This window comes from Eurypyga helias, unplaced genomic scaffold (genome assembly GCF_000690775.1).
Source record: "Eurypyga helias isolate BGI_N326 unplaced genomic scaffold, ASM69077v1 scaffold21007, whole genome shotgun sequence".
Taxonomy (NCBI): domain Eukaryota; kingdom Metazoa; phylum Chordata; class Aves; order Eurypygiformes; family Eurypygidae; genus Eurypyga; species Eurypyga helias.
The window spans coordinates 1-53,528 of record NW_010261367.1 but is presented as its reverse complement, the minus strand read 5'-3'; the positions used below and the strand labels follow the sequence as shown (position 1 = coordinate 53,528).

Sequence of the window (53,528 nt, the reverse complement as noted above, 5' to 3'; positions counted from 1 at the left end):
CATGATACAGTTGTTCACCACCCGCCAACTGATACATAGCCATGTCCCGAGTAGGAGAGTCAGAGCCCGAGAGCCAGAGCCCATGAGCAATCACAGCAGAGCCCAAGCGAGCCCGAGAGTGACAGCACAACCAGGAAAGCCAGCTGACCCACCAACTCACTGACAAAGGAGCAAGCAAAGGAATTAGCAGAAGAGTTACCAAAGGAGTTAAGGAGCTAACAGAGGAGTTAGCAAAGGAGCAAAAAGAGCTATGGCCCCCCAGCCCACTCCTCGCTTATGCCCCGAGCATGCCGTGCTGTGGTCAGTGTGGGTCGGCTGTCTGAGCTGTGTCCCCCACACTGCCTGTAGCCAGAGAGCTGGGAATGCAGCTGCAGCATCAGAAGTGGAAAAGACCTTGAATTTGGTGCAGGCATTGCCCAGCGCCAGCTAAAAAGACACCTTGTCAGTGCTTTCTCAGGGTAAACCCAGGAACAGAGCTTCATACCAGCCACTGTAAGGAGAGTTAACTCTTTCCTGACTGAAACCAGCACACTGCTCTCTCTAATCACCATTCTTTATCTCCCAGGTTCATTGATAATCTCTCCCATACCATTACTTCTGTTTATTTTAACATTCTTCTTCTCTTAAGCTACTCATTTTTCCTAAATCTCAAGTTGCTGTCTTGGAAGGTCAGCATCTCATCCATGCTCTTTCCCCCCCTTAAGAGATGCTTTTTTCAGTTCCCTCTACCCTGTGTTAGAACCATTTAAAAGCCACTCTCATACCTGGCACCAGAGCTTCTCCAGGCAAGATCCCCATTTATGCATTCTGCCTCTCACCTTGGGTGTTTCAGGCAAGTTTTTGTGTTTTCCTGGTGACAGCTTTACCTGGCGTCTTCTTAGTCCCCTGAAAGCAGCATGCAGTGGCATTACATATTTCTATTTAAAAAATCGTAGTATGAATGAATATGTACGATTGTCCTGTATAAGGCTGTGTCACCTTTGTGGTGACACAAAGGATGTAGAAATCGTTGTGCCTGTTTTTCTGCTCTTTTCTTTCTTCTGTCTTTTCAGTCTTCTCTGAACTGACCTTCGTAAGTGAAAGTTCCAGCTGCTCTGTGTAAAACCTCCTTCACAGAAGACCCCTGTGCCTCTCTCTGGGTCTGTAGCCAGAAGGTGACCCTTGCAGCTAATTCTGGGGGAACCAAGAACTTCATGACAAGTACGACAGACAAGAAGTAACCAAATAGCAGAGACCATTAAGTGATCTACTTCCTCTCTCTGCCAGTAAACAACAACAGAATGCACTCTTGTCCAAAGGAGATCGCTGCTAGTCACTTCTAAGGCTGCTGAAGCAAACCTGTTATTTTCTGCAGAGAGGAAAGGAGGAGCAGCGTTTGGCCGAGCGGAGCAGCGAGCGGAGGGCACTGGGGTGTGTGCAGTGACGTCAGCTGCTTCCCAGCATCCGCATCGTCCCAGATGGGCTGCAGTGGGTCTGTTCTCCCTGCCTGGAGGAGACACGCCTTCACACTCTGTCATGACCTCAGCACTTCAGCAGTCCTCCCTCCCTTAAGGAGCACACTGCTCTCTTACCACTGCAGCTGATTATTTTTTATACCTTACATTGCAAACTGGTTATATGGTAAACTATAAGTTCTCAGTGCCTGGCCAGTTTAATATTGTGTTGCTGGACTTCTTAAGTAATAATTACATGGGAGAAAATCAACTTTTGAAACACACTACCAAAGAAGTTCCTTTATAAAAGTAATATGTAATAGTTCTTTCTCTTTCTTGTACGTTCCCATTCCCACAAAAAAGGTGCTCAGTGAAAATTCAGGCTTCTTTTTTTGCCAGGATTTTTTACAGTCATACCACCGTCTGACTATGAAAGCATCCCGTTCTGTTCTTCGACACACTACAGCTTTCTGCATCCAGGTACTCCTCCACAGCGAAGCTGGCCACAGTCACACCAACCATTCAACAGCAGCGCAGGAACTCAGGCTTCCAGCTGCTCTCCATACCCAAGATGTAATCCAAGGGAAAAAAAAATCCCCTGTGTAAATACTGGGCAAAACTGATACAACTACTTTTTTTTCCTCCCAGAAGCAGCAGTGCTTTTTGAGTCTGAAAGTGCTAGAAATGAACTTGTAACTGCATTGAGCCTCCCAAACTTCCTCTCCAGCTGGGGTTTATTTTTAGTACAGATACAGAGCTGTCAGAAAAATGACAAGATCCCATTGCTTGACCTTTCTCTGAGATCACTTTTAAACACCCAGCTTCAGGAAAAATGGTGCAGAACAAGCCTGACATGCAGTGGGTTGTTCAGTGGTCGTTAGAGGGGTCAGGCTGTACTCTGAAGGTTGCTTTTGCGTTTGTCAGTTTTAGAGCAACTTTCAGTTTGCCAGATGTTTGTCTCAAAGACATGAAGTCTGGAGAAGTGAGTAGGTGGGTGTTCATCATTTTGGGGTACAGACCGGCGCATCAATCATTGTGTTGTGGGAGGAGACGCAGATTTTTAAAACTCCCAGTTTCTTAGAGGACATCAAATACTTAAGTTAGTGGCACTGCAGTTAAATGGTCAGACAAGGTAACAAGGTACTTACCCACTTTGCAATTCAGTAAAGACAGTAATGGATAATACCCAGTATTGCTCAGGGAGTCCATGCACTTCACCTGTCAGAAGGGGAATGAGCTCTAAACAAAGAGAAATGGAGAAGAGAAGGCTCCAGGGAGACCTTATAGCACCTACCAGTACCTGAAGGGGCTACAAGGAAGCTGGGGGGGACTTTTTACAAGGGCCTGTAGTGACAGGACAAGGGGTAACGGGTTTAAATTGAAAGTGGGAGGCTTAGGTTAGATATCAGGAAGAAGTTCTTCCCGGAGAGAGTGGTGAGGCACTGGGACAGGTTGCCCAGAGAAGCTGTGGATGCCCCATCCCTGGAAGTGTCCAAGGCCAGGCTGGATGAGGCTTGGAGCAACCTGGTCTAGTGGAAGGTGTCCCTGCCCATGGCAGGGGGGTTGGAACAGGATGAGCTTTAAGGTCCCTTCAAACCCCAACCATTCTGTGATTCTGTGATTCTATGAAATAAGAAATATTGTCAAAAGCTGACGGCTTTGGAGGCTCTTGTATTACACGAGGCTATCCCCAAGTTACTCAGTAAATCTGGCATTAAAATACACATCAGGACTACCAGGAGATCAAGGAAACCCCAGTCGAACAACAGAACCAAAAACCAAAGAACTGGGTGTAGCACCGTAGCCGACACCTGACAGAGACTTCCAGCACCTCCTTCCTCTTGTTCCTCTGCTCTCCGATGTCTGCCTGCCTCCCCGTCCAGCCTGGCCTCAGTGAAGGCTGCAGCAGCTAAAAATGCCGCCTTTCAAACTTTCATTCCCAAAATCTGGTCTGCTGCTTTATAGATGTGTATTTCACGTAAAATCTTCCTTGGGCCTTTTCAGTCTCCAGATGCCTCCAAAATGAGGAATGATGCTGAATTGGACAGCAGTTAGCACACTTCACGTGAGATTCTCTCCCTTTTACTCTTGTCGTCAATAATCCATTGAAACCAAGGGATTCCTGCAAATCAAGGGTGGTTGGTTTTTTTAACGCGGCCTTGAGACGCGCTTCCCCAGCGCAGCGGGATGCCGACAAGCAGAGTCCGGAGCGGAGAGCTGGACTCAAGGCGGTGGTGATGGCGAGGGTACCGTTCCTGTTCATCAGGGCGGAGGAACAGGCAGCAGGAGACTGCTGTGATCCTACCAATAACTGAGGGGCTTCTATGAGCAAGTAACTGGCCTCTTAACTACATTTTAAAGTGGACAACTGATACTTCCCTGGACACCAGCTTCTCTGGGTCAGACTAAATTAGAAAGCTGAATGCGCAGATGGCTCCTTTAGCCTGTTCAGCCCCCGACCTTGCACCCAAGCAGGAATCCCGCCAGCATGCCGGCACGCAGGGGCAGGAGCCCCTCGGCGTGCCTTTGCCACAAAACCAGTTTGTGTGGGCATCCCGAGCTGTGCTACAGCAGGGTCTCGGGCACCGCACTGCGTTTGAAACCACGGGGACCTGCCCAGGGCCATCAGGGTGAGGGGAAGACAGCGGGAACCTAAAGTGACATGAAATTACCACAAGGCAGATCTTAGGAGAACACAAAGGCTCTTCATTTCACCTAACAGTTTAGGCTTCAGTGCTGAGAGCCCAGGAGTTACTGCCTCGAACAGGGGCGAGATCAAAGTGATCTCTGCTGTGCATCATTAACGTGCATAGCTGGAGTTTGCCTCTCTGCCTCCCCTCGCTGCTGCAGTGTGATGTATTATTTAACACAGTGTTTAATCTTTTCATTAGAGATCTACCAAGTTTTATTTAGTTCAGGTCTAATGTTTTGCTGTTGAAAGGGGGTTGGTTGGCAGGACCTACCCTGAACACATCTCCTCCCTGGTGCTGTTCATCCCTGCATCCTTCTCCATCTCTATATCTCAGCTATCACACACTTCCTTTTAGCCAGAAAAAGGTAGAGTGGGTTTTTTTTAACACCAGAACAAGAAAGAAACAACATCCTAGCTAGATGGTGATTTCTTTTAAAACCAAGAAAACATGAAACCATGTCTAAATTATGTTCCACAAACGTGAGCCAGGCAGATTCACAAAGTTAAAGTGCAGTCCCTTTCTGGTTTTATTCTGAGGAAAAAGTGCTCTCTCCTCTTTGTCGTTTCCCAGTCCTGTTATATCCACTTTTCTTCAAAACAGCACTTACCACTTTTCATTTGCAGAAATAAAATACCACGTTAGGATACAGTGAATGAGTTCCCTCTGCAGTATGGAATCACTAGAAAAACCTGCAAAGAGGCTGTGTAAGCAATAAGCTTACAGTAATAGGATAAATAACAACAAATAGGTTAAATTTTAACAGGTTACAGGCCTCGATGCAGAAGTGAACTCTATGTGTTATACCACATCAGTCTCTTACAACCCAATGAGAACAATGCATAGGCATTTTGAGATAAATACAGTATCTTACTAAAAATGTCACATCCTCTCAAACTTTACCACCCAGTCCTAATGGATCAAAACAATGTACTCCAGCTGTTATCATCCATGTCAAGAACTGACTGCTTTCTCCAAAACCAGGATGAGAATAAGGGCTTGCTAATTAATTAAAAAATTATTTAAACAGGATTGAACTGCTTAATTGCCCCCTGAACCTAAATAGGCTCTTTTGATACATTTATTTGAGGACTGACTGACCTCTCACAGGAGTAAGTATTAATTAATAGCAGGGGCTCAATTGTTCAATTATAATGATTTTTTTTTTTTGAGATAGAGGTGGTTCCCAGAAAGACATGGTAGCAGCAAGCTACCATAGATCTGCAATTTAATGAGGCAAATTCGTCACAGTTCAAACATTCATGGTTTTTACGAAGCCGCATGTGCCTTCAGATGTGCCACCTGAGGGGAAGTAATATGTCTGTTTTCAGCATTGTATGAGTGAGAACGTCAGTGTCCCACTTTAGAACGGAAAAGTTCAAGAAATCCTTGTAATCTAATGCCTAAACAGCACCTGCTGCTATGCTGAGCAAAAACATCCCTGAGCATTGCTAAAGCAGAGTTTTGTCTCCAAGAGAAAGGCTGAATAAAGCAGCTCAGGTGTCAACTAGCACAAAATACTAACACTTGCAGAAAATGTTTTATTCAGTATGATAGCTACTTTTTTTATTTTAAACTAATTTGAAGAAAACAGCAACCAGTTAACCACGTGAGGTAGTAAAGCAGCAGGACTGGAGCCTCTTCTTCAAAGGTGACCAAGTCCCAGTACATCATTCGAAAATTTTACTAAGTTTCTCCATGGTTCCCTCACCGCCCACTTTCACAAATACAGTAGCTGAAAGTCCAGAAGCATAGTATAGCACTTTGATACCGTCTGGTTTAGATAAAAATGCATTTTCTTTAGCCATTTTCCCATTGTGAAACTTTCTATTTTGAGCCATAAACTTTAATCTAAAGATATTTATTGCAGTGAGTCCAGAGGAGGCCATGAAGATGCTCAGAGGGCTGGAGCCCCTCTGCCATGGGGACAGGCTGGGAGAGTTGGGCTTGTTCAGCCTGGAGAAGAGAAGGCTCCGGGGAGACCTTACAGCACCTTCCAGTGCCTGAAGGGGCTACAAGGAAGCTGGGGGGGACTTTTTACAAGGGCCTGTAGTGACAGGACAAGGGGTAATGGGGTTAAATTGAAAGTGGGGAGGGTTAGATTGGATATCAGGAAGAAGTTCTTCCCAGAGAGGGTGGGGAGGCACTGGGACAGGTTGCCCAGAGAAGCTGTGGATGCCCCATCCCTGGAAGTGTTGAAGGCCAGGCTGGATGAGGCTTGGAGCAACCTGGTCTAGTGGAAGGTGTCCCTGCCCATGGCAGGGGGGTTGGAACAGGATGGGCTTTAAGGTCCCTTCCACCCCGAACCATTCTGTGATTCTGTGATTCATTCTATAATTGAATGGGAAAACAAATGCCATTTTTATTATTTTGTAAAATCAGGAAACATCATAGAGATAAATTTATGGGAGTTACCTATCACTCTCTAAAACAGCTGTCTACGCTGGAAAACTAGAACCAGAGACTTCCAGAAATCATAGAATAATTCATTCTCAGCTCTGTTCTGTCCATCAACAGCAGACTTTTCTTTCAACTGAGATTATAAAGGCTGAGTTACTTTGGGCTATCTGAGCAATGATTTCAAATGAGGACGGTCACAGTTGAAAGCTTAAAGCTCTGTTTGCTTGGCAATGCCTCTGTCTTTTCCGAATTATGTTCTCAGAACTGTGTACAACCCAGAGCACATTACTGACTCAGAGAGCTCTGGAAAGCCGATTTCACAGGCATTGAAATAAACGCCATTACTTTAGATTTATTCCATGCTAAACAAGAAAATTCATTTGGCCCCAGGAAAAAAAAACCCCGTAGGAAGCAAGATACGCCATCACCAGCAGCCCCGACAGAAATGTGCAGGGAGAGTAATGCTCCAAAGCTGCTCAGCTGCCCGAGGCTCTGCTCCTCCATGCAAATAACTAGCGTTTTCTCTTACTCTAGGTGCTGTCATTTATCATCTTCATCTGCTATATCGCATCTCTAGCTGGCTCTTTCATGATGGCCCCACTCCTAGAGTTTCTGCTGGCAGTGTTTCTTTTTTTTGCCTATGCCTCCAAACTTAACGAGAAGTTCAAGGGACTCTACTGGCCTTTGACGGTAAGTGAAATGTGCAGTCCAAAACTACAGATTTAATTGTATGCTGTAACATGAGTAAAAGGGACTGTATGGGAGTTGAGGCTGACTGCTAACTTCACCTTTTATTAGAAACTTGTCCATGCTGCCTTCTCATTCAGAAGGTCCCAAAGCACTCTGTGCTGTGCTATGCTACATACTGGAGCTTTCTTGGGGCTGACACGAAGCATGCGTTTGCTAAAGCACAGAGTTTATGCCCAATTCCAGGAAAATGGCTTAGGGCTGGATCTTCAGAAGCAGGCAACATCAGCGTAGGTCTCACCACTGCTGGGGTCTCCTTAATACTGCCACCCCTACAAACAGGGAAACTGAGGCATGCCATACGGTAATGCATAACCTTCACTAAAACGTCTTAAAACTCACGCAAGTGCTGCGTTGAGATGCAGTCACGTTCCTTGCAAACCAACTGCAGGTAGGGTAGTTAAGGGGGAAAGCCCACAAGGCTTGGGGGCGGGTGCTCATTCACACCCAGGAAGCCGCGGGCGGCGGGGAGCGCTGGGTTCCTAGTTGTGGGCTGGCCACGGGATGTCTCTGTTGCTTCGGGCAGACTCGCCGAGGGAGCAGTTGTCTAGCAGTACACACAGACTTTTAAAAAATGCTAATGCAATCGATCTGGATTCTCTTCTGGTACAGTCTAACAATAGCTTATCATTGTGAGATTTGAATTAAAGCCCTCAGGGGATAACAATGACATCAGCAAGGCCACTGGTAGATGAAACAACAGCAGTAACTTTGGCCATGACAGAGTGCATGGTTTTCAGATGGTAACCTCAAGTCCATCGTCTTCCCGTTTTCTATATGCGTCTGATTCCAGAACTAAGATAAAAAAGCACTTGTGTATTATGTCCCCTGCCATAATATCCTCCAGCCACAGAACCTCGTCCTGACTTCAGGAGGAGTCAAGTTTCTTGTAGGATTTGTGTTTTGTGACAGTATCTTCTTCATCCCTCTGTTCTGTAAAGACAGAAGGCCGAATTGTGAACAGAGGTCAAGATACCATTATTCCAGCTCACGTGATTTACACAAGCCCCGGGCATCACAGCTCTGTATTTAACGTACAGCCCAGAAGCACTGTTGCTCCCGCGCATCCGTGCTGGGCGCGGGGCACGGCCCCTGCCCTGCAGAGCTGGTCTCTCCCACAGAAGCACATACTGCAATGGCAGCAGCGGGTGCGTGCTTCAGGCCAGCTGCTGGAGTTACAGATGTGCATACCCAGGATATATCGTGGGTTTAAACACCAAAAGTGTGTAGTTCCTAAATGAGGAGCTCCTGCAGACAAACCTGTACAGCAACAAGCACTCCCAGGAACTGGTACACTCCTCCGGAGCCTTTGGTACCGCAGGTCCTCGCTTAAGAGAGGAGACGTTTAAGGCAATTCAAATGATTATTTCATTACAGCCCTTGCTGCGCTCCAAGTTAAGCGTCACAGAAAGACAGCTCTTCTCAGCCTGAAGAAAGGTCTGCCTGACATACACATGTAGAGAGTAGGATTGTACCTACGTTTTCAAGAGCAGAAGCTCATGCCAAGATTCCGGTCATCTCGCGTTTAAAAAAATATTTCCCAGATGAACGACTGTTCCGCTACAAAATACCAGACTGTGGTCACACTCCAGCGTCAGGCGAGCCCACTGATGCAACAGCAGAGGTTTTCAATGGTCATTTCTGAAATAATTTTGAGAGGAGTTTGTGTGTTGGAATTACATGACTAATCTGAGAACGCAACATCGCTTATTTTGCAGGATTTCTTACGCTGCGTCACTGCTGCCATTATTTACTTTGCCATTTCGATTGCTGCTGTCTCAAAATACAGTGATGGAGCATCTAAAGCAGCAGGAGTAAGTAGGAGTGAGCTGTCCGCTTAGATATTCTGGTGAACTGCGCACAGACATCCTTCAGAAGCAGTTTGACTTTGACCCCATTTTAAGTAGTACAAGTTTCTTCAGTTAGCTAACTGAGAATTAGATTTGCCTAAAGCAAGGAAGAAATGGTCAGTTATTTAGAAAAAAATGGCTTTGAATCAATGAATCATTTTTTCTCCCTAAGAGTGCTCAGTGTTAACTGTACTACTTAGGGAAGGGACTCATTCTGCTTTTTAATTTCACCAGCTGTACAGAGAAGATAAAACTTCCCTCTTCCTGCAAAGAACATCCAGAACTTTGAGTAGAGGGAATAAAAAGAATAATCGTAATAACAATACAGAAATGAAACTTGTAACTACTAAGGACAATCTAAATTAAGTCATTTCAACCTCCTGCCTCTACTGTTTAATGTTACCTGGATGAATTGAAAGAAGAGCAGTGTCATTTTAAACTTAAGTATATGGACTGCCCAGCAAAGGGCCTTCACCAGCATGTTATGTTTCGAAATAAGATACAGTCTCTCCATCTGTAACTTGACTCTAAGCATCAATAATGTATGCAACATTAAAAAAATTTGCATAATAATTTTAAAAGACGGGGAAGAACAATACCCAAAGAAGGGCTAAGGACACATCTGATAGAGTAACTGCAGGGATCACTACTCAGGCTCCCAAATTAGCTGTAATGTAGTTGATGCCCGTGGGTCATGAGACATTTCCTTTCCCTGTCTGTTTAGAAAGGCACAGGCCAAAACCAAATCAAGGCCAAGTTTTCTTTAAGATTTTTTCTTGTCAGTTAGGCTTATTTTGGTTTAACACGGATGGGCATGAACTGTTGTTAAAGAGTATTACTTTGCCATTTTAGGTGTTTGGATTTATAGCCACAATAGTGTACGCCACTGATTTCTACATAACCTTCAATGACCTGGTTGCTTTTCTCAAGCAAGGCAGTTCCGATTCCCCTGAAGAGCGCAAGTCAGAAGGTAAGCAAAATCCATAGAATCACAGAATGGTTTGGGTTGGAAGGGACCTTAAAGCCCATCCAGTTCCAACCCCCCTGCCATGGGTAGGGACACCTTCCACTAGACCAGGTTGCTCCAAGCCTCATCCAGCCTGGCCTTGGACACTTCCAGGGGTGGGGCATCCACAGCTTCTCTGGGCAACCTGTCCCAGTGCCTCCCCACCCTCTCCGGGAAGAACTTCTTCCTGATATCCAATCTAAACCTCCCCACTTTCACTTTAAATCCGTTACCCCTTGTCCTGTCACCACAGGGCCTTGTAAAAAGTCCCCTCCCAGCTTAACTCCTCCCAGAATAACCAAATTCCCCAGTTTGGTTATCCAGGCATGTAACATGAGATTTTCTTCTCTGTTTCACCCTTCACCGGGGAGCAAGAACACTCACCTAGTAATAACAGTTTCTGTTCTTGGGTACCTTGGTTTTGTATGCCACTACTGTGCTGAGTTATGAAGCTGCTTAGTCTTAAGATGCAACAACTGGAATTTCAGTGATTTGTAAAGGTAACTAGCAAGCCACGAACGCAAAATTTCTCAGAGTTTTGCACCATCGAACATGAAAGGCCACAAATCCAATTACAGAAATTATTGTGCAGCACAGACTTTTACAACAATCTACCTTCTTTTTGATAACTTAATAATTAGCATCCATTAGTCCACACTCTATATCCAACAGTGTTTTTCTTTATCATTTCTTTATCACGATTACCTCTTACTCAGGGTCCAGCTTTGACCATCTGTGGGCAAATGGCCTTAAAATCCAAGGCCACACAGCATAAAATTAACAAGATTGTTATCAAATTTCTTGGCCATATAGGAGGCAGAGTCTACCTGAAATCAAACAGATCCACTTGGACAAAGTTAAAAAGAGGGACCTGGTGTTGGGAGTTCGAACCCTTGTGAAGTCAGGACGCATGCAGATATTTTGTGGTACCTAGGAGCCCAAATCAGGCTCGTGCCCGTGCGGTACTACTTGTTGCAGCCACACAGGCGTAAAAGACTGCTCTACACTAAAAAACAAAATCCCAAACCTCCCCAAAAAACACCCCACGCAAAACCAAAACCCAAAAAAACCCCCTCAAAGCCAAACACCCAATGAGTGTACAGAATCCTAGAAGGTATATGGTAATACTAACAATCTTTTCTAGGTATTTTAGTAGACTTAAATGTTTTGCAAGCTTTAGGCCAAGAAGAGTACTGAAGAAAAGAAGAATTAAAAGAACAGATCATAGGAAACAGACTGGCTACAAACTCTTTATCACCACAAACTGAACAGACCTCAAGAAAATGATCAGGTGACAAGGATACAAAACTAGGCGGAAGATTAGATCTCATTTCCCTGGAGATGGAGAGGGAAATACATAAACTCACAGCCACGCAGCCATGTGGCTTTGTGTCACTGACCTGACAATGTGAGAAGGGCTCTGCCCTGCAACACCGTTCCTCCAGCACCAAACTCTTGTTCATGCTGGGACTCTCAGCTGCCAAGGCCAGAAACTCCTCGCTTCCTTGCAAGCCGAGTCTTGGGCAAGCTGTACCTCTACAAAGGCCTATTGGGATTTCTCAATGTCTTAAAGCTTCTGGTTTTCAGATACGTTTAACTGGCAGTGCGTAACCGTGACCCACAGCAAACAGCAACAGTCTAGTACAGGAAGAATGTCCTCAGCAGACTTCCTCTGGGTGGTCACGCCAACAGTATTGCCTCTGCAACTTGTTTAATTGGAACGGTTACCTACGCTGTGGTGGTCTGAGTGCCTCTCAGCAGCATTTCTCAAGTGCTCTCAAACACCATTTAAAGCTCCGTCACATAAGAACTGTCATTTTACAAGCCTTTTCCTAAATATGCCACATCCTTTGAAGCAGGCACCTGCTAAAGAGCAGCATCTCCCTCCCAGCAAGAGCTAAAGCTGACACGTGGGTTTCCAGTTCTCACTTTCACTATTGTTCCTTGTTTTCAATTTCAGATGAGGAGTCAGATTCCGACTCAGACTGATGAACCAAACACCAACCAAGTGTGAAGGGAAGATGATCAAGCACTTTCCTCTTTGCCGAATGCAGTGCCAATTGAAGGATCTCCCTTACTTCAGCCTCGGTATCCTCTTTCCACCTCACTGTTTACGGAATCACTCGAGCACAGACAGGGCAGCAGCGTGGAAAAGGAGACTGTTCCCAATGCCATTAGATACTCCTTCAGAACTACAGATTTTACAGCAGATCAACCTGCCATAGACATCTGCATCCAAACACCACATCTCAGTTCTCCACTGCCCCTGCTGACTCGGCACTACAGCGTACTGAGCAAACGGGAACGTCGTATTTTAAATATATAAGTGGAGCTTTTAATATGCTTACTTAATTCCAAATTGTTAACACATATAGCTTTTGTACTTCTTGCTGTGCCTAAGAAGAGAGGCTCAGAATGCCCCTACTTTATCTGTGTTTTCTTGATTAGCTAACAGTATTGCTTTACCTGAAGTCTGAATATTCCACTATTTCAAGCGCTGAGGCATAGATTATAGTTAACAACTTGGTTTCAATACACTTCTATCTGCTGCCTATCTGCCACAAGAAAAAGTGACAACTGGAAACCTGCAGCAAGAAAAACCTCGACGTGCGTGTTGTGCCGCAGGGTAGCTGCTCCTCAAACGTCCAGTGTAACCTGGAGCTGCCCGGGTGGGGTCACATCCCGTCCACTGCAGTCTCACCACAGAGATGAGGCAGAACAGAGGCGGCATGGTCTTGCCAGCCCCATCCTCCCGCTGCGTGCAAGCTCTTGCACGTGTTTGCAGGGACAGGTGAGGAAGGCTTGCAAGTACTGCCCAGCGTTAGCGGCCGTGGAGGCCTGCAGACCTTGGCGCGCAGGACATCACTGCCCGATCTGCGGGGTGAACGCTGGGCCTCCCGTGAGCAGCAGCACTGGACTCAGTCCGCTGCGTCCACAAAACACGACTTTCTGTAAACCTCAGGACCAGGGTCCCAGGAGGGCAACCAAATGCTTCCCACTGTGAAAAGGTAAAAAACCCAACCTCCAAACTAAAAAAATGTCTGCAATGAAATTCATTTTCCCAGACACCTTTTTTTGGTCTGTGTGTTGTCTGGTTGGGGTTTCCCCTCCCCGGAAGGACATGATTTAACTCATAGTCTAGTGTTGGGGGGGAAAAGCCTTCTGAATTTACACAGCACAACCTACCTTGAAATATTTGTGCCCATAAACATACTGCTTGGAAAAAGCATGGCAAGCTCCTCGTGTATGGCGTAATTTCAAAGAAACATGCATCCATTTAAAAAAAAATTAAAATCGTGCCAGAACAGGTGGCCTTAAAAAGTGATTAAAACGAGAGCAGATGGTACTAACAGAGTAAATTAAAACCAGGGATAAAACAATAAAGGCAGATTTCCTTTGGACCAAAATTACTGCTTGGGTTCCAGCTCCCTGCTAGCAGCTGGCTGCTGACAGGCAGAAACACGGTACCTAACAGCGAGCAGGTGCTCGGGAAGGCGCTCGCCAGGTTCGGAGTTGTCCAACAGGCAGCTCCTACATCTCCTCTTTCCAGACAACTGAACAGAAGCAAAACAAATGGTTGCTTCCAAATGTGACAAATAATCTTTTCTTTTATGAGAATGAGCTCTTTGGACCTTTTCCGGTATGAAATTCCATGTTTCTCTTTTCGACTGTCATATTTTACTGGCATGCACTGTGACGTCAGGGGACCGGGACTCATTTTTATATTCAATTGTTTTGTATTTCTTTTTTTTTAAATAAAAGTGTACTGCATGTCCCAGCTGGAGACTAGTACATGGTTAATGTTTAGAAACCATGCTGGATTAAACCTCTTTTAATAGACGTGTTGGGTGTCCTGACTGACTTTGCCTTGCTGCTGCCCAGCAGGAGTAAGGGTGTCTGAAGAAGCTCCGTTGGGAAGGATGCCGTGTGCTGGGCAGCCAGCAACAGCACAGAGCCAGCACTCGCTCATGCATACACATCCCGCACCAGCACTCGCTCATGCATACACACCCCGCACCAGCACTCGCTCATGCATACACATCCCGCAAGGAGAACTTCAGCACATAAGCATGAAAAAACGTAGCCGAGAGTTAGTTTTAGCACTGAGTAGACACTGGAGATAGCAGTTGCCAAGTGAGAGCATGGTAACACTGAGAACAACCCCTCTGAGCTTACCCTTCACAGACCAGTCATAACCTCAAATCTGCCACGGTTGTCTAGTAATTTTTTTCACATTGGAATAATCAATAGAAGAGGCAAACAAAATTGCTCATTAGTTGCTTCAGGACTACTTAACTTTACCAGGCATGCAATGAATTGCCTGTCCAGAGAATTTCATTAGTAGCATTCAAGTATTTGATGATTTCATGTATTTCTGAGCAGTTTGCACTCAGGGTCAAGCACCTGTTTAAGATTCCAGACTTTTATTTAAAAAGACCTGTTCCCATGACTGAAATAAACCACACTTCTGTATTTTATGAATATCAGTTAAGGAAAGATAATGCAATTAAAAGTAATTACTGTAAAGCCAGTTCTGATTTGGGGTGGGGAGAGGGGTGACACTCTTCTGTTCGTCTCCTGCCAGCAATATGGCACTAAGCTCGGAGTCTGGTGCAGGGCAGAGGGAATTTCTGCGCTTTTTTTGTTTGTTTGATTGGTTTTCCTCAACTGACAAGGTGACAGTAGTGGGAACACTGGTTTCTCTGCAATTCAGGATTCACAACACAAGCGTAACGTTGTCCCTGCAGCACGGAGGCCCTGTGGAAGCTCTTATTTTGCTGTCACAATCAGACACCTCTTTTCAATCACGGTACATTCTTGTTTCAAACAGAAGCCATTTCCAAAACCTGTAAAGTCTAAAAGATGCCTTTGTTACAGCCAGAGCACGACTCCTCCCGCTCTGAACTCCTGTGCTTGTTCAGTCTCACGCAGTGGTTTCGGACAGGCCATGTTAAGGAATTCAAAAGATCTTTCCAAGCAGCCGTTTTAGGTTTTCACTGAAGTAAGAGGCTCAAATGTCCTTAACACTTTGTCCTTTACTCCATTTAATTTTCCTTTTCACCAGATATTGTTCACAGTTCTGTAAGTCTTAAACATCCAGCTGACAAAGACCGAAGTGACAGTGGTGTCGCTCAGCCTGCGTGGCGCTTGAGACGAACGCTGGTACCAGCCTGGTGGGTTGGAAACCAGAAGACAGCTTCCTGCTCTGCACAGCAAGAAGTTTTTCACTCGTTATGCTTCTGGTAAGTGTTCATTGTGCAAATTTCTAAGCCTGAATTTTATAGCTGCATCTTCGCCTGCGAGGAGACCAGCAGCCTGTACCATTACAACGCATGTTTGACACCTGCACTTGCAGAGAAAATGTACAGCTACTAGGCTGAGCTAACCTGGGCCCTCATACCCAGCCTTGTAAGAGACCAGGAATGATACAATGAAGTGGCTGCGTTCCAAAGACCGGGTACAAACTGCCCATGAAGAGCAAATTCAAGGTAAGTGTCCCCTTGTATTTTCACATCTGCGTGAAGAGCCTCTACCCAGCCATCCTTTAATCCTTTTCTGAGCACAGAGCAAGAGAGAACACATCAAGGGTGCAGAATAAATCTGTACAAGTGCCGAGAAGGTGAATCTTGTAACAAGACACTGAGACACCTTTCTGCATGCAGTCCTGGTTTAAAAGCCAGGAGGAAGACACCACCTCTTCATCTCCTTTGAAGTAAACAGGACTGCAAACACCCTCGCTGCGACACAGATTGCTCCTTCGCTGGAAGAATTCACAGAATGTTTTTTCAAACATCTCGATCAGAAAGTAGAACAACCCTATCCAGAAAATGTAAGCATATTAAAAAAAAAAAACTTAAAATGCAATTTTTCAATCTATTTCCTTGAAAAAGAAAACAGCAATTCCAATGTTTATTTTGGCTAATACCTGTGTGTTTATTTTACGTATTTGTGATGTTGTCCACCACGTTTTGTTAGCTGGATCCATTAAATAAGAAATCAATTATAGTCTTCCCCGGACACTGAAGGAAGATGCAGTATTTTGAAGTTATGGCAGAATAAACTTTTTAATTGAACAGCTGACAAAGCTCCTCTGAACCGAAGAGCACCACAGGTGACAACCATCAGCAGCGTTCAGTCCAGCACTCTGCTCCCTTAGAGAGCAGTAATTTCATCAAGGCCTGATCCCTGAGCAGGTCCAGTGGGTGCAACATCAGAGATCAGAATTACAGCTGCTGACCAGCCCACACACGCAAGGTGAACCCGCCCACCTTCTGACAGAACCCACGATTCTCCTTAGTGAACCTTCTGTGGAAGCTCAGTCCTACCGCCACCTTCGTCCACCTCCCCCCACGCAAGTTATCCCTAGGCTGTGCTTTAAGGGCACTGCTGATATTTCCAAGTCTTTCCACAGTGGAAAGATTCACCCATCCGTGCAGTTCCTCAGTTCTCACCCTGATGAAGCAGCACTCTCACCGCACACCTCCAGCGCCTGGAAACCAGAACTCCGGGCTGCACCACGGCAGGACTTGCAGCCTACAGCCCGGGAGGTGGCAGAGCATCACCCGCTCTGACACTGCAGCCCCCAAACTCCTCTTCAGTCCAGAACGTGATGCCACAAACCAGAAGGTAACAGCTTGTTGGCCGGCTGCAGAGAACCAGACGGACAAAGCCTCCGCGGGAGCGATCACCCCGTGTGACCTCTGCGACACACCGCCTCCCATCAAGGGCTGCTCATACGCTGGGTCTCATTCCCTCCCGCACCTGCGGCGCCTGTCTCGTCAGTCGGAACCGCACTCAGAGAGGGCTGGCTTGGTGCTTAACCCCTGTGCCACTGTCTTGCCCAGGAAGTGCATTTAGCAACCACCCTTGCTGGGTTACCAGCTCCTCAACCACGATGGCACACGGACCTTCCATGCTGCTGCTAGAGATGAAGACAGCGCTTCAGTACTTTAACATGTCCGTTTATTAAACAGGAAGTCCTTCAGCAAATGATTCCATACTATATTGATCAGGATAAGTGTTAGAAAATTACCGTTTCCCCTACATACAAAAATACAGACTTTACCACTATGAAGACATGATCAGAAGAGTACCGTGAAAATCCATAGAGCTCAAATCTTCAAAGATCAGGACAGACAGAAAAACAACCAAATTAAAAAATTTACAAAAAGTATTGTGCCCATATACAAAAGACTGGAAAAGCAAAACGACATTTAAAACTGATAAATACACCATTTAAATTATGCTGTAACAGTATGGGTTTTAAAAAACAAGACTGCTCTCTCTGCTGTAAGACATTACAATTCTTCAGATTGCATGGTTTTGTTCAGCGTAAAAACCAACAGAAAAGAAGCACGCAACATGCTGAAAAATCATTACTGGTGTAAAAACAAACGGTGGGTCACGTTTTCTTGTAGAGTTACCTTGCCTTTGAAACGGGTCAGGCATTAACACACAACTTTCACAAAGGGAGCTGGAAGATGCGCCACTGAAGCGTGCCAGTTACAGCCGCGGATCCCGAGGGGACAGCGATGGCAGCTGGGAGGTACCGCTACAGAGAGCGGCCCCGCGTGCAGTCAGAGCTTCAGGAGCACTTACCAAAATAATGTGAAATGGCTTCAAGGCTGTAAGTTGCCTCTGTATGAACATCTGCTACCTTGTGATGCTCTTCAAATCCTCGGTGAGGATTTGGTGATAAACGGGTACCTGATCTGCCGTCCCCGTAGTCACTGGGGAGTTTTGCCTGAGTCAGGACAACAGTCAGGTTCTGCATTCGCACTAAGAGTATGCTTCTAAGATTTTCCTTGGCAAAACATTAACGTTTTTTACTTCAAAAACAAAATACCAAGGGTATTACACAGCAGACTTGTGCTCATATGATAAAAGGGAAATTGCATCCCCTTTGCTCAGCCCAAGGTGGAATTCTGACCCACTGCTTCAGCTAATTGTGAGCTGTCCACAATTACAAATCTGCCAGTACAGGACCGAGATCCCTGAGGGATGAAGTCTTTCAGTCAGGTTTGGATGCTCTTTCCTCAGACACCATAAATCATGAATTATGAGCTAGAATCAGAATGTTTTGTTTATGCTTGCTATGCTCTTCTAGAGGACCCAGAATCAGCAGCAAGGATACAGATGTCCCACACTGAGCATCTCTTTACAAGCCCCAAGGGAAAAACCCAACGTGGAGTGCCTTCTAGCTCCCGTCAGCAAGGTGCTTCACCTCCATCTTTCAGGTACCAGCTGCAGGCAGAGCAAAGTGATACAATCCTTTGATTCACCAGGAGGTCAGATTTACTGGTTAGTGCACAAAGGGAAGGCAATTACAGTGGCCACGGCACTGGTGTTAGTGGAAACAAAGCACAACGAAGCCAGAGATGCATTAGTGACTCACATTACCAAAATAGTGTTTACTGGTTTAATAAATTTACATCTCTATTTCTGTGAATGACAAGTGTTTATACCACACATGGAAGGCACCCTAGGTGAAGCAGTTTTTCAGTATTTGTTTACAATTCTGTGAGAAGACATACAAAGTGTCAACCTTCAAATCAAAATTGAGCATTATAATGAGAAATAAATACGTACTTTACTATTTTATTGTGGGTTCCTGAACCCTTACAAACTTCAACATATACAAATAGTTTCAAAATGACACTAACAGAAGAGAGATAAGTCTGGACAGATACAATGATTAGCTAAGTCATTTGTTATGTCATTCATAAACGTTGTGTCTAAGTATAGAAATCACTTTGAAATGCAGTAAATTGGCCACAATATATAAATCAAAATATTTTCTTACTCCAGAACTGTGATGTATGAGTTAAAGCTGAATGAACTGTAGTGCTAAGGTACAGTCTCCCTCCACAATATCCAACAAGTAGAAACCGGTAAACATTCAAGATTAAAGTATAAACAGTAGAAAAATGAAGGTAGCAACTGTTGTAGTAAAACGGTGCTAGCCAGAACCACTTTTAACCTGTAGACATCAGGATAAATGTAACATTACTAAAAATATTTAGACGACAATACTTTGGGGATTAAAAGGTTACCAAAGGTGATAAATCAGCCTAGTTAAGAGAGGGTATTTTCTTTCAAACACATGAAGGTTTTAATTAAATATGTCTATTGAGACATTTGTCCAAAACAAAACAAATACAATACCCTGAAATTTCCCATATTCTAGACAACAGTTTGTGACAGTCAGAAGAGGCAGATGGTCGTATTTCATTCTGTTACTCACATCCAGATGTTATTACAATAGCCACAGGGACCAGCCCCAACCAAAAAGAAAGAAAAAAACCCAGATACTCTGTTAATAAGATCTGGCTATTGCTTGTTTAAACACTTCTATGTCCTCATTCTGAATTCATGAAGATCGCTTCCATATCCTTCTATATATGCTAACTGGCTTTTTAGAATTTTACCCATGGAGTCCATGGTATACAGATAAAACCTTCATAGTAAACACAAAGCTCTACGTTATAAATATGTAAATCAAGGTAACTATGTATATTGTATATAAAATTAAATATCTTCTGTTTGCCAAGTATAATTTAAAAAGGAATATCTGTGGCTAGTTATAAAAAAATATTTATTAACCCATAGAGATTAAAAGGCAATTTCACTAACTCATCCATCCAGCACATCTGAAAGAGTTGCGCTGGGATTCTGGATAGGCAACTTTATCTAATCACATTTTCATGATAAATATACATGCCCAGAAATGAAAGTTGTCTAAGAACAGTTCTGAAAGCTGCATATCCCGAAAGAAAATCAGATTGTGTTGTATACTCTAAATCAAAGGCTATCAAATCACAGTGTAAGCAGATTTTTTCAGAGATTATCTTAGAATACAAATGGTTAAATTATAGACAGATTTTAAAGACAATGCAAAAATAAGACCAAAAGAACAAAGGAACCCTTTCAGGTGGGACAGCACCGCTCTGACTCTGTCAAACAGATCTATCCAGGTGGCCAAGTGGCTAACAGGGAAAACAATATACCAGTACAAACTCTAACGTGGCATTCAGAGATTTCCTGAATATATGTATAAATACATTTTCAACCAATTCCCTCTGTTAAAATAAAGAGAAGAATATGACATCATTTCTACAAACTACTTTCTGCTGGGTTTTGTACCTGCTTTAGTTTCATTTTTAAATTATTATTTCTGTTGCCATTAAAATACACATACACATCAGCTCCATCTTCACAGGCTTTTTGAGCCTTGTTGGCTCTCCAAACAATCCACTGTTTGATACTATAAGCAACAAGAACTAAGTACCCAGTTTTTAGAAAGGCTACACGATGGCTTTACCCATTTCAGTGGGACTCTCCCAGACGCAACAGCCTTTCTGAGGCAAGCAGCTATGCCCTGCGGGTCTCTGGGAAGCAGCTGCCGTACTTCAGCCGAGCAGAAGTTCCTTGGTAATGGCACCACTTGGTCAGCGTACCTCGGGTTTGAAGATGCACCACCACCACCACCAGTGTAGAATCTCCCCAGCCGTACGACACGGCCAGCACGGCCGCTGAGTTAGGGACAGAGAAACACTCCTGCACCTACTCCGTCTTCCTGCCGATTCAAGGTGCCTCTCCCCCGCCATAAAGCGCGGAAGCAACCTTTCCTTCAGCGGCTGGGGATGACTAACGCTCCCAGATTACGAGTGCTCACAGCACTGGGTTATTAAGTGTCAGGTTTGGGGTTCTCCCACCTTCTCACCCTTCATCACATCTGAAATCCATGATCAGCTTGTGCCTACCTTTTTATTTATCCTAAACACCTGCTGAAGATTTTTGGCTCTAGAGCTGTCAGCGGTCGTTTATGCTCCGATTTTCATGTACAAAGCTGTTCAGTATCTCACCTGAGTAGGAGGGAGCATATTCTCTCCTATGCTATCTGAACTGCTATTAAGTTGGGTTTTGGTGGTTTTTTGTTGGTGGTGTTTTGGTGTGCTTTTTTTAATTATGCCCTAAACATATGCCCTAACATTATTCTTACTTATTTTGGGTTGTTGGGTTGGGTTTGGGTTCCTGGGCTGGCCATCCCATCGTGTGTGGGACTCATTACTGGTGCCATGCTTCTGAACACAGAGCCCGTGATGAACGGCACACACCAAAATACAGGCATCAGGTCTCTAGTCAGTACCTGGTCTCTCAAAAAAGGCAGAGGTCGATGAATCTCTCATCCTCTCAACCTCCACACACATGGCTCCTACCGGAAAGCTTACACATGCAGTGTACCAGCTAGCTTCCAAAGTCCTAGGGGAAAGAAGAAAGCTTCCCCCAGCATATCCAGCGAAACATCACAAGCTATCACAAAGGGAAGAGCACCATACTCGCGCAAATACTGAGCACAGTATTCTTCTCTTCCTTACACTGAAGCAGCCACTACACAGATCAATGAAGGATTAACAAAAATTGAGTATTAAAACGTAAGGTAGATGAGGCATGACTATATGAAACAAAAGGAACAAGTGGAGAGTACGAAGGAATCAACTTTACCGAGAAGTGATCAAACTGTTAAATCAGTTCTTAATTATGGTTTTAGAAACTTCTGTGGTAGACATTGCAGGAATGTGTGACAAACCTGAGCTAGGGCTGACAAAACTGAGCACACAGAGCGTTAAAGGGAAAACATTCTTACAACACTACACAACAGTTATGCTGTTGCTCAAATCATCTCTTATGCTTTAATCTTTTGATCTCTGTCCATAGGTTGCACAATTTAGTCATTTCTGCACAAAGGAATACATGGAGCCTGCCTATCTGAGGGCTCAGTTTGACAGAAGAGGACTAAGCAGAACCCTTACAGTTTCAAGCACCCCACTCCTACAAAATTCAGCTGTTTAACTTAGTTTTATTTACAGTGGGGTTTGAGTCCCTTTATGGAGCTAAACAGCAATCTTTAGGACTAAAATAAATTATCCCTATATGCTCAGCAACTACAGGCAAGACTAACTAGGTGGGAGAAGCAATTTAATGTCACTTTTCTAAGCAAGTTTAAAAGGAAATTTAAAGTTTCTACTGTATTTTCTTCCTTCAGAGCTTTTTTTATGACGACTGCAGTTTGGGTAACAGTCTTGAAATATGACCACCTCTTCAATATACCGTGTAAAACTGAGGGGTGAGGGTGGGTGAGGTGTATGTGTGATATGATGTTAATGTTTCAAATTTAGTTGTCTCACAGCTATTTTATTTCCCTTCTATATAATCCAAATAGTAAATAACATCTCTGCAGAGTAATAAATGCCTAACTTTAATTTTTAGAAAGTATATACTGTACAATACTAAAATCATCTTTGGTCCACAAAATAAGGAAATTACAAATTTACATTTTTCTGATTTAAAAAGTGTATCACATTTTTTTTAATTAGTATTTGCTTTGCATTCTACCCTGAAAGCTGTGCTAAGCTCAAGTCATGATGTAAGTAGTAAATAATGGTGCACCGTTCTCAGCTCAAGAAAGCTTCTCACATGCAGAAGCACTCAAGGATATTCAGGTATGCTACACTACATGATGAAGTATCACACTACTAGAAGGTCACCTACCATTCTGCATTTGTCATTCCAGCTAAAAGATAAAAGCTTGGTGAGGTTATCCTTTTTCTAAGTAAGGAATGGTGTAAGGATTTGAAAGATAGCAAATTAATAAATTTAGAGTTGCACAAGACCTCCCACACCTCTGAAAAGCCAGAATCAGCTCAGGGAGTACAGGAGAGGGACAGGGCACCACTTAGGTAGGCACCATTTCAGCCCTTGTCAGGAACCAGCGCACAGGGGACACTCCTAACAAAAAGCTTTGCTATGCATCACCTAACTTCTATTTCTTGATTTCAGGTGTGGGTCCCACTCTAAAATCATGGATCTTCTGGAGGGCAATATTGTGTATTTGAATAGGGCTTTTGGGTTTTGGTCACTTCAGTGAACTGCATTTGTCCACTTGAGACTACAGCTACGTAAGAACACAACGCAAGGAGTGTTCAGGTCAAACGTGAGAGGAATTCAGGCACACAGTTCTGCCAATTTCTAAGATTTCATCAGCTTACACCACAAAGGAATCCAGCTCTAGAGATCTCCCCTACACATTTTCCTCATGTAATATGCAAGCATGCACATGCCAAATAATGGATTACACTGATAGAAACACCTACCAAAAACCAGAGAAATATTAAGGGACACCTTCCTAATAACATTAGGATACTAACTGATTACGGTAGAATTCAGGTTTGGAGCAGAGAAAAGAGTCTTCTCTTCACTGGAACAACAATTAAAATAAGAAACCTTCAGTAAGGTTTCTAAACAAATCATTACAACCATATTACCCTCCAATTATCTAAACTCATTTTCCAAAGACGTATTAGTGAAAAAAATTTGAAGAAATACCCAATAAAAAAAGTTTAACCTACTACCGACAGTTTCAATTTCAGAAAAAACCACCCTCCAAAAAGGAAAATAATTATCTTACATGAATCACAATATTGCAACCTTAGAAACACTTTGTAAGCACAACATAATTTTTTGCTAGTTCTTGCTTACCCAAGACTTCTCAGAAAGACTGAGCCTTAAAAAAAAAAAAAAGCTAAGAAACACCCCTAAACCAACAAACAAAGAGAAAGCCCCACAAACCTCCACAAAACAGAAAAAAGGGAGAAAAGCCATGACTGGAATGCTAGCCTATTGGATGACAACCCCTTCTTCCTCTGTGCCCTTCAACCCCCTTTTCTCCACCCTGCATCCCAAGCATATTTCTTCTCCCATTTCGGAATGAAGAGCGGAATGTATCCCGACGTCAGCAGAAAACCACATACTTGCACTCGATGCATTGTGGTGACTGTTCAGTAAACATGCTAATTCTGTACCAGTTCAGATCTGGCCAAGGCTATGCATGAACTAAACATGGCAATTTCAGAGTAACCCATAGGGTAGCTACCTCAAAACTATATGCATCAGCTAAAAATCGGGAAATGATTGTCCGTTTTAGCTATGTAAGTGCACCGACAGTGGGATCATGTAGATGAGAACTGTGCTGCACCGCCAAGGCTGCGTGGGGATGGATACAGAGAGTCTGTTGGACAGGATACATGGCTAAAGTTATTGCTATTTGCCCCTCACTTCCTCTCCACGGGTTTAGTCCATTAAACTATGGATTTCTTTCTTTTATTAACCAAGCAATGTAGTGCTGGTCTTGTGTTAACAACAGACGAAGGAAGTGGGTGGCAGAACATTCAGAGCTTGCGTGTGGGAGAGGGAAGTACTGTGCAGTGAATCCAAAACAATAACATACTGCAAAACACATATATATGATATATTATATCAGCTATATAATATATGTATATATATGTGGACATCTTCAACAGATCTTGCTTCTGAATGACCAACATCTACTGCCTTCACGACAACAGCTTCTGACTCAATGCATCTCTGCACATACGCAGGGCTGGGCGTTCTTTGCCGCCACCTGATCTTCCTTTTCTTCCTTAAGTAAAGAAAAAACCCTTTATTCCACGAGGGAGTTCTTTTCCCTTTGCAGTTCCATTTGAATGTTGCTTTTACGCATCCAGACGCTGAATCTCAGGGCGATGATCTACTTCTCTGGATTCTGTCCGAGCACGGATGTAATCACTGGTCTGCCGATTACTCTGCTGCCTGCTGTTCATTCGCCACTTTTTAACAGCTAAGTACGTGTTCACAGCATACACTGCCATGGCCAAGAAACCAAATATCTACAAGAAGTAGAAAGAATTGTCAAAGACAATTTCTGAAAATGAGAACAATAGTAGTTTCGTAACAAATTCCTCAGAAACCTAGTTTTCTACTTTATTTGTGACAAATCTGTAAAACTGATGTTTTTCTTCTTTAATGAACTAGAGAATCTGCAACAGTGACTAATATCAATGATCCCAGAAAACAAAGTTCTCTGTCTACAAACACGACAGCTAAATCCCGCAATGCAACTTCAACGGAAGAACCTCTTGTGAGAAACAACACAGCTCTTCATCCAACAGTTCATTCCTCAGGGTGCACGTAACAGAGAATGAACGACAAGAGAACAGATGAGCGGTCCAGACCATCAGCCTGGAGGAGGAGATAATTTGCAGTTCTTCCTATGTGCTTCTGCAGAACTGTTGTGTTATTTTCAGTGTTCAGGTGGAGGGGTGGGGTTGCCACCTCAAGCACAAAATTAATTTGCTTGACCTTACTGTTCTACATTTGAAATCTTGAAGTGACCTGTAGTGAGCAAGAACAATGCAGCACGTTGTGTGTAAGCAGCTCCAAAGTTCTTGTGAATTTTGGGCTCTACCTTTTCCGTAGGCTTGCAATACAGAGCAGTATCACCTAAGCCAGCTACAGAGAAAGCAGCAAGGCTGCAACTCGTTTTTCTGTTTGTTCTTGCCTAAGCCTTAAGACAAACAACTCAAAGGATGTCAATACTTTTAAAATCAGAATTAGCACATAGCCAAGTGTAAAATTAGAAGTAAATTGTGATGGCAAAGGTAACAGGAGTAATTCAGTGAACATGCGGAAAACTTTCTTCGTTTTAATACAAGGTAAGAGTAACATATAGAGAAGCTCAAATTCTTACCACAGCAGCAATTTCTGCTCCAGTTTTATGGTTTAAAGCAGCAAGTACTACAGAGGCAATGAAAAAGAAGAAAGTGCTGAGTCCAGTGTTGACCAGATCCTAAAAAAATAAATTCATCAGCATTACTAAACAATTACTAAACATTACTAAACTTTTCTTGCCTTTATTAGAAGTGATAAAACAGAAGGTTAGAACAAGAACTACAGCAATACTTTCTCGCTTTATGCAGTTTATCACTTAGACAAAAGGCAGCAAAGATTATGACACAGAAAGCACAGCACGTGTGCGCACGGTCTGCGCTGAAGTCAAACCGTACGTATGCAGAAAAGCACCAGTGCGGATGCTGGACGCATTACCTCAATTTCTACTGGGTTTATTAGAAAAGTACTGTCAGCATAAGCAATGAGTAAAGCTGATCTACCTTAGCTGATGCTGAAGTCGCCCGAGTATCAGACTTCAGCACTCCAGAAACCCCTTGTTGTCTTTCTCATCACAGCAGTGCCCATGCATTGCCCACATAACCACCATGAATTTTACTGCAATTCTTTGTAGAAAACTGCATGTCCTGTGCTATTACTGTAACAGCTGCTCATACTGTGAGAATACACATATTTTTACATAGTTATTGCATGAAATAGATGTTTCAAGCAGACATTTTGGAACATATGCGCAGTAACACCCGAGGAGTACCTACATTCAGGTTGCTTTGCTCCAGGCACAGACAAATGACAGGCAATACAGGATTCAGCTGTACATATGCCTCCTACCACTCAGTGTTCAGGTGATTATGCTGTCATGCCTTACAAAAAGTGGGGCCATTAACATATCAGCGGCATGTAAGAAAGCTCTGAATGGCAGCTGTTAGCAGAAGAATAATGACATCAATAAAAGACTATCTGATCAGACTAAGAAAAAAAATATCAGGAGTTGGGACTTCAAAACAGCAGAAGAAACAAAGTGCTAGATTTATTAGGGACTAGCTGTTCAGATGTTACTTGTGGCATCTCTTACAGGTGGGTTTTTTTCAATGTTTGATAGGGATGTACACTGCAGAGATGTAGGAAATAAGACTACCATGGTAACTGACTGAGTAGGTGAAAGCAGGGAGCAAGGAGGGGTGTGGGGCAATCAGGGAATGACCGTTCAGCACAAACGCCCTAAAGAAACATGAAATGCGTGAGAAGAAACACGAAATTTATCACAGCCAAAAGGGACGGAATGAAAACCTGCATACAAGTTTGCTGTGCAACTTCCAGTTTTGAACTGAAGGAAGAAAAAACCAAACTAAACAAAATGAACATGCCAACTCCCACTACTAAAAAAATCCCATCACCACTCTAATTAGAATTCAAGGGCAAATTTGTTCTATTTGACTCATTTCGCATGCAAGTCAGGCTCACTTCCTGTTCCTGCTCCTCCACTTACAATTCCTCCCCTCTCCCCCCAAAGCGCATCTTGTCACGTCCTGCAAGAAGGTAGGCTTAGAAATCAGAAGGTATAAAGCCAAACTTACTCCCTACATATGAATCCCATGACTACGTAGCACAAAGACTTTAAAAAGGCCACAGTCATCCGTCCGCCCCCAAAGCATCTGTTTTTCTAGCCATGATTTCAGAAAGCTTTAAAAAGCCATTGTGAAAACTGAGAGTTTCTGTTATTCACAGGAAAAACAGAGTATTTTCAGGGCACTGACTCAGCAACAGCTGGTTCTTAAGCATACCTAGGAATAACCCGTATGATATATTACTGTGGCCTGATCCTTGTCTAAAAGAGGGGTTTTACCAAGAAAACTGAGAGGCTTCCATTGCTCACTGCTATTTCCACACACACGTTCCGATTTCATGAGCCCAGTGAGACCTAAGCTGTCTTACCAAATAGTAAGGAAACAAAAGCAAACTGTGAGTCTCAAACTCACATCTTTCCACCTGCCAGTGTATAATTACAGTTACCTTTAATCTCTGTTCAAGCTCACTGAGGTACTTATGGCATCAAACAATGCTGGAATTGTATTAGTTACTGCAATTTTATCATTTCCTGCCTTGCAGAGTTAAATTTAAGAAACTCTGAAATGGCATTTATTTTCTAGTATCTCTAAGTACCCTCCTCTCTAGCTCTGAGTTCAGAAGCTCTAACTGTGCTTCCAGGGTTGCCAACAGGAGCTGTGGTTCTCATCTGCACAAGCCTTTACTCACTAGCGGGGAAGTCTCACTACAAATGACAACAGATACCAGAGTCAGCAGTATTCAACATTTTCATCGAGTCTCTCGAGTAAACGTGCATGTCACCAAGCATGCTGAAACTAAACACTGAGGAGAGGATGGCCATGCTCTTGAATAAAACAGAAAAAAAAATTAGCTCAGCCCAAGGTCAAGTTGTGTATTTTCCTACATTTGCCACCTGCAGAAAGGCCTACAGAATGGAGACAAACTCCTAGAAGAAATAACTCAGAAGAACTCAGTAATTACAGTAAGTAAGCATCTCAACATGTGATGCCATGACAAAAAAAAAAGGGAGAAAAAGCACTTACACATTCCTTTGGACATACGGACACGATAGGTGTAAGGTGGTAATCTTACCTTTGCAAGGGACACTGGAATGCGGCATCCTGCTCCGGTATCCAGATTTTAAAAGTATGTGGAAAAATTGGACAGGGTGCAGAGAAGAGCCACAGAAGTTATTTGAAAGGAGGAGAAAAATGTCTCACAGTATGAACCAAAGAACCTAAACTGCTTTGAATATTAAAAAGATTGAACGGTGTACATGAAGACTCCAATGTTCAAATAATCAAAAAATACTGGCTGTTTTAAAAGTCTAGCATAGAAAAGCACAACAAAATTAATAGTGCAATAAAATTAACAGCTGCAAAGTTAAAACCAACATCATATTCAAAATAAAGTAGGTTTTGACTGTAGAGCTGCTAACCATCAGAACAACCAACCAAAGATGTGCTTAATAGTCCACCTTTTTGTGCTTTACAATCCAAATTGTGGGGTTTTCAGACACATTTTGTACTTTCTTAGTACCGTACTTAAAGACAAAGCAGATGACACACACTGCTCTATGACTTGTGGGGTCAGAGGTGCTTATTAATTAATCCTGCTGACCTCCGACTTTCTGAAGCTGTCAGCTTGACCATCTAGCCAAAGGTGAATAGTATAAGCACGACAGCTGGACCTATCCACAACATGACAGACATTATCTTCCATGTTACAAATTGACTTGAAGGCTTCCGGTAAGAAGTTTGAGATACCGCAGAATATGAAATACTGCTGAAATTAGACTGCTGGGGCCTTGTCATGACTTTTCCACAAAACAGAGGGCATAAGTGTGTTAGGAACTTTGTCACCATCACTGGCATTTTATTTTATTGTACTCTTTACAAAGAATATCAGATTTCTCCATGCAAAGAATCCAATGATTTTAGATTTAAAGACTTGATTCCATCTTGAGGCTCCAATTTATTCATTTCTGCAATTCCATTTTCCCTGTTTAGGTCAAAACCTTTGAATGCAATTATTAATTGATTTGCATTCATACAACGAGGCTGGTTTCTTAAAAAGGTAGAATAAACACAATCTCTCATATCCACAGAGCAGATTGTTTGGAGCTTCAGGTGCAACGACACTTACAAATAATGCTGTCATATAATGGTAACATCACAGACACAAATACTGGTGGAGGTTTTTTAATAAAAAATTTCAGACTTACTACTTAGAGCAGAAAGATAAGAAAAAATACAACAGGTTTGGAAGAAGTCAGAGCAGAAACAAAAGAGAATGAACTACAGCAAGAATTCAGTAAGTGAAGGACATCCCCTGAAATAATGTAGCTTTTTTCCACGTAAGAGAAAATGAATAATTGTGACACTAAAAAGAGTAAACTAATCGAAAAAACATGAGCCATTTCAAATCTGGCCATGATGTAGCTGGAGTTCTTGCTATTATATTTATAGACAAAGTAAAAACCACATCAGACAGATAGAGGAATTTCTGCTGAAATTACAGCAACCTCATGAGACAGTATGCTGTGCCATAAAATACTGTGCAAAGCTGCCATCCATAACAGAACAGAATCTATGAGCTGAGTCAAATCCACTCTAGACTGCTGCTGCTCCCTTTCTCCTTTCCAAAATGATTTAAAAATGGAAGATTGACTTGTGAATAATTAGCAAGTGACCATAAGTCACTCTGTTCAGTCACCAATGGTTCCATTAGTCCAAAGAGTATCCAAGGACATTCATTTGATGCTGCTATCACCAGCTATCTGTCCCACTCAGAAGGAGCATAAGGCAGAATAACTTAATGAAGAAAGGTTTATGCCTAGAGTGTGACTTTTGTTCTGCTGATTCTGCTGTAAAGGTGCAAAACTCTAGAAAAGTGGATAGCATCCTACAGTCTTTCATTTTATAAGGGTCTGGGCAGGTATGGTTCCTGGATTAGTGAGGATGGAGAAGCTGAACTGGTGCTATGAACGAGAGGTCTGCTAACAGACCTGGAAACTCTAGAGAGCTGCAAGGAATATGAGCTGTGACTTTTGTTCTGCTGATTCTGCTGTAAAGGTGCAAAACTCTAGAAAAGTGGATAGCATCCTACAGTCTTTCATTTTATAAGGGTCTGGGCAGGTATGGTTCCTGGATTAGTGAGGATGGAGAAGCTGAACTGGTGCTATGAACGAGAGGTCTGCTAACAGACCTGGAAACTCTAGAGAGCTGCAAGGAATATGAGCTTTGAAAGCTTCTGTCCCGTTTGGTACATTACCAGGAGCTGGCTCTGACACTTTGAGGTGTCAGTAACATCCATGCGCCTCTATCCATCACTCTCCATGACTTCACACAAAATACATGCTCTGCTTTTCTATCCTGTATTTTGTGTTGAAGACAGGAATTACCAGAGTGACCAGATGCTATTTAAAAGGGAGATGCTGCCATTGCAACTGTAATTTGTATAAACAAAAATATGACATTTGAACTGGCGCTTGCTTTTCTCACTTGCTTTCTGAAACCAAAGAGTTTACATTCAGATGGAGTTTAAAGTAGCTAAATTAACATAATCTGGAAAAGAAGCCTGCGCATTTCAACAGTGTGACTTTGTCACAAAAGGTCCAGGTTATTTTCCACAAAAGAGAGAGCTCAAAGTAACAGTTCCTTTTAGCTCTCTTTGGGTTTTGGTGCTTTGATTTTCAGTTGATGGGGGAAGGAAGAGAAGTGTGGTTCTTGACTGGTTTTATTTTTTCTGTACAATACGCCTTATTTTTCCTCCAACCAGTACTGTACTCGCAAGGTTTGGGATTTTTTTTTCCCCCCCTTGTTTTTATATGAAGCTATCAATTTGAAGTTTACAGATACACTAATGAGTCATCTAAACCAAACACCTCTGGGCAAACTCCCCTCATTTTACTCTTCAATCATATTATTAAACATTGTACAAGCATTTTGCACTACAATTAAAAATGGTAACATGGCTTCTTGAGCAAAAATAAGCCACAGGTAGAAAGAACAGAATTAACTATGAGCATTAATTCCCATTTCTTTTTTTCTAATTTATTTAGGCTTACAAAGGTACAGGAGTGTCTTTATTCAGACACTATATTCTGCTACTCCATAGGCATCACCTCCCCCTGTCAAAACCATTTGTGACTACCAATTTAAATCTGTCGGGGACCCGGAGGGCTGGATTCACGCTGTGCAGAAACCTCAGTGCCCATCGCACAGCATGGGGCTATGGCACCTGGCCCCCACGCAGGGCTCAGGGTCCCACGGATGCACATCACACACAGCAGCCTCCAAAGGGCTCTAGCACTCATCTGCAGATGCTCCTGTCCGGGTGCTTCAATTCGGCCCCAGGTGTCTGGCACTTGCTGGAAATCAGTTCTATTTCCAGCATCTCAGGCAAAGTATGTAAAAACAACGTGAATTAACACAAGTGACTTTCAAAAACCTTAGTCAGCTCTCCAAAAGGTCAGGGACAAGCTATGATTTTGAAGAAACAGAAGTGGCCTCAGAACAAAGATTCATACAATTTCATTCTTATTCCTAGCTATTTCTGAGTTGCAAAATAAGCTCTGTTGGTGTAATAACTCTGCTATAAGTGACAAAACACATTCCTGAATCAGTGCTTCTACGATCCCATTTAGTTTTGTTTTCCTGAAGATCACCTGCTCAGTTTTTTCTTAGCAGCTCCTCACTGCTCTCCCTGCATGTTTTTCCAATAAGCAGTCCTGCACACAGACAGGACCAGCAGTTATCATCACAAAACAGACATTACTAGCAATAACTACCAAGCAATGTAATATTTCTCGTATTTAAAACCTGTGTTTGTATTTCTTACAGAATAATGCATCATTGTTTACACCACGCTGTAACTGTCCATGAAGAGCACTAACGCAGAGGTAATTAAGTTTGATTTTTTTAATAAATTTTAAAAAAATACTGATTTTTATCCTTAATAGGTATTGCTGTTTTGAGAGCAGTAAACATAAAAGTGAAGGATGCCTTATTTAATTGCTCATTCAACTGATAAGCAAGCCAGAGAAAACCAAGATGTTTTTTCAAAACAGAAAGAACAAAACAAAATCGAGATTGCCCCATGAAGGCCTCTGAACTACAGCTTTGTAATTAACACCCTTCAGAGCCAAAGCTGGCACAAAACAGTTTGTCATTCTGCCACCACATCCAATCGTCTGCCAGCTACTTCAGTGTCAGTTGCTTGCACACACGGTTTCATCTCTGCAACAACTGAAAAAACCCAACACCCCAACCCTGCAAAGGTGATGAAATAGGTTGTCAGGCAGCACAAAACACAACTGCTGATCTGCATCTTCAAAGAGGCACACCTGACTCCTCAAGTCTCCCTGCAGCAGTGCTTCCCTGGGACTGAGCCCAGGCTAATAAGCTCAGCAGAACTCTAATTAGTTTCTGCTGTGCTCAGTTCTGTGTCTCATCTTTGAGGCTGCTCTAGGCTGAAAAACCCTGTATTCAGAACTGCACACAGACACAGCACTACCAGAGCTCCAGTGGATGTTTCAAAAAAATGAAATCACAAAAACCTCAACCAAACCAAAAAGATGGTCAAAACCTATTGGAAGATTTCTTTTTCCTTACACAGACATAAATAGTCCATTCTACCAGCTGATTATGCAATGACCTACATCTGTAATGACTCACATTTCTCTCCTTACACCGTCACACAAGCGACACTGTCGAATTCCAGTACCTGCCACCACTTCTCTCCCTCCCTAAGCCACCTCGGTTCTCAGCCCTGAAGAAAAGGTACAGCAGTATTACGGTGCACACTCCACAGCGACAGCACTTCTCAGAAAGCCTGGCAAACCACATGCAAACTCACCACAATACCAAAGCTAGAGCAAACAGTTCTCTTACCCTCCCCACCTCATCCCTACTTCTCGCAGGCCATGTCATCCCCACGGTTTGGATGCCAGACCTTAAGCTCTTGCTGTAGATCATGAGATTCAAATAAATAATGTCTTCTAAAAAGGACAGCTTAGCCAAACACAAAATGATAACAAACATTGTTATTGGTTAAGTCTGAAAAGCATTTCACAGCAGCAGCTCACCAGCTAAACACACTCTGCTGTGGTGTGCTCCTCACTCCCCTGTGCCACTTGCAAGTCCCCTTGCAGAACCCACTCCCTTGGAGCTACAAAGTACAAAGGAAATGGAAATTTCCACTGACAGGTTTCCTCAGCTTTTGCAGTTTTGCATAATATTGATAATGCTGCACAACACGGACAAGTGTTCTTTCATCTTACTCTAACAGACCTGCCTCTTTCCAACACATCCAAGCAAGTTTCTTTTCTGCTCTCAGCATCTCTGGGTTTCTTTCATGTTTACCTCCGAAAAATGAGAAAATGGTTGGCAAGCCTCTAATTAGGATCAAAAAAAAGCTCTTCTCCTCCAGTGGCTAAATATAGCTACTCTAAAAACGTATTTCTTAAGTTTGCCTATCTGTTAGATGCTAGTACATAGTGGTACACATTTTCATTCCAATCAGGGATAGTGAACATCAGACAACATCCACAACGCATTAGGAAAGAAGTCTAATTTCAATAAAGTACTACAGGAAACAATCCTGTGTTGGACAACAGCAGTTGATGGCCTGGTACTTTCTAATATGCAGGATAATTTGAAAGTAAATGGTTTTCCTAGGAAGTTTGTGTGAGTACTGTGTTTAAAAGGACAACTTCCTAAATTTAAGGCTAGGAAATTCTTTCAAGCACTGTAACAGCTTCTTCTTCCCACACAGCTTCGAAAAGCAAAATCTAAGACTTTTTAGAGGGGAAATACCCATTATAATGTCATACATATTTTTTAAAATATGTATATTAATGAATTTACACATATGCAGGAGTAAATTCCTCCTAAAGCATTCAGGGGTGTGAAAGACTTGTTCAGAAAGCAACTCCGGTGACAACTATCATATACAGATGCTGCAGAATTATAAAAATAACCATCAAAACACAGAAAAGTACAAACTATTGGAAGAGGCAAATAAATGTATGAATATATATCTAAATTGTAAAGAATAAAATGTCAGTAAGTCAAACACACACTCAGACACGACTCTACATTAAGTTCCCTGCTAAGTTTGCCGAAGTAATCTTCCCCAGGTGTTTCAGCAGCAGCCTTCCATCTCCAACGCTGTAATGCAACATCAGGCTACAGCTATATGAATAATGAGCACACTCCCGCACTCCTCTCAGAGTAAGGGTCCTATCAGACTAACGATCATTAAAATCAGTAAGCAGTACCAGAAGGAAGGGTGGTCTCAGCAGTTTAACCCAAGTCAGAAGCTGCTGTTTCTCTTCTCACTTCCGTGAAGAGATTTTTGCTATAATGTTGGAAGAAGCATTTCATCTTCAGTTCATAACTAAAAGGACAAGACTTGTGAGATCACAACAATTTCTACCTCTGTTGACCTGGCAATATGAACAAAGGCAAAAGCCTCTGCAGTGTATTCCGTGCACCCTTCAGGCTGAACTCCAACTATGTCACGTTTTTCCATGCTGTTTAGGTAGGGGGTTCAGATTGTGACCACTGCCCTAAAATACAAAATATTTAACTTCTTAAAAAACACACACAACACAACATCACACCAACCAAAAAAAAAAATCTTACTTTGAAGATGAGCTGGATGTAGTATTCAATGGGAAACCACTCACATTGCACCAGCAAAACCACCATGTATTTTATGTGACACTGATGCACTTAACACACTTGTTACTGCGCTCTTGTGCATCCTACTAGCACGTACAGAACTGTGTGGTGTACGAAGATGGTCGTCAAGTGCTGTTATCAGCTGTCAGGCAGTTATGCTCTTTAAACAACCAAGCCACAACACAACTCCTCTCTGCAGCTGCTGCTTTCAGCTTGCCACAAGGTGAAGTGGTGACAATACTGGCAGAATGGAGACCAAAGGAGCAAACCAACCCAGTAACACTCCAGTGGTTGCACTGGTTTCGTTTTGCAAGCCACCTGGACCTCCCCCACCTACTGCTACCAGTCACAGTTCTCTGTCCACCTGACCTATCTACCAAGTACTCCTAGGAGGAGCTCCTCCACAGATCATGCATCCCCAGGGTACAACCATCATCTAAATCCGCGTTCCAGTCTTATTTTAGAGAGGTCATTTACGCTTACAGACAGTTACTGCAAACGTGTAAACTGCAACATGAATAAACAACATTAAAAACAAACACCGCCACACACACAGAAGCCTCAGAACCTCTGGGACTGGTCCCCAACAGTACTTAATGTTATAAAACAAACCAGAACATCGGCACATACGGATCTGTACTGTCCCAAGAAGTTGATGTAAGTGTTGTCCTTGAAGCTGACAGACTTTTGCTGGGGTGACTAACATGCTGATTTTGTGACCTATGTTTATGCAACCCATTCTGAAAGTGTAACTCATAATACAGCATGAAAACGGAGACTTGTACAGAAGGAATGTGCACTGCCAGCAGTTCTCTTCCTAAAGCTCCTTGTATTTGAGAACACATCAAGCATTGCCAGTCAATGTTTAATGGTTATGTAAGCAATTCAAAACACCTGATTTTCACAGAAAGCACACAACTTTTTACATTACTACCCAATGATTGTATTAATCTGCGTAAGAAAATATATGTAGCACGGCTGTCCTAATATAAAAAAGAGCTTAGAAGAAAACAACGGGCTACTGTAAATACAGCATCTGTCAAAATTAAATAACTACAGGCTGCGTTTTTAGCCACTTCATCCACAAACAGTAATTGCTGGCATTAGCAGGAAGGTTTTCCTTCCAAAGACAACCTACCAGCAGACAATTTTAGTTCTATTTAATGCAGTTTAATCTTGCTACATTTCAAAGCTCATTCTGCTGTTAGTATTCAAAATAAATCTAAGTACAATGTATACTTTTACCCAACATAAAGAACACTCATACACAATCTTAAACAACACAAAGACCAAATTCAGAAACAGGTATGCATCTATTTTTAACAGAGCGAGGATTTGTATGCACTTACGGTCAGATTCCAGTTGATCTGTGGTATCCTTGTGTGAAGATTTAGACTGAACATAAGCAACAGAACTCCAGTAACCACCAATGCACTGCAGCTCACAAACTCGAAGAAATAAAGGCCTTCGCAAGGGGAGCATTCCATGATGGTCTCTATGCAGATGAATGCAATCAGTGCCAAAACCTAGGAAAAAAAACAAGTGGAAAAAATATAAATAGATTTCCACATTTTGAAAATAGCCACAAGTATTCCTGAAATTTCCATTGGGAACATGATCAGTTTACACTCAGGAATGTGTGATTTTAGTTTATAACAGGGCCCTGTCTAAAGAGCAAAAACAAAAGCAAATTAATGCAAGACCTTCTGCGTATCTCCTGTTGAACACAGTATATTTTAGCAAATTTACAAGGAGCCTAACATGAAAATGACTGAGACACCCAGAAAGGCATGAAACCCCTTCAAGCCACTGGCTTAATATGCAAACGGCACCTCCAACATCTTATTTCATTTTTCACTCATGATATGCTACTCCAAAACTTGAAGATGGACTGCATTTGCCTATTAGGCCAACCTCAAGCTCAATTATAGAATATTAATATAGTGTGATTGTGAAAGACATTTCAACAAAGCTATTTAAAATTTACTAACAACTTGAGATCTAAATCAATTCAGAACAGAATAGATTCAGGATCTCTATCAGTCTCCAAAAATGCCTGATTAAAAAAACATCAAAAAAGCAATGTGCTACATTTCATATAAAAACATATTTTAACATTCCTTTACTACTACAACAAGCAGCTAATAGATGAAGAAGAAACTTCTCATGCCGTAAACATACATCTAACTGGGATAATGGTTAGTCACACTGAATTCAGATGACATCTTGGTAGAGTTAACTCAAACACAGACTTTTGCAAGGCAAGAGTTTAATTTACTATTTAGGCTACAACAGTGAAACTCACTATACTTGGAAAAAAATCTACCCAAAGGACAAAACTAAAACACATAAAAGCCATACACCAACGTTAGCTACCACAGAGTATACAACAATGTTTCAAACTGATTCCTCTTTAAATAACTGGTAACAGAAACACAGTTGCATGGACAGTTTCGTTGTTTTTTCTTTAGTTTTCCATGGCAAGAGAGGAAGGCTTCAAGAGTGTTTTGCTTTGGTTTTCAAGAAAACAACCTCCCACCCACCCACTTACATTTTTCAGAAGGAATTCACTTCTTTCCTCTGCTGCAAAATTCTAAGGGGAGCAAAGTCAGTCACTCGGTTTGAGGATGAAGTAAGCAGTCAGGGAGATAGACTCCTCAGAGCTAAACATTCCGTAATTTGAAGGTTGTGCTCAAACCCACCCATACATTTAAAAGACTGTCAGAACCCCCAACACAAATCTATTTCTGCTAAGTCCTTCTTTGCCAGTTTCAACAGTGTTTTGCAGTTACACTTTCTTCCAGCACATCATATGCTTCATCCGTTAACGTGTCTTTGCTCCCTACAGCAGAACAGGCAAAAGGAAGAAAAAGGATTTTGAAAGAAGCTACCATTTTTGTCACTAATATCAGCAGTAATTCTACTTAAAGGACAATACCCCCTACACTTCTGAATACCATAGGTAATTTTAGTTTAAAAATGGATTAAAACAAAGCAAAACAGTTTTAAATCAAAACGCTCACACCTGAGGAGAAAGCCCCTCAGAGTTCAGTCTGCACGCTCTCTGTGATGCCAGACTAATTTTTGCCAGCTGAGCAGGCCAATTCACATCAAAAATTCTGAATGGATACCCACTGACTAAACACTTCAGGTTTTATCTTTGACATTAAATAGCTTTGAAAAAAAGGAAGAAAGAATGAATACGCAGTGAAATGGAACATTCAGAAAACCATAATCAAGTCAAGCTACAGTTTCAGCAATGACACCCAAAAACAGTGTCCAGAACACAGCTTCATTTTACAGTATGAGCATGCAATGAAGTCCACCTTTTCTGTGAACACAAGTCTCAGAACTGATGATACTGAATACACTTTTAAAAAAAAAAAAAGGAAAGGTGTTAAAAAAAAATCTTAGCTGTTTCAAACTGGATCAACATCAAGTATTAATGCTAACTTTTAGCTAGTGAAAGTTGAACTTCTAGATGTTCCAATGTAATAAAGTCTCCATTGTTCTTGCCACTATTTTTGATATATGATCACACTTAACATTTTTATTCTTTTAAAAGAAATAGTTTTGCAATATTCTTTAGGAATACTGTAGTAAAAGCCCACGCAATATTAGATTCCTTTTCTAAAAATACAAACAGCTCTGAATTGTGTCACCAACATTAGGCTGAAGGAGCCAAAAGCTCCAGCACACTGACGTGACACTGGGCAACTGCTTCCTGACTACGCGGTCTCTGCCGTTTTGCTGATAAAGATCTCGCACTGGTTCTTTTCCATACCAGCATGGCTTCTTCAAGGCCAACATACCCACCTTCGCAGTCAAAGCCCAAAAAAATTGAAGTTTCTTGCACACAGCATTAGAAATAAATTATGTGCTGAAAAGGTACTTAGAGCAATGAAGTCTAATTATCACATTACTTATATATCTCCAAGCTCAGAATTAATAATTAATCATCTCTGGAGCAATTCTACCTTCAGATTTTGTTTTATCCCTTAAGAAATTATACAATACACTGACCTGTGACAAACCCTTATAAGAAAAGTGTTAGCAGACTATACTTAGGCTTGACTTAACCCAAACCACTTCTACTGCAAGTAAAGCTGAATGAAGGCATGTGCAGCGGGATCAGTGTACAGTGGTCTGAGTTGTAGCAGCCCAAGTCTAGTGATATGTTTAACAGAAGGGTTGGGAGAAAACCTCTGTTACTTCAGTTTATGACAGAGATTCTGACCACAAAGTAGAGGCTGTGTTTAGGAAACATGCACAATAACTGACTATTAACAGGATTATCATCCTCACACAGCAGATCAGGATACCTGAACACTTGTTGGTTGGGGGGACAGGGAAAGGAGAACATTCCCATGCATACAATTTATTTGTAACAAATTTGTACTTTAACTCCAATTAAATGTGTTCCTATTTTTCTTGCGATAAAAATATATTTAACCCTTCTCAAACACTATCCATACTATCAGTGCTACAGATAATACCTTCCTGTTAACTGCCCATTATTTGTCTCACAATGAACACTGACAAAAAATAAAATCTGAATCACCACATCAGAAAAAGCTATCCTCCCACAAAAACTTCCTTCTTCACAAAGACAGTAAAAAACTCAGTCTTTAACAAGAAATGTTTTCTCTTTGAAACTCCAGGGTAATCTTGTCCTCCTACACATTTCTAAACTTGCCAGAAGCATCCTTCCAATTAACTACAAGTAATGTGTATCTTGTATAAAAACATACCAGTGCTGCTTTCACTGGCCATTCCACTCAGAGATGAAACTAATTTTGTTTCTAGTAAAAAAGAGCAGACTACTCTGAACACATGAAAGTGAAATACATCCTAGAATCGAACTCATGACTTACTCAGACAGCTACATTACTTACACGTGTTGGGTAAATGCTGCAGCATGAGCCAAAGCAGCTTGCCAAAGGCCATGGTTCATCCAGTGATCAAGGTCATTTAAATAAAAACCCAATGTGTTAACATTGTAAGACAAATGCTTCATTTTCTCTGCATTTTTGAATATATGAAAGAGATAATTTATATAGCATGTCTCATAAATTAGGTAGTGAATTAATACAATTTTGCTACCCAGAATACTGCTTGATCGACATGGCCATGAAGTAGAATGATGGGACGGTAAGTGTGCCCCCAGAGCGCCCCACCACAAACTGCACAGACCAGAAGTCAGCCTTTGGCTGACCCCAGCTTATTTTCCGAGGGACTTCAGTGCAGACTTAGCACTAACCATTTTTTTCCCCATTCTCTCAGAGCTCTGTAACTGCAGTGAACATGTCTTCTTTCTAACCTACGTCTACCTCCACTGCCTGTCTGCCACCCATCACTGCCCACTCAACAGCTCACCTACGTGCAGCTCACAGCTCACCAACGCTCAAAACCTAAAGAGTCACTTCTCCAGGGCTTTCTATGCCCTTTCCTCTGCCACACCACACAGCCGAGACAAAACTGCTGCCTTGCCTGAACACACTGGCCATACACACTCTCTTGGGAAGCGGGACAAAGCCCCTCCAGCCCCGGCAGGAAGCCTCCACCCTCCATCCGGAGGTGACCGAGGCACAAAGCTGCAACAGAGACAACCCTCACTGCGCGGCTGCTAAGGCTTCGCTCTCACTTTGTAACACGAGTCACCAATGCTACCTCGGAAAACCAGAAGCCAATACCTATCAAAGACTGCATCTGCCTCCAGCGGCTGTGGCTACAGGCCTAGCTAAAAACCAAAACCACCCAAAACAACAACAGACACACCACCACCGGCCTCGCATCAGAGCACAGGCCTCAGCCTGCATGCTGCCTTTTGTCCAGCGCAGGAGGCAGCCCTCCCTTTCCAGTCATGCCTCTTCCCGTAACTTAGGGTGATGAGTTCTGACAAGGTTTTACACAAGCAGAAGTTTCAAAGTTGGTTTACTGAGGAAAAATGAGACGTGGAATATGGAGATTTCCTCGAATCACTACTCTCTCCCACAAACGACACAGCTACAAGTTTCTAGGGCAGAGTAAACCGAGAAGGTTTCCTTTGATGGGCAAAACAAACCTTTTCAGCTGTTTTTCTCTGCACTGAGCACTTTGAGGAGTTTTCCATTCCACCCTAATTCCAAAGCCCTAAGAGCGGTATAACTCTTTTATTACTGTCTTTCTCAACAGTTGCTTTTGGTTTCCCTTCTACTTCCACTCTTCTCGACATAAGTACGGTAGATATCGCACCAATACACAACCTTGTCACTGCGGAAACACCTGCTTGTTCTACTGGATGCTCAGGTCCACACAGAGGCACACTGGGCTCCCTGCAATACCACCTTTTTCTTGAAGGCAGGAGATGCGAGAGTATGGTCAACAAAAGCAGAACCAACAAACATGAGCTGCAGGGTAAGCTGAGAGAAGGTCTGGGTCTGCCCAGACCCGCAGCCCAACGCACGCAATGCAGCTCTAACTCTGCCCGTGCCCTTCCACCCTCACCTCCCACCACCACCTAATGCAACCCCAGAAGAAAACGAAAAATAATCATCAAGTAGAGGATTAAGTATGAGATGTATTCCCCAGCAGTGACTTGGGGCTTTTTGTCTTGAATAAACTGACAAACCGTTACTCAGTGTTATTGTTTGGGACACTGAGGACTGCTAAGATAAATCAAGTACAGCATGAGGCTACTGCACTTCTACTGAACAGCACTGAGCCCCACATAAGGGCTCTATTCAGAATCAAGCAGCTCCTCAGTGGAAAGGGAAGACGCAACCACAATTTAGGGCCATTTAATTCCTGAAAGAAAGCCTCTACACTGGGATTGAATGTCCTTTAATTTAGCCACACTAGCCTCCTACCATTATTGTATTTGTCCCAACTTTCCTGTGAATCCCCCTGGAGAAGGGCCCTTAGTGAAGAAATCATCTGCCTTAGGGCTGTGTAAATGGATATATTTACATCACTTGCTTGGCAACATGGGCAGGTCAGACATAAAACACTGTACTTCCCCAAAATGGAGAAAGTGTGCCACAACAGGCACCGATGCTGAACAAGAGCTTTTAGGAGGTCACTAATGGTGTATTTTTCCTGTCAGAACATGTTGTGTTTTATTTTTGAAGAAAATAATCAAACAACTCTGCACTAAAAATAAAAGAGAGTTTTGCAATGAAAACAAAGTAAGAAATGAGTTTTCCTGTTTATCTAAAACGTTACCACAGAAAGCCTTATTGTGTGGTTAAATGACATAATTACACATGATTTCCAAAAAACCACAAAACGGTCAGCATTTTTTCTGCCTGAAAAATACCCACAGAATTTTGGTAAGAATGTCACACTACCAAGACATTTTACATCCAGACTGTTTAAATTAATGGTACAGCACAGTACACGTGCATAAAATAGGGAAGAAATAAATTGCCTTTACACCACTTAAAGTATCTGTAGACATTAAGCTTTCTTGAATTAAAATCTAGATTTATTGTTCTCATTTACTTGGCCAGCAGTCCTGACTTAATGTATGAAACCAAGTGGGTCTCATTCCTTGCAAAGCACATGCACTTCCCACATCTAAAACAGCTGGCACAGATACGAATATTTGGGATCGTATGGCTTGAACACAGTCCTGCTTCTCCAGCAGGAAACCATCTTTTACCCTAAGCAGAAGAATGACTGATTTCCCGCCTGTTCCTAATCTGCATCCTTGAAACTAAGAAATGTGCTATTAAGGCTGATAACTGGATGGCAAGGAGCCTTAAATCACACGAGTATTAAACGTTTCTTAAGAGAGAGAAAATTCAGGAAAATGATGCTTACCAGATAGGGAAGCTTAAGAAGCACCAGTTTATCCATTCAGCACCCTGGATAAACTAAATTGTCCTCTAGTGGCACAAAATACAACACTGAACAAAGCCAGAGAAACTCATCCAGACCCCTGAATTCAGCTCCGATTTGGTCTTGGTGGTGACAACAGAAGTAGCAGCAGATGTTTAAAGCTCAGATCTTCACTGCACCTCTAGGGTTTTACATGTAGCTGCAATCCTTAAGTTTTCATTACTTCTTAGTTCTCTTTTGGATATAACATGGCAAGAATTCAGCACATTAAATATTGTGGAATCTTTATAAAATCAGCTGATCTTTTGCCACCTCCAGCAGTTTTCTATAATCCTTGAAAGATTCAGCTACTGCTGACTTCCCTTTCTCAACTTAGGCAAAAGACCAATTCTAAATACAAAACATATTTCTGAGGCCAGAAACATTCTGATGGTGTATTATGAGAAAGAGTTGTATTTAAGACTGAGGGCAATCAAGAAAGCTAACAACAGAATGAAGCTGTTTTGATGCACTGTGTTTCAAAACAAAAACTTTTTCTTTTTTAGAGTAAGTTAACTGGACTGAACCAGGGTGCACAGAAGATATTCTCAGCTGGCTAAAATAGAAACCCATCAGTTTTAAGAGTGAATCACAGGGTTTAGAACAAAAAAAAGCTGCAGACATGGCGTGACTTACTTCCTGCCAGCCATGCATTAGTACAGTCTTCGGCTTATTGCTTGGACACACCTACATGACAAACATTCATACCTGCTAGATAAATGCAAAACCAATTCCAGTTCAAATACCATTAACCAAATAGTATTTTATATAATGGAAATATTTTATGGTTGGGGGTGGGTGGGTGTGTGTGTGTCTGTTTGAAAGAAGAAAAGAACATAGCTCTTTGTGTTCCTGCTAAATAATTTTAAGATTTTTGTTTTCATGTTACGTTTATATTGTCCTCAAATCAAATCCATTTTGCCAAAGTAATAACTGAACTGAGAGTCGTAAAGCCCTGCTTTGCACACCTCCCGTGCGACTCATTCTGGAGGTGTCAGTGACCAGACCAGTGCCACACTGTACAAGGTGGCCTCCGGCCACGGCATCAGATACAGTCACGGCCACCACCTCCTCCCCTCGCTCGCTGTAAGGGCAGGTGTCTCCCCTTTTCACCATATCCTGATATTTAAGGCTTAATTTTCCCATTCATTGTTTCACATTCGCTTTGACAGACATCTGCAAGGATAGCTCTTCATAGCCATCTCTCCCTCTCCAATTCCCAACCATCTCAAACTAGTGTCTCTAACGACACCACTCGGAGCGAGACATGGCAGGTTCTTCAGAAGGAGCTGCCACTCAAAGGTTAGACAGTCAAACCCTCTCCATGGCCACCTCAGCAAGCCTCGGCATGCCCATGCCTGGGAAGCAGGGAGGGACACCAGCAAAGCAAAGGGAACTCCTGCAGACCAACCACTGCAATACCTCCACACCAGACTTCAGAACAGCACTCCAGAGAGCCGGCAGACTAAACCACACGTGTAACAGGTTAGGTTTTCTTAAACAGTAACACTACTCCACTAAGCTTCTTCAAGTGCAGTTTCATCACAATTTGCCTAGCATTTGCATATCATGTTCTCAGACAAGCTAGGTAAAAATAGCTCAGAAAAATATCATCTTTCTTCAGTGCTGCACTAAATATAATTTTGTACACACTGAGTCCTATGCATCTTCCTCAGTCACTGCCAGGTGGACATAGTAGGGGCAGAATGGTGGGAGGGGGAGGAATAACATTTTTCCATTAGTTCCATTTGCTCCTAGTCCTACTCATTCTGGCTTTACTGCAGTAGTAACACAGAGTGAAAACTGACTATAGGAAACAAAAGGGGGGAAAAGTCTAGCTTAACAGCTGAGCTCAAGAAAGCTTAGGAACCCTTTCATCCACCAAGGCAGGGGAAGATACAATTTAGCCTCCTTAAAAATAACTGGTAACTCGTTTGTCTTAAAGACTAATTTAATAGTTAGTGTCACTAAAAGTCACTGGTTTATATCAACATTTATTAGTTTGTTAATAGCAACTGTGCAGGATGCTCAAGAGAGCATGTACTGAGAGGTACCTCTCCTGGACACTGTCCAACTTTCCATTCCCGGTCTTCCAGCAGGGCTACAGTATTCTCTCTCCAGTCCATTTCCTAGTACCTTCTATTAAGTCAAGCTGTAAGAACTCATAACTTTATCATATCTTTGCTATTTAAACAAAACAGATACTGTTACCCTATTTTTGACTTCAGGCTGCACACACATGTCTGTATGGTGCATACAGTTTATCTCTGCTGGAACACAGCAAGTTACTGAAATTGTGTTTGTATGATTTTTAAACAAAGTAAGAAAAAAAAAAAGGCTACAGCCTGACTTGCAAGACTATTCAGCTCTTTAAAAAAAAAAAAAAAAATCACTTTTGACCTGGCTTCATATTCTCTTCACATCCACAGGCCAACCTGTGCTGAAAACCTGGCTAGTCAAAACAATATTAAAACACAGTACTGTAAGTCTCTAACAAACAGTAGCATAAGTTAATTGATTTTAAGTAAATGTGTACTCAGAATTTGTCAAGTATTTGATCTGAGCAGCCTCCTGTTTAACTAGCCTGTTAGTCCTAAAATAGAACTTTCACTTTTAAAAATAGCATATCGGGATCGGTCTGTATCCTTTAAAACCCCATTTAATCCTAATTATGAGTAAACATGAAACATCCCACAAATACTAGAACAAGAATGGAATTTTAATGAGAAAACAATCAAGAACTTAAAGTAGTCCTCAGGAATCCACTCAAGTTTTTTGGGTTTATTTTTGTTTAAAGGAAATGGTGCAAAATGTCCTTGCAATCCCCATGTTCCCAAGCCTGCTATCTGAAGGCCCCCTTAGATGCCATGCCTTAAAAGGCAAAAAGAGTCTAGACATACTGGTAAAACAGAACATTAAAAAAATAGATGCAGGCCAGAGCATTAAAGAGCACTGCCAGCTGTCCTGGGGAACACATGAAACCTTCGAGCCCGTCTTGCAGCGTCACACAGTAGTATCTCATCCAAAACAGAAGAGCCCAAAAGCTTTCACTGCAGAACTGCAAATCCACCTACTCCTGACTTTATAACTCGGGAACAGCTTTGCCTAAAGACTGCAAACAGAAGACTATAAAATGCTGTTAACAACCCAAAAGCCCTACCACTCTGGCAACAATGCCTTGGCCACGGACTCCTGCTGTACTACCACCAAGAACTAAACATACTGAACGTCCCAAAGCCTTACCACACTGTCCTACAATTCCATAAGAGCCCTTTTTCCAAAATACTTTTAAAATGTTACTAAGTGATAACACCGTATAAAATTAAAAGATCCCAATGTTTAGTAACAGGTTTCATCTAAATTAGATTAAAAGTTGCTAAGCATTAAGTGCAACAATTAGTTTCTTTACAAGAGTATATGATCAAACAGCTAATTAATTTATTCACCACATTCAAGTGGCAGTATCAGTTCCTAGCACGAAAATAATTTCAAAAGAGAAAAGTTACTGAAGGTTCTTCAAGACCTGTAGAACTTAAGTATTTTACAATATTCACAGCCATGCTTGTGGCTTTCTTGCATGAACTCTTCAGTTTAAAATGCACTGAAGGACAGAAAATTACTAATACGGAAACGCTTGTGGTTGATTCATAAAGCAATTTTGCAAAAAACGCCACAACTGTTAGGAGTAGTGCTGCATTGCTGGCAGACTTCCAGCATTTGACAACAGCGAGGTCTCGCTTAAGTGAGAGTGGCAGTGGAAGTATCACCGTACGCAACTCCTGTCTAAGTACAGGACGTATTTCTACACACGGGGTACGCGGTTGCTGCGCTTAGAAGCTACGGTGTGACGGAGGGAACTATCACAAACGTCCAGCTCACTGGCAAGCTGAGCACTTTGTGAACGTGCATACAAGCTACAGAAAATCTGAGAAGTGTCTTAGAACATTATTCAAGCATCAACACCTGATACCAAGTTACATATTAAAAAAAAAAATTAACTGCAGACAATGCTGATGACACTTCTTTGGGTAAAAATGCATCAAACTATTCCACAGTCTAAGGCATTAAATACCAGAGACTTAATTACAAGCACATACAGCAGTCAGGAATGTGATACCTGGAGTTATGGTTCCCAGTTTAACTTGCACACAGTGAGACTAAAACATGAAAAATTGCTCTGCTTACCTGAAATCACATTTCAGGCCTTACGCCACTGCAGTAAAACACTGCAGCGCGGGTACAGATTTCACCCAAGGCATCGGCTACATAAACGCTGCTTGAGACCTGCCACTGTAAAGGCTGCCATTCTTGATTTCTGCTGTTGCGTACTGCGTGCGCTTCTCAGTTCGGGCGAGTGCTACGCCAGCTCTAAGACCTCTTTACCCACAGCCAGTAACAGTTCTGACCCTCCTTTCCTCCACTCACAGTTGGATGTTCTCACACCTATTCTGCATCAGGTTGGCAATATCTGGCTTTTGCTTTCCTCCTCCCATATCCTGAAGAGATGACGGTACGAGTTCCAGAGAAGGATAAACATTACTTCCATGCTTCGGAAGCATCTGACTACACAAGACATCCAAGAATTAAGTGACTTTTTTTTTGGTAATCCAGCTGTAATTTAGACAGTGACTACTGCCACTAGAGAGTAGCAGTAGTTGACCCACCGTTGAGATATCTCTTCATTGTGCACCTAGTCCTTTTTATATACAAAATTTCAGTACAAAATTATTCATTAAGGTCCAGAAGCAAGGCAGGTATTTGTGAAATGCAATTCTGAGCACAGGATGATGACTATCAAGAAGTGTGCAGGTTGCTTTGACAAAATAACACATTAACTCACATCAGAAACAGATTCCTCCAATACTGGTTATATTACATGAAAAACACAACCTCCTAAATTTCTAGTCCTTCTCCTTGTCTTCTTATCTCAAGATAATTAAATCACTAGGGAGGCTCATGAACAAAAGACATTATCAGAAAGATTACAAGATGGTAGCTTTCAAAGTAATACCACCATTAGAACTACATTTCTTACTGGAGCATCTGCAATTAGTATAGTGTTATCTATTACTATTACACTGGTTCATAATGGGAGGAAAATAGAGCAGACTTATTACAGAGATTATAGAAATTTCTGCTGAAAGCGGAAAAATATCCATAGTCTTAAGAGAAATTTTTTACATGAGTTGGAATTGACTGACAGTCGGGCACCAGGTCATGACAAGGTGGTAGTTAACAGAGAGTATGAAAGAGACCAAAACCCATTCACCTTCTTGTGGGAAGGCAGTGTCTTTTCTTTAGGTGCACACAGAAACAATAAAAATCAAAGCTAAACAGAGTTATCTCATCATTCTTCCCTCTGTGGTAAGCATCAGTATAAAAACATTGCCACACAGCCATGTAGCTCTACAACCTTTAAAGAGAAATCTTTCCAAAGAGAAATCAAGAGTTTCAGACACTGAAGAGACACGATTTACCTAAAGAGGATTTCTAAGCATGTTTGTGTATTACAAATTTGATCCTTTTGACACACTATCATACCAGTCCCTTTCTAAGACCAAATGACGAATATCACCAGTACCCAACTGTCATACAGTACTAAACAACTTCTAAACAAGCAGCTACAAACCACTATCATACCAGTCCCTTTCTAAGACCAAATGACGAATATCACCAGTACCCAACTGTCATACTTATCTTCTAAACAAGCGGCTACAAACAGCACCGAGAAGCAAAGCTAAGTATGCGACACAGGGAGTCACAAAGATTTCTTACACAAACACACATTTTTTGTTTGGAAACTGTCAGAGAATAAAAGATGGAAGATACAGTTGTAAGTTACCAATGCAATCCTAGGGCATAACAGGAGAAGCACGTCCAGGAGAGGCTGGCAAAGTGACAGGTTACAACACACCCTGGTAAGACACACTTGAAAGTTGACCTACTAGTCAAGAGTGTGCCTCCTGAGAAACCATCAGCAGAGTCCAAACCGATTTTGTCTTGCCTTGTGTAGCAAGACGAGGGCTGACCGAGTGCAGGCAGCTATTTCGAAGTGCACAAGGGAGTAAGGAGTAGTTACGGACAGTGGCAACATCAGCACAAATGAGGGAGGTTTCTATACCTCCAAAGCGCGAAACCACTGAACAAAAGCTAACTCCAAGGTGAAACTATCACTTACGGAAATAAGACCATCAGGTAAAGAACTGCCTGTGACACCGAAGCTGCCTTAGCAGGCTCAGATGTCTCCTGCAGTGCTCTGCCTCCACGACCACGGAACGGTTTACGTCAGGATCGATGACCTTAGAATGCACTGACCTCTGTTAGGTACAGTCTGATTTTCTGCAGCTTAGTTAACACCCCATTTACAAACAAAGTTCATAATAACTAATGTGAAAGAAATCTCAATTCATTCATACTGCGTTCAGTGGCCAACTGGTAACTTCTATGATTTACAGAGTGACAACTGCCTGTAAAGCACCCAGCTCCTCGCTCTAACAACCCAGAAACAACGCAGACTCGAATCACACGGCGGTGGGGCTGCCCAGGAGTACTGCAGAGGCCCAGGGAGAAAGGCGCAGGGAGGAATCAGACCTGCCGTAAGAGGTGGCACACTGGACTGCGGTGGGAGGTTGGGGACCCCTCCAGAAGTGATCGGAATGAGATGCTGAGCTGAAGGCACAAGGCGGCAGTGATAATTAGATATGCAATTACTGAACACTTCACAGCAGTTTTCATCCTGACTCTCATAGTCAGCAATTAGTTTACTCCCTGGAACATGACTGTTGTTACTCTGATTTTTTTAGATAATTAACAATGAGAATTCTCAATAGTCTGATTACCCATGCAGGCATGTATTACAGGCTTTTTGAATTTTGTTTTCTTCATTGCAACAGAGCCTGATAGCAAAGAATTTTGCTGTAGTTCTGGCCTTCACCAATTTCTGTATCTGGAAATGTACAATGACAGTAAGCCACAAAACAACTTATTCCAACATTCAGCTACTCTCCACCAATGAAGATGGAACTTTTTATTCTGAAAATTACGAACATATGAACTGCTATTCCCACCAGATTTCATTTAGCTCAGAATCTTGCCTCCACTGACGGGCCATAGCATATGCTATAGAGAACAAGACCAGCAAGCACGCAGTGATGCTTCCCAGTACGCTCATCAGCAGCTTGTAGCTCAGAGACCTCCCAAGCAGAAGTATTATCTTCTTTAGCAGAATGTCTGGTGGATTTTTGTAACATTTGGAACAGACACATGAAGAAAAGAAAGTCTAGAGCTGTCTGATCCACAAAGGCGATCCCCTTTTAAGCTAGCACATGACAGTGGTTTTCTGACACTTGCTACTTCCACCAGAAGGTTGCTCTGTGATCTTACTTTCAGATGACAGCCCTCCTGACTCCTCAGGTAGTAAACACCCTTCTCCAGCAAGCACAGTCAGAAAGAGGAGAGACTCTCCTTAGGAGATTCAAGGGCATGGGGAAAAGGACTGAAATGAAACAACTCATTTGAATATGTCCACAGGACAGTTTTCCAGGGATATGTTTTATTATTGTACAATAATCTCCATGAGAAGTATTAAAGCCCCCAAAAGCATGAGGAACATAAAGCCACGCCAGAGAGTAATGAACATGAACTCTGAAGTGCCTTCCTGCTCTGGTCTCCAAGGATGGCTATCTAATCTATCACATCTGCCATAAGGCAAGGTACTGCTCCACCTAAACACCGCAAAGCCAGCTGCGACAATTTCCACCCAGATTTCAACTTCCCCAAAGGAAAAGCATTTATTTGGTTAGTACAAGTATACTACCTTCCTCCCTGACTTCTATTTCAGTTTCAAACCCTCATTTAAACAAAAAACACCAGCACACAAACAAACGAAAGCACTCCTTTAAGTCTTCTGCCCCTGCCGTCTCCCTCCACACCCCTCGCCATGTGTTTCCCTATGCCCTTTACCTCCCGCTGCCTGATGACACCCATCAGGTGGCTCAGCCACCCCACTGGCCCTGAACGCTCCTTTCCTGATAGGGTCCAAGACTCACCATCTTCCTTCCTTCGAGCCGCTTCTTTAGGAAGAGTCTTACAGCTGCAGCCCCAGCTACAGCAGGTTTCCTCACAGATCCAAATACACGCACAGACAACTATCTCAGCAGACCAGTAAGATACAGGTAAGAGCTACCTTCTGAAAAGCTCACCTACCCAACAATAAAACTTTCAAAAAGAGGAAAATCAGTTCAATACTAAGCTGTTCCACATGGGCAATTTCTACTGCTGCCTTGCACTGTATCTTCACATTGCTATTACTGACCATCAGCAGGCAGATGTATGTACCACATTACTGTTCAACTTCTCCATGAATATTAATAAGAATCCCTAAATAACAAATTACTGGTTTCTAGGTTTACAGACCTAATTTAAAATTAAAAAACCATAATGCTGTTCAACCTGTTATGGGAGTCAAGGGAAAGAAAGCCAAAATAAGGCTAGGAAATAAGCTGCACAATACAATGATAGGGATCATTATCATAACCCATGATGTCGGTGCGCTTTAGGGCATTTAATACGAGTTAAAACTATTGTCCCCTCTAGCAGCACTTAAATTACTCCATATGCCTTAAAATGTCATACAGCTTTCCTTCTTACAACAACTTCTGTAACAGCGTTTTTATCAATAGAGACAAATTACAACAAATAGAGCCATACAATCACCTACTTTCAGTCATGTGCTTCCCTCCCTCCCCCCTCCCCAATTCACTCCTCCTTCTACTTTAATCACAAATGGGCATTTGGAAGGAGAGCCATTTAAGCCACAATGTCCCACAGTTATCCTACACACACAGCACTATGAACTAAGTTGCACCAAGTCCTTCAGCTGAATATTAGAACAAACAGCAACGTTTGGCCTGACCTGATACTTTTGTCTGCCAATCATATGTGTCTTTTAAGACAAATCCTGATGCTAAATGAAGCACATGCATTGTCATCTTTCCTGTGGCATTCTTTTTACTAGAATATATTTAGAGACCTTTTATCTTAACCAACACTTGTCTTTTGTTTTTATTTTTCTTATGTGCTATAAAGGAGTTCCTCCTCATTTTTAAGAGCTAGAGTTCTATAATACAGACTTTGATACATTTTAGTTCCTACAGCATTTTTGTAAAGGTATTATTAAACATTTTAATTAAAATAATCACGTGGCAAATAAGCAAATTAAGTACACTGTGGAATATGTTCTCTCTTTTCTTTCTTCTGCAAGCTGCTGAGTTTTCCGTTGGTTTGGAAAATTTGGTATTCTGCTCTACCAGTCATTACCATGAATTCATGAAGACAGAGCTTCTTTTGAGTACCACTGTGCATAAACTGAACGTGCCGAGATGGTACACAGGCTTCCACCCTATACCAGCTCACTTAATTTCTTGTGAACTCCTCCCACTGGATTCACACACTCCCTAGGAGCCATGCACAACAGCTCAGATCACTCTTACAGCAAAAAAGGCACAAAACACTACCCAGTTCCCCTGAAGATACTAATCTGCACATGTACATCTTCCTAACAACGTACTGGAAATAGCGGTGTCTTTGTTGAACAGACAAGAAAACCCCCACATCCGTAATGCCAGCACAGTGTGGTTTCCCCCATCTTTCCTTACAAGACTTAAAAAAATTAAGAGGCGTACTCTGTGTATCTTTGGAACTCGTTCCACACAAACCAGAGTTCAATAATAACGCATTCATTTACTCATGATCAGTAATCACTCACTCTAATTACAAGCTTTTACCATGACTTGCCACAGTTATTAGTGTACTACAGAAACGATCAGCAGCAGGCGCAGACACAAAAATCCTGAGGGCAGATTGTTTCAGTCTATTAGGAAGCACCACCTCAGGATTTCCACCACAAGGACAGTTGCTGACAGTTCAAAGACAGGTAGATGGCAGTGTGATGACAGATTCTTTGGCTTCAGTCCTGAAAACACGTAACCCAGCTATTCCCTATTGCTGGACCGCTCAGGTAACACGCTCATTGCTACTACTTGCAGACGGCAGATTCTATTCTGCACTGAGGAGATGAGAAAAAACACAGCGCACTTCCAAATCCTGGATTTCACTTGGTGCTCGTAAAAAATGATCATGTATTCATCACCACAGTGCTCTATACACTTGTGTCGCTGTTGAACCTAGGATACTTCAAATGTATTTTACCTGAAGCCTGTATGTGCAAGCTTTGCCTTTTACTAACCAACAGTGCTTTGAAACGCTCAAGTTATATGTGAAACGTACGTTGTTTCTGCCCTCAGTCCTCACAGAACTCAGCCATTTTAAAGGAGAAACAGTTTGTAGTACCCTGTAAGAAACAACTTACTGCCATTTTCCTAAAATGCCTACTTTAAAGAAATCCTGAAAAACACATTTCTTGATTTAAAAAAAAAAAAATTAATAGGAAGGTGTCTTCGAAAGTGGATCAGATCAAGGCAAACCTCAGCATCATCGCCAGAAACACCAACAGAACGCGTAGGGGTTCTTACCCGTTCCGCTGCTATGGTGCCCCAAGACCGCCCCAACTCCATCAAGCCCCACCGCCTGGCTGACCCAAGCACACGAACACCTTACGTTTTATTTCAGAACGGAAAAACGCAGGTTTGGCATCTGGTTTTCCTTCCCCCCCGGGGTTCCTTTTACCCCGTGCGCTGAAGGGAACTCCAGCCTGTGCACGGCAGGCCCGGACGCGAAGGCTATGCCGGCCCCCGTCGCCCCGGCCCCCTCCACGCACACCTCGG

The 53,528-nt window shown here is 42.4% G+C and overlaps 2 protein-coding genes across 2 annotated transcripts; one reads left to right on the top strand and one right to left on the bottom strand.

Annotated features, from left to right (window-relative positions):
* Window positions 1–7,057: 7,057 nt before the first annotated feature.
* On the top strand, window positions 7,058–12,115 carry CMTM3 (CKLF-like MARVEL transmembrane domain containing 3; the record flags this gene model as incomplete). Its single annotated transcript, XM_010155353.1, has 4 exons — window positions 7,058–7,213; window positions 8,989–9,084; window positions 9,973–10,090; window positions 12,087–12,115. Coding segments are annotated over 4 exons (399 nt in total), but the record flags the coding sequence as incomplete, so codon positions are not given.
* A 12,193-nt stretch (window positions 12,116–24,308) lies between these two features.
* Window positions 24,309–39,831, bottom strand: LOC104505324 (CKLF-like MARVEL transmembrane domain-containing protein 4). Its single transcript, XM_010155352.1, has 5 exons — window positions 39,780–39,831; window positions 37,677–37,726; window positions 36,234–36,410; window positions 25,713–25,811; window positions 24,309–24,852 (listed from the first exon to the last, which is right to left on the bottom strand). Exons 1-5 carry the CDS (start codon window positions 39,829–39,831, stop codon window positions 24,679–24,681), a joined length of 552 nt encoding a protein of 183 aa, XP_010153654.1. The 3' UTR covers window positions 24,309–24,678.
* Between the last annotated feature and the right edge of the window lie 13,697 nt (window positions 39,832–53,528).

What these genes read in the sequence shown, in the direction of transcription:
- LOC104505324 (XM_010155352.1), bottom strand. Translation starts at nt 39,831, where the DNA reads ATGGCCTTTGGCAAGCTGCTTTGGCTCATGCTGCAGCATTTACCCAAC. An exon ending in GCAGCATTTACCCAACACGT is followed by an intron (nt 37,727 to 39,779) that starts GTAAGTAATGTA and finishes GTTCTGCTGTAG; the next exon opens with GGAGCAAAGACACGTTAACG. An exon ending in GAGCAGAAATTGCTGCTGTG is followed by an intron (nt 24,853 to 25,712) that starts GTAAGAATTTGA and finishes TACTTCTTGTAG; the next exon opens with ATATTTGGTTTCTTGGCCAT.